The sequence below is a fragment of the Triticum aestivum genome, chromosome 4B, assembly GCF_018294505.1.
Source record: "Triticum aestivum cultivar Chinese Spring chromosome 4B, IWGSC CS RefSeq v2.1, whole genome shotgun sequence".
NCBI lineage: Eukaryota > Viridiplantae > Streptophyta > Magnoliopsida > Poales > Poaceae > Triticum > Triticum aestivum.
This window is the reverse complement of record NC_057804.1, coordinates 411,320,225-411,392,313: the sequence shown is the minus strand read 5'-3', so window position 1 is coordinate 411,392,313 and position 72,089 is coordinate 411,320,225. Positions and strand designations below refer to the sequence as shown.

Genomic DNA, 72,089 nt, shown 5'->3' with positions numbered 1-72,089 from the left:
ATGATGATGGAGGTTGTGTGGAGAAGGCGAAAAAGGAGAAAGTTTCACATTGACGAGGCTAATCAACGGGCTATGGAGGTGCCCATCAATTGATGTCAACATGAGGAGTAGGGATGCCATGCAACAGATGCACTAGAGCTATAAATGTATGAAAGCTCAACAAAAGAAACTAAGTGGGTGTGCATCCAACTTGCTTGCTCACGAAGACCTAGGGCATTTTGAGGAAGCCCATCGTTGGAATATACAAGCCAAGTTCTATAATGAAAAATTCCCACTAGTATATGAAAGTGACAACATAGGAGACTCTCTATATGAAAAACATGGTGCTACTTTGAAGCACAAGTGTGGAAAAAGATAGTAACATTGTCCCCCTTTTTTATTTTATTTTTTTGGCCTTTCTTTTTTTGGGCCTTTCCTTTTTTTGGCCTTTTTTGTTTGGGGACAATGCTCTAATAATGATGATCATCACACTTCTATTTATTTACAACTCATGAATTACAACTCGATACTAGAACAAAATATGACTCTATATGAATGCCTCCGGTGGTGTACCGGGATATGCAATAAATCAAGAGCAACATGTATGAAAATTATGAAGGTGGATTTGCCACAAATACGATGTCAACTACATGATCATGCAAAAGCAATATGACAATGATGAAACGTGTCATGATGAACGGAATGGTGGAAAGTTGCATGGCAATATATCTCGGAGTGGCTATGAAAATGCCATAATAGGTAGGTATGGTGGCTATTTTGAGGAAGATATAAGGAGGTTTATATGTGATAGAGCGTATCATATCACGGGGTTTGGATGCACCGGCGAAGTTTGCACCAACTCTCAAGGTGAGAAAGGGCAATGCACGATACCGAAGAGACTAGCAATGATAGAAGGGTAAGAGTGCGTATAATCCATGGACTCACATTAGTCATAAAGAACTCATATACTTATTGCAAAAGTTTCTTAGCCCTCGAAGCAAAGTACTACTACGCATGCTCCTAGGGGGGAGGTTGGTAGGAGTTAACCATCGCGCGCCCCCGACCTCCACACATAAGGAAGGCAATCAAAAGAGCACCCCATGCTACAAATTTGTTACACAACTTTTACCATACGTGCATGCTACGGGACTTGCCAACTTCAACACAAGTATTTCTCAATTTCATAATTACCCAACTAGCATGACTCTAATATCACCACCTCTATATCTCAAAACAATTATCAAGCATCAAATTGATCATAGCATCCAATTCACTTCCTATCATAGTTTTTATTATACCCAACTTGAATGCCCATCATTCTAGGAACAATTTTATAACCATAGCAAATACCATGCTGTTCTAAAAGACTCTCAAAATAATATAAATGAAGCATGAGAGATTAATCTATCCCTAATAATAAAGCACCGATGGTTTCTGGTCGTCCTTCATGGCTTTTTTACAAAAATATCCTTGTACTTTTTGGTAATTGAACCCGCAATCCCTTTTTTAGTGGATCTGAGAAAACCTTCTGTTTTTAAAAAATTAACCCCTACATTTAAGAACTCAATCTGTGCTCCTTTGTGTCTACCCCTCGACCCCGGCTGCATCTGGCGACGCCGCCACCCTGCCGCCAGCCCGCGTCGCCCGCCGCTGGCCTGCGCTCTCCCCTTGTCGGCAACATCTCTCCCCTACCGCCGTTGGACTTCACCCTCTCTGTACCGGCGATCTCCCCTCCTCTCCTCTCCCTTCCCTTCTCTTCCCCCAGATTGAGAAGGGAGGCCATGGCACTCCCGCCGTGGCTGGATCCAGACCAAGGCCGTGGGATTCCAGCTCAAACTCCTCGTAGCGACAACGGCGGTGGGATCCGCGGATCCACGACCATGGCGGTGCGAGCACTCAGACGCGGGCATGAGAAGAGAGGAAGCAGGGCGGCCATCACGTTGCCACCGCAGCTGGATCACTGGCTCCACCACGAGCTACTCACAGTTGCCAGTGATGATGGCGGCTTCGAACTCTAGCGGACACTCCTGCTCGTTTTCCTCCACACCTCCGCTCCTGCTCATCTTCCTTGGTGTCATTCTCCTACAACCTCGACCCTCACAATGGCCCCTCATCATTAATGTCCTCTTCAGAAGAGCTTTGTTTAGGTTGAGCTTCTCTTTCGGCTGCATGCTCTTCTTCTCTTTCGATTTGTCTTACCAATCTCTTCACTATTTCTTCTTTCAGGTTAATCTCTCTAAGCTTAATTCCATCCTCGACACGACGGATACCCAAGTTGTTGGGTAGCTAACAACTAGATTTCAAGAAGAAATAGTTAAGATCTTGTAGGTTACTGAACACTTCAGATAGTTAATAAAATATCTTACTTTCTGAGTGGAGTCAACAGACAACAGGATGAAGCTTCTGAAGATGTCGCAGTTTGACCTTCATGCTCTCAATTTGAAGCTTCAGATCATCCTGTTGAGCCAAAAAAGATCATAAATTGCACATTCATTTGGGTAAACATGTTAGCTTTCAGATAGTTATATTCTGCTTTGGAGTGTGCAAGGTATGATGTTGAGGCCTAGAGATGAACTATTCCATCATCTTAGAAGAAAAAAAGTTTGTACCCAATAGAATGAAATATTTTAGCCCAGGGTGAAACAGGTACCTGGTCATGAGAATGCCTTAGGTCTATTGCAGTTTCTGAAACTACTGCCTGCAGATCAGAGATATCTCGGAAGCTATCTCCTCGGAAGCTCCTGTAAATTGAATCCCCACTGTTGCTGCTGCTGACCTGCGCTACTGATGTGATTGGGTGTGAATTTGTCTTCAGGGTTGTATCAGCATGTTAAGAAATCTCGCTGCCAGCACTACCTGAAGGGCTAGCTCCCCTGTTAGCCGACCTGTTTATATTAGCGAGTGCGTGATCACACTGCAATGACAGAGATGACTGGCGCAATAGTACAGTCATTGTTCCATTTCTACGGGCCCAATCTGCTGTAGACAAAATAGTTAGAACACTCTAATACATTTTTTTTGTTTGTATTCAGTTGATAGGTGTAATCAACAATTTTCAGAAACCAAAATCAAATGCAGACTTGAGTATTACCTGAGGGCGCATTGGAAAGGCTTCTGGAGCTAGGGGAAGAAATGGTTGAAGAAGATATGGTCTTGGGTATTCCGCAGGCATCAGATGTAGCCGAGTGCACAAATGACAGTTTGCCCTTTGAAACGAGGTATGCCATATAGAAGCTTGGAATGCATTCAGAGATTTTTATTGCAGTCTTGCTTCCTTTGAGCTTCCTACAAACAATCAACGATGGTAACCACATGATTAAGATTGCACTAGGCATTTCTTATCCTATGTTGTACTAGGTTTTATTTTTTATAAAAATTGTTCAGCCTAAATTTTCTTCCAGTTTCCATATTGATCTTGGAACCAAGTAGTTGCAGCGCGACCTTCAGTGTTAGGCCGGTAGCTGGGGAATTAAATGAGAAGAAAATGATAATCCTGCCAAATGCTTTTCTGACTATATATCACAGTGCTCCAGCTAATCATCCTAGCTACGAGCGAGCGAGGAAGGAACCAAAGAATAGAAATAGGATGCCGGCTTGTGCAGCAGCGGAGCAGCCTGAAGATCCCTGCGACGCTAAAAGAAGAGGGGAGGGGAGGGTGGAAGGAGGAGGAGCAGAGAATCACCCCCAGCCGAAGGACGGTCTCTCTCTTCATCTTCTCCACCAAATACCTTTCCTCTACCTACCTGCAGAAGTAAATGATTTTGTTGGTTTTCCATTTAAGTAGCTTATTCCCGTTGTCTCCTCAGCCCCCCCCCCCCCCCCCCCATGCCATGCTGCTATGTGCAAGGCTGGCCAGGACGCGTCTTAGCCATCGCCCACAACCTGTTTCAATCCCCTCTCCCATGTCTGAGATAATCAAGCATTTTGTTGTTCGCAGTAGTATAGTTGCAGATCATCTCCTCACCGGTTCACGAAGGCCCTGAGTCTTGGATGGATATGGCTTATTATTCTTGTTCCTTCCTGTAACTTTGCAGGTATATAATGAATATGGTAGAACTTTCAGTATCCATGTAACAGTAATCACATCACCATGTTGATAGCTCAGGTACACTCATCTCCAACAATAAAAGAAATAGCTACAATGCAAGACGAAAAAAAGAACAAAACAAGGCCAACTATCCGGGTGGCCCAAACAAACCGTCTCAAAAATAGTTCACGATGAGCAGAATTGAACTCAACCTCCAGTCCAATAAACAATGTCGCAGCCAACTGGGCTAGCTAATGTTGTGTGTAGAAAACAAGATTGATTCATATGATAAATGGTCCCACCTTGCTCCACTAAATACAATCTACCCAATTTATATAGGTCTTTAAATTTTTTGGGTATCACGAAGCAATCTCGGGGATCATGATAGAGAAATATGGAAGGGAAGAGAGGCTATAGAATGAAAGAGTGGGCTAATGGCCAATTAAGAGGATTTTCAAACGAAATAAGGGAGCGAGGAAATATAAGGAAAGAAATAGAGGCTAATATGCATGTTGCATGTATAATTTATAAGGAGGGAGCACGTTGAATCATGTTTCATGATCAATAATGAATGAAATATAAATAGCAGAAGCAGAGGCACAATAAAAGGGCAAGAAGAATATAAATAGTGAGGCATGGCCTAGCGTCGTAGTGATGCGGGTGGACAGGGATGTGGCAGAGGACACTTGTCGTAGTCCATTGCTGCGGCCACCGACATTGATGATGTCTGCAAACATAATTAGGGACAAAGCTGAATACAGGTGAAAAAGTGAGCCAGTTTGACTATTATAAGAGATGCAACTGGTGGTAACCCCAACCCGACCATATCATCAAACCACGGCCCTCACAACTCACTTATTTATTTCCATATTAATTAATCCAAGTTAATGTCATTACCTGATGATCATGAACAACAAGCAACTCCTAGCCATGTCAAACAAAGCTAAGAATATTTAGGAAGTACATGTTGGTTACAAAGCATGAAATGGATGTGATGTCATACAGTAAGATGAAAATGAAGCTACTGAAATTCGCAACAACATTTTCTTTGAGTCCTAGAATGCAACTTGAGAATTTTTACGATATCTAAAGACGCGTTGTTAAAGTACAAGTTCTTTTACTTCCAAGCAATAATATTGAGTATGTTCATGTTTTCTATTGCTACAATACAATTTAAATCATCCAACTCCATATCAGTACTACTCCAAACAGAAACTGGAATAATTCTATTATGGATTTTACAAGTTCAGCAGGTTGAGCATTTTTCTGAAATTTTTATGCATAGGGGAGACTAGCCTTAGTCTGATAGTGTGACGAGCAAGTAAACATGGCCATCTCCCTGTATAGAGGTGAATCTAAATATAGCCATCTCCCCTGTACAAATGTAAAATTTCCTTTCTTTCTCTCATTTACCCGCAGCTCAAAGCCAGCAGCAGCAAGCAAGAAAAGCAAGCAGCAATGGCAAGCTAAACTACCAGCAGCAGCAAAGCAAGCTAGCAGCAACCAGCAGTAGTAGGCAGGCAGAGGTGACTCCTCACCTTGTTGTTCGTGACGGGGTCGGGCGGAGCAGGGAGCCGAGAGGACGGACGACAACGAGTTCCGGACGGTGTCAATTGCGGTCAGCTGTCGAGGAAGAAGTAGAGGGACGCACGGCTTCGAGTCTATGGTTAGAGGAGACACAGATGATGCGGAGCCCGTCCCTGGAGCTGCTCGGGGAGGAGGATGACCACGGCGGTGTCGCAACGATGACCAACGGAACGGAGAAACGCGACCTGGGTTCAAGAGGTTCCGGCACGCTGGTGCCTGGAATCACCATTAAAGAGATGGCTGGAGCAACAATGGAGCAAGGGAACTACCTAGGAGTAAGAACACACCAGATAAACGAGGTGGTTTATGGCGGCGTCCAGTGCGCGGGCGTGCATGTCGGAGCCGGAGGCGTGGACATCTATCCGGACCGAAGCCTGGCGGATCCCATCGGTCCCTGTGGCTGGCATTGCAATGGCGAGCGGCGGCGTCCCAAGTGAGCTTGACGAGAAAGGGGATCCAGGGAGGGAGGAAAAGAGGGAGGAGTGAGGTAGTGGAGTGGAGGAGGAGAAAAGCAGGGGGGTTGCGGGCGCGTGTCCCTTGGGAGCTGACGTCGCTAGACTGACCAAGGAGACCCACTATTCGGTCGCAAAGGAAGGGGTTGAAAGAAAATAGAAATAAATGAAATCGCGTGGAATATCTCTTCCTCCTCTACTGCTTCCTAAGCTTCTCATGTTAGCATAATCAAAATGTTTCGGTGCTCAAAACTCTAAAAAATATCTTGGAAAATTTCAGAGATGATATATATAATATAAGTAGTATTCTAATTTCAGAAGAAGAAAATATAATTTAATGGTTAATATATTGTTGTGGCTATAATGAAGCTTCCAAAAAAACCGTGTCAGAGTTTTGTACAATGAATAACGGAAGTTTCAACTTCTAAATTTAAGCTATGGTTTTTAAAATAAATTGTGGTCAGTGAGCTTGTCGCATGTAATCCATCAACTAAATGTATCATATTCTTATAAGGGCAACCAACGCTCAATTTTATTTGAATTGTTTTGGGGATAATCTTATTTGATTTTGAATTTAACAAGGTGGGCTATATATTATATGTTCTGAATAGCTTGATTTGAACGTCGTAGTTTTGTTAACCCGTTGCAACGCACGGGCCCTTTTCCTAGTAATTTCTACAAAATGAAACCACCGCCGTGCTCTAAAAGATATAAGTGAAGCACTAGAGCAAAATTATCTAGCTCAAAAGATATAAGTGAAGCACATAGAGTATTCTAATAAATTCTGAATCATGTTGTGTCTCTCCCAAAAGGTGTGTACTGCAAGGATGACTATGGTAAACTAAAAAGAAAAGACTCATATCATACAAGACGCTCCAAGCAAAACACATATCATGTGGTGGATAAAAATATAGCTCCAAGTAAAGTTACCGATAGACGAAGACGAAAGAGGGGATGCCGCCTTCCGGGGCATCCCCAAGCTTAGGATTTTGGTTGTCCTTGAATTATCTTGGGGTGCCATGTGCATCCCCAAGCTTAGGCTCTTGCCACTCCTTATTCCATAGTCCATCAAATCTTTACCCAAAACTTGAAAACTTCACACACAAGAAATCTCATGAGCTCCGTTAGTGCAAGAAAGGAAAACCACCACTTAAGGTACTGTAATGAACTCATTCTTTATTTATATTGGTGTTAAACCTACTGTATTCCAACTTCTATATGGCTCATACCCCCCGATACTAGCCATAGATTCATCAAAATAAGCAAACAACACACGAAAAACAGAATCTGTCAAAAACAGAACAGTCTGTAGCAATCTTTAACTTTTGAATACTTATGGAACTCTAAAAATCCTACAAAAATAAGAAGTCCTGGGAAATTTGTCTATTGATCTACATCAAAAATAAGAAACTAAAAATCACGTTTCTGTGATTTATTAAAATTATTCTCATGCGCGCAAAAGTTTCTGTTTTTCAGCATAATCAAATTAACTATTACCGTAGGTAATCCTATAGGTTCTACTTGGCACAAACACTAATTAAAACATAAAACCACATCTAAACATAGGCTAGATGAATTATTTATTCAATAACAGCAAAAAAATATTGGGTTGTCTCCCAATAAGCGCTTTTCTTTAAAGCCTTTTAGCTAGGCATTGATAATTTTAATGATGCTCACATGAAAGACAAGAATTGAAGCGTAAAGAGAGCATCATGAAACACATGACAAACACATCTAAGTCTAACATACTTCCTATGCATAGGCATATTATAAGCAAACAAATTTGCAAGGCAAGCAAAAACTAGCATATGCAAGGAAGAAGAAAGAAACGATAGCAATCTCAACATGACGAGAGGTAATTTAGTAAGATAAAAATTACTACGACCATATTTTCCTCTCTCATAATAATTACATGTAGGATCATAGGCAAATTCAACAAAATATCTATCACATAACATATTCTCAACACCATCCACATGCACGTGAAGTTGACACTCTTCCAAAATAGTGGGATTATCATTAACTAAAGTCATGACCTCTCCAAACCCACTTTTATCAAAAATACCATAAGATTGAACATTCTCCAAATATGTGGGATCTAAAGTTGACACTCTTCCAAACCCACTTTCAATATTATTGCAAACACTATTATAAATCTCATATTCATCATGGGGCTTAAATAAATTTTCAAGATCATAAGAAGAATCACCCCAATCATGATCATTGCAACAAGTAGTAGACATAGCAAAACTAGCATCTCCAAGCTTAGGGTTTTGGATATTATTAACACAATTGACTTCAAGAGAATTAAAATAAAATCATTGCAATTATGCTTTTTATTCAAGGAGCTATCGTGAATCTCTTCATAAATTTCTTCATCACAATTTTCAGATTCACGAACTTCAAGCAAAATCTCATAAAGATAATCTAGTGCACTCAAATCACTAGAATCCGGTTCATCATAATTGGATCTCTTAAAAAGATTGGCAAGCGGATGAGGATCCATAGACCTAAGGTTCTCTGTTTAGCAATAAATAAACAACTATTCCAACCAAACGAGCAAATGAGCCAAGTAAGACATCAAAGCAAACGAAAAGACGAACAGAAGAAGGGCGAATAAAATGGCAAGGGTGAAATGGGGGAGAGGTAAACGAGAGGCAAATGGCAAATAATGTAATGCGAGGGAGATCAGTTTGATGGGTACTTGGTATGTCTTGATTTGAGCGAAGACCTCCCCGGCAACGGCGCCAGAAATCCTTCTTGCTGCCTCTTGAGCAGTGCGTTGGTTTTCCCTTGAAGAGGAAAGGGTGATGCAGCAAAGTAGCGTAAGTATTTCCCTCAGTTTTTGAGAACCAAGGTATCAATCTAGTAGGAGGCTCCTCAAAAGCCCCTCGTACCTACACAAACAAACAAGAACCTCGCAACCAACGCGATAAAGGGGTTGTCAATCCCTTTACGGCCAGTTGCTAAAGTGAGATCTGATAGAGATAATAAGATAAGATAAATATTTTTGGTATTATTATGATATAGATTGGAAAGTAAAGATTGCAAAATAAAGTAGATCGGAAACTTATATGATAAAAGATAGACCCGAGGCCATAGGTTTCACTAGTGGCTTCTCTCAAGATAGCATAAGTATTACGGTGGGTGAACAAATTACTGTCGAGCAATTGATTGTCACAGCCCTAGAATTTGTTTGTCATTAGTTGCATTAAGGCATTCATGCATCGTGTTTAAAATTCATGAAACTTGAAATGGGGATGACAAACCCTAGCACTAAATAAAATGCAATTAGGATCAAAATAAAAATATTTTCAATAAACCCAGAATGCCCTTTAGAAAAGTTCATTATTTTTGTTAAAGGTGAAAACCCTTGCCATCAATGATGCACATATTTCTAGGCCATTCTGGATTTTTGAATTAAATCCTATTGTATTTGACCTTGGGCATTTAAATACTATAAATAATTTAAATGTTCAAATAAATGTTGGAAATTGTTAAGGGTCACCGAAATAATTCAGAAAGCACCCATAATTGTTTCCAGGATTTTATAAAATGATTTGATATTTTAAATCAAATCAAAACAAACTACAGAAAATAGAAAACAAAATTAAATAGAAATAAGAGAGAGAGAGCAGAAGATCTTACCTGGCGCTCACCTGGTAGCCCACCTGGCCCCGCAGCACGGCCCAGCCCATCTCCACTCCCTCTGTCATCTTCCTCCTCGCCAGAAGGCCCGAGGCGTGGCGCGCGCCCGAGAGGCCTCGGCCACCTCCTGCTCCTCCCCGAGCCCTCTAGCGACGCCACGCACCCCTGCTGGAACCCGCCACTCACTCTCTCGTCCCCATCCTCTCCTCTGCTCTCTCTCCCTCTCACCCGAACGGAGCCACCACCGCCGACGAGCATCGCCGTGGCCACAGCCACTGCCTCGCCTCGTCGTTGCGCCCAGAGGCTCCGCCTCGACCCCCTCTTCCTCTCCACCAACCCATGCCCCGCTGGACGCCCTGCATCGCCGCCCACGCCGTCTTCCCCATCTCCGGCCGCCGAGGATCGCCGTCATCAAATTCGTCGACGTTCGGCCTTCCCCGAGCTCGCCGTCCACCTCTACGGGATCCACGTGAGCTCCACTCTGTTTTCCCTCCTTCGTTTTGCTCGTTCCCGTGCCGTAGCACCCCGCCCACATTCCCGAGCACCGCCGTCCGCCATGGCCGCGTAGCTCTCCTGACCTGAGCCCCTCTGCTCAAACCCGTGGCACCAGCGTGCTTCTGGTGGCCCGCGGATGCCATCTGGACCATCAGCTCCTCCCCTAGCGCGCCGCAGCCCCAACCCCGCACATGGCCGAACTCCGGCCGCCGTCTTGGAGCTCGCCGTCGTTGGCTCCGGCCATGATAGACCCGGCCTCCACCACCACTAGATGCGCACGAGTGAGGGCCTCCTCCCTGTGCCCTTCTCTTGCCCAGCCGCCGTCCGTAGCGCAGTCCCGGCGAACATCCGCCGCGTTTCGGGTCGCCGCCGGCCGAACTCCGGTGGCCAGTGACGTGGCGCTGTCATTAGCCACTTATGACGCACTAACCAACCCCCTAGGCCACTGACTGTGGGCCCCACCCCTGGTCAAACCCCAGTCAGCGCTGGGTTTGACCGGGATTAGGTCCTGTGTCACTGACGTGTGGCCCCCACACGTCAGGTTTGACCCGGACCAGCCCAGTTGACTCTGCTGATGTCACCGTGACGTGATGCTGACGCCATAAATCATTTCTGGATTTATTTTATTCAGAAAATTCCAGAAAATTGTATAAACTTCTAAAAATCATAGAAATTCAACCGTAACTCCAAATTAAATAATTTATATATGAAAAATTATCAGAAAAATTCAAGGAATCCATCTGTACCATTTTCATGCATGTTAGAACAACTTATAGCTTCTGTTTAGCACAAATCAATTAAATGTCATTTGAATAATCACATATGGAGTTTGAATTTGAATCTTGTATTCAAACCAACTTCATTTAATCTGTTGCTAGTTGCATTAGCTCAAAACACATTCATATTGCCATGTCATGAGCATGCATCATATTGTGCATTGCATTGATTGTATCTCTTCTTGTTGCCGGTATCTGTTCCCTCCCGGTAGACGATGTTCCGACGTTGTGATCGTTGACGCTGATGAAGACTCAATGTTATCTTCAGAAGTGCCAGGCAAGCAAAACCCCCTTGTTCATTCCGATACAATCCTACTCTCTCGCTCCTGCTCTCTTTTAATGCATTAGGACAACAACGATTCAACTGTTACTTGCTGCGGTAGCTGAACCCCTTTATCCTTTGCATGACCTATCATTGCCACAGTAAATAGATGAAACCCACTAGCATGAGTAGGAGTTGTTTGAGCCCTGTTGTGCCTACTCATTCATGTTTGTTTGTCATGCCTGCTACTGCTTAGAGTTGAGTCAGGTCTGATTCATCGGGGATGAATCAGAGGTGTGTGAACATGTCCTACCGTGTGTGAGCTAAGTGTGTGAACACGATTTGGTAAAGGTAGCGGTGAGAGGCCATGTAGGAGTACATGGTGGGTTGTCTCATTGCAGCCGTCCTCAGGAACTGAGTTCTGTGTTTGTGATCCATGATTCAGCTACTACCATACATTGGGCCCTGAAATATGACCCCGCTCGACTTCTTATTCACCCTAGTCCTCTGTCCAGGAGTTGCAAGTAGTTTCTGGTGTTTGTAGCTTACTGGAGGCCGTGGACAGCGCTGACCGTAGGGGTGGGCTGTGATGCGGTAGGTACGTGGCACGGTGTACCGGATGCCCGTTTGGTATCTCGGGAACCCTGTTCACATCATTTGGGGCTGTGAGCGAAACTCCGGCCGGATCTCCTCATGGATGGAACCCGAGTAGGCGATAAACCTGGACTAGAGACTTGAGTGTTTAGGTAGGTTGTGGTCTACACCCACGTCGGCTTTCGCTTGAAGTCTGCCGAGCACATGTCGTGTGCAGACGCTAAGTGGTGGAAACATGTATGAAGAAGTACACCCCTGCAGGGTTAACATCATCTATTCGAATAGCCGTGTCCGCGGAAAAGGACTTCTGGGTTGCTTATATCAGTTCATAGACAAGTGAAAGTGGATACTCTAAAATACGCAAGATAAGCGTGAGTACTATGGATGGCGTTCTCGTAGGGAGACGGGAGCGGTTCCATAGTGGTGTATTGGTTGGTGAATATGTGGACTCGTGTGCGCCTCCTCAAAAGAGTTGCTTGCAGTCGTAGTTTAGGATAGCCACCGAGTCAAAGCTGGCTTGCTGCAGTTAAACTCCACCATCCCCTTTGTTGATAATGATGCATATGTAGTTAGTTCTGATGTAAGTCTTGCTGGGTACATTTGTACTCACGTTTGCCTATTTTATGTTTTTGCAGAGAGACTTCAGTCTCACTAGTAGTTTCGCGTGGACTTTGACGTTTAGCTTGTTACCTCAGCTACGATCTTGTGCCTCGGCAGGATTGGTAGATAGTCAGGCTTCTCAGCCTTTTTCATTTATAGATGTCTGTACTCAGACATGTTAAGCTTCCGCGTGTGCTTTGACTTGTATGCTCTGATTGTTGGGTCATAAGACCCATGTTTGTAATATCTCGCTCCTTGGAGCCTATTGAATATTTACTTGTGTCGTAGAGTCATGTTGTGATGCCCTGTTGTATTTGCACATATCGAGCATATTGTGTGTATGATTGAAATGCTTGGTATGTGTGGGATCTGACTATCTAGTTGTTTATCCTTAGTAGCCTCTCTTACCGGGAAATGTCTCCTAGTGTTTCCACCGAGCCATGGTAGCTTGCTACTGCTCCGAAACACTTAGGCTGGCCGGCATGTGTCCTTCTTCGTTCCTGTGTCTGTCCCTTCGGGGAAATGTCACGCATTGAGTACCGGAGGCCTGTTAGCCCGCTACAGCCCGGTTTACCGGAGTCCTGCTAGCCCAGTGCTACAGCCCGGACCCACTTGCTGATGACCGACACGTTCGATGCTGGGTCATGGATGCCTGTCCCTGTAAGTCTATGCCACTTTGGGTTTACGACTAGCCATGTCAGCCCGGGCTCCTTATCATATGGGTGCTAGCGACACTATCATATACGTGTGCCAAAAGGCACAAACGGTCCCGGGCAAAGGTAAGGCGACACCCGTGGGAATACCGTGCGTGAGGCCGCAAAGTGATATGAGGTGTTACATGCTAGACCTATGTGGCATCGAGTCGGGGTCCTGACAGCGTTGGTATCAGAGCTTGACTGCCTGTAGGATTACCAAGCCAAACTGGTCGAAGTTGAGTCTAGAAATTCTTTAGTTATATAAGGGAATTGATTGTGGAATGGAACGTAAGGCGCTTTTTACTCCTTATACCTCATGCCCTTCTGATCTGAGTCATCTTATCTTTCCTACGGGGATTAAGAGCTAGGTTATCTCTTCTTTCTATCAGGATCACGCGTTACTAATCCGTAGACTTATAAGATTGTTGGATTTAAGCTTCAGTTCAGTTTCTACTACTTCCGTATGTTAATTGTTGATCTCGAAACCTTGATATTGTGCTTCTGAGTGGTTATGCCACCATTTTTGTGAATGTCTCAAATCTCTTCTGAGCATTTACAGCCGTTATGCTGTCCGAGTCATTCCAGGTTTCTAAATAGTCTGATGCATTTGCAAAATCATTTCCCTCTGGTTTCGATGCTCCTTTATGCCAGCTCAATCACACTAATTGTTGAGTTGAGGTATTCTACTGCCTCGACCTTTATGTTGGAATAATTATTATGACCCTAGGTGTCTCAGGGGATCATCTAGTAGTCTAGCCATGATTTGTGTCCTAGTGTGATGATTCTGGCCTTTATTCTCGAAAGCATTCCGTGATGCTACTTAGGAGTAGGTATTCTATTCCTGGGTTTTGAACCTGAGATTCATCCTACTTACATCATGTTGATAGTGTTGCTAGTTCCTTTAGGATAATAGTAACCTTTGCGATAGTCCTCGAGGTTCATGGTACATCCTTCTTCCAATTACCATGAATCATTCTTGGCAGGAGTTCTTCTGAACCAAAAGATGACAACAAGAGCGCTCTCGATGAGTTCTCCATGCTATATTGTGACTCTGCCAGCTCAACCTTTCTGCATGGGTTATCCGGAAGAATTATGTTGAACTTGGTTCGACATACTAATTTATGCATCCACAACTCAGAAAGTTATATGTTCCTTTGAGTTGTCCCTCTTTAGTTGTCTACTGACCTTCGTCTATCAATTGATAGTCAAGAGTATGCGTGCGTTCGTTTATCGATGCCTATTACTCTTGTGGTCCGTCAAGCCATTCTATCGCGGAATGATAGGAGAAACAAACTCCAGTACCTCTTCCATATCCAGGATTGGGTCAAAGAAGTTGTGCTCCGCAGATCAAAATGCCAATCCAGCTTTTGCTCTGTTCTACCTTGGAGTATTACCATCTTTATATCGGGATTGTTATAGGAATTGCACACCATCCTATGAACTCTTGGTACAGTGATACTTCTTGCCATCATTGTTCATTCCTCGGTTCCTGTGTTATTGTAACCAGAATGCCGACAAGTGAATCGTGGTGTATGAAATCAATACTGCTAGCAACTCCGTTGCTTGGTAGTTAAATGGACAACAACCTCATTCTTAGCGTGCTGATTATTGAGTCATCATTCTAAGATTGATCGTGCTACCTAGTCCTTATTCCTGGTGCACTTTTCAATCAATGAGTTAGGATAGTGTCAATCCTTGCTTGTTTGATCATATCGTCTTGCCCTAAAAAGCAAGATTGTTCTCAAGCTTAGTAACATACCGGTGGTTCGTGATTTTCTGAATATCTTCTCGGAAGTATCACCAGGTCGTCACCTGACCGTTATGTTGAGCTCGTGATCAAGTTGGTTTCTTGTGAACCACCTTCTCTCCAAGAATCGGTGTTAGATATCCCTGAGCTAGTTGGTTAAACTAGACAACAACTTGGAGAGTTGGAGGATAAAAGCTTGCCTGACTTAGTTCGTTCCAAAGGGATAATCTTGTCTAGTGTGTGTTGAAGAAAGATGATATCTTCATCGATTGGTCCCTGTGATCAGTTGCTGGACCTATTGTCTTATCAATCCTTTGATTTGAGTGTGGGCTATCCTCAAATCAAGTCAGAACCAACGATGTTCGTAATGTTGTCTTATTCGTGGGTTTTTCCTCGAGCATACACCATTATATTCTTTGGTCTGACCAATGCTATCACCGTGTCCACTTAGCTATGGAATTCCTTTTAAAAGGAAACCCGGATGAATTGTTGTTGATCCCATTGACAACATCCTTGTCTTCTCCATAATTTTGCTGAACATTAAGCTAGTGTTGGAAAACTTTTGAAAGCATTTTCCTCATGCTAGCTCATGGGGTATGTGTTTGATGAAAGGAGTGACTTCCTCTTATACACGTGCATTTGGTGAAAGTTGCCGCCGTGAATTTGAGAAAGTTAATGTTGTTTCCTTTGGAATCATCCCAAATCAGTCATGCACACGTGCGAAGAATTCTGTGGTTTGAAGACTTGCAACCTTCATTCCATATGTGTCCCGAGCACGCCAAGCCACTGATTTATTTGTTCAAGGAGAAGAAGTTCCTTCATAAGAGCTAATCATATGACTTATGCAAGGACTTCGTTATCCACGGTGATGGTTCCCAACCAGAACTCGGTAGTGTTTTATTGTAAGACTACCACGTGGTCATGCTTGTCTAGGACATCGTGTTCACATGTTTGTAGCAGAACCAGCTCATGTTTTGGAGCTTACTATCGTAGTTCATTCCCCGAGAATCTCGCAACGTCATCTCGTCGATTTGTGTTGCAAACTTTCATTTTTCTTCCTAGACTCGATGAGTCTGGAATATCCTAACACCAACCAGATCTGAATCTCAGGCAGATATGATGGTTGGAACATCTCCCAAGAACTATAATATTGGTCTCTCCATAACCGTTGAAGTGGATGTCGTGGCCAACACACCCAGCCGGAAAAACTATTATTGTAGTATCTTGAATGAGGAAGTTGGCCACCTCCCCATAGGGATTTCGTAGGATTTACTCCCTAGTTGCCCCTATGGATTTTTGAGATTCCGAAGCCCGACCTTTTACTTGATGTTCTAGATATCAAACCATATCTATGGGTGGATTACGCTAGCACATCAAGGAGAACATTAGAAGCGGAGTGCTAAATGTCTCTCGGTCGATCATCCAGATTTCGTCCCCTTGGCCTCGCTAAGGTGAAATCTGAGAAAGTGTTATCTTCCTTTGCATCTACATCGTCCATCGCTATTCTTCGTGGTAGTATGTTGTGTTGTCAGCACCCTTGATGCGGTTGTTGATAAAACCTTGATGGTTGTGGAAATGCTCAAGTTCTTGAGAGCACGCACAAGCGCTACGTGTTATCATCGGCACTACCTGGATTGCTCTCAGTTTCCTCGGCAACGCTATGACCTTTTCAAACAGTGAATTCACTCTCTATTGTTGGGTTCTTCCCCAGTTACCAGAATCATTCCCATCATTTGCATTTTGTTCCCAGCTTGCACCGCCAATGTGCCATTCTACCATGGGTCTCTTCCATTTCCGGTGATAAGCAAATTCATCCATTACGTTGTCTTCAACAAGGTAATCCACCTCATCCAAGTCCGAGTATGCCATTTTACCGACCCCCTCCAAACGATTGCTCGAGAATTGCCTTAGGCTGGTTTAAAGAGTTTCCATGATCTTTAAATCAAAGGTAATTCTTTTTGCCACTTGGATATTTCTACGAGTCACCTTCCCTAAGGTGCATCGTTATGGTATCATGGCAATTCAACTCCTCGCTACGTTGACAACTGGTCACCACATTCTTAAGTCTGAAATTGTGGTCTACCTAGTGAACCTTCATCATCTGCTTCACTCCATTCCTATGGATGTGTGCTTCGCCTCTCAGCTCGAGAGATGTTGCTATGTCTCATTCTGTGAGTTAATCCTGAGTTGTTCGACCTTCGAGAAGAACCATTCTTTTAGGGTCTTTCCTTTCCTCTCGTTATCATGATAGCTGGAGTTCTCAGAGCAAGACTTCGAGACAATAATGGTGGACGAATCAACGTCCATTTGAAGTGCAACTGGATCGTGAAGATAGTGCTAGTTTGCGTTCCCCCTTCACCTTACCCTACGCTTGAATCTCGGGACGAGATTTTTGTTTAGTGGGGGTGAGTTGTCACAGCCCTAGAATTTGTTTGTCATTAGTTGCATTAAGGCATTCATGCATCATGTTTAAAATTCATGAAACTTGAAATGGGGATGACAAACCCTAGCACTAAATAAAATGCAATTAGGATCAAAATAAAAATATTTTCAATAAACCCAGAATGCCCTTTAGAAAAGTTCATTATTTTTGTTAAAGGTGAAAACCCTTGCCATCAATGATGCACATATTTCTAGGCCATTCTGGATTTTTGAATTAAATCCTATTGTATTTGACCTTGGGCATTTAAATACTATAAATAATTTAAATGTTCAAATAAATGTTGGAAATTGTTAAGGGTCACTGAAATAATTCAGAAAGCACCCATAATTGTTTCCAGGATTTTATAAAATGATTTGATATTTTAAATCAAATCAAAACAAACTACAGAAAATAGAAAACAAAATTAAATAGAAATAAGAGAGAGAGAGCAGAAGATCTTACCTGGCGCTCACCTGGTAGCCCACCTGGCCCCGCAGCACGGCCCAGCCCATCTCCACTCCCTTTGTCGTCTTCCTCCTCGCCAGAAGGCCCGAGGCGTGGCGCGCGCCCGAGAGGCCTCGGCCACCTCCTGCTTCCCCTGGCCACCTCCTGCTCCTCCCCGAGCCCTCTAGCGACGCCACGCACCCCTCCTGGAACCCGCCGCTCACTCTCTCGTCCCCATCCTCTCCTCTGCTCTCTCTCCCTCTCACCCGAACGGAGCCACCGCCGCCGACGAGCGTCGCCGTGGCCACAGCCACTGCCTCGCCTCGTCGTTGCGCCCAGAGGCTCCGCCTCGACCCCCTCTTCCTCTCCACCAACCCATGCCCCGCCGGACGCCCTGCATCGCCGCCCACTCCGTCTTCCCCATCTCCGGCCGCCGAGGATCGCCGTCGTCAAATTCGTCGCCGTTCGGCCTTCCCCGAGCTCGCCGTCCACCTCTACGGGATCCACGTGAGCTCCACTCTGTTTTCCCTCCTTCGTTTTGCTCGTTCCTGTGCCGTAGCACCCCGCCCACATTCCCGAGCACCGCCGTCCGCCATGGCCGCGTAGCTCTCCTGACCTGAGCCCCTCTGCTCGAACCCGTGGCACCAGCGTGCTTCTGGTGGCCCGCGGATGCCATCTGGCCCATCAGCTCCTCCCCTAGCGCGCCGCAGCCCCAACCCCGCACATGGCCGAACTCCGGCCGCCGTCTTGGAGCTCGCCGTCGTTGGCTCCGGCCATGATAGACCCGGCCTCCACCACCACTAGATGCGCGCGAGTGAGGGCCTCCTCCCTGTGCCCTTCTCTTGCCCAGCCGCCGTCCGTAGCGCAGTCCCGGCGAACATCCGCCGCGTTTCGGGTCGCCGCCAGCCGAACTCCGGTGGCCAGTGACGTGGCGCTGTCATTAGCCACTAATGATGCACTAACCAACCCCCTAGGCCACTGACTGTGGGCCCCACCCTTGGTCAAACCCCAGTCAGTGCTGGGTTTGACCGGGATTAGGTCCTGTGTCACTGACGTGTGGCCCCCACACGTCAGGTTTGACCCGGACCAGCCCAATTGACTCTGCTGATGTCACCGTGACGTGATGCTGACGCCATAAATCATTTCTGGATTTATTTTATTCAGAAAATTCCAGAAAATTGTATAAACTTCTAAAAATCATAGAAATTCAACCGTAACTCCAAATTAAATAATTTATATATGAAAAATTATCAGAAAAATTCAAGGAATCCATCTGTACCATTTTCATGCATGTTAGAACAACTTATAGCTTCTGTTTAGCACAAATCAATTAAATGGCATTTGAATAATCACATATGGAGTTTGAATTTGAATCTTGTATTCAAACCAACTTCATTTAATCTGTTGCTAGTTGCATTAGCTCAAAACACATTCATATTGCCATGTCATGAGCATGCATCATATTGTGCATTGCATTGATTGTATCTCTTCTTGTTGCCGGTATCTGTTCCCTCCCGGTAGACGATGTTCCGACGTTGTGATCGTTGACACTGATGAAGACTCAATGTTATCTTCAGAAGTGCCAGGCAAGCAAAACCCCCTTGTTCATTCCGATACAATCCTACTCTCTCGCTCCTGCTCTCTTTTAATGCATTAGGACAACAACGATTCAACTGTTACTTGCTGCGGTAGCTGAACCCCTTTATCCTTTGCATGACCTATCATTGCCACAGTAAATAGATGAAACCCACTAGCATGAGTAGGAGTTGTTTGAGCCCTGTTGTGCCTACTCATTCATGTTTGTTTGTCATGCCTGCTACTGCTTAGAGTTGAGTCAGGTCTGATTCATCGGGGATGAATCAGAGGTGTGTGAACATGTCCTACTGTGTGTGAGCTAAGTGTGTGAACACGATTTGGTAAAGGTAGCGGTGAGAGGCCATGTAGGAGTACATGGTGGGTTGTCTCATTGCAGCCGTCCTCAGGAACTGAGTTCTGTGTTTGTGATCCATGATTCAGCTACTACCATACATTGGGCCCTGAAATATGACCCCGCTCGACTTCTTATTCACCCTAGTCCTCTGTCCAGGAGTTGCAAGTAGTTTCTGGTGTTTGTAGCTTACTGGAGGCCGTGGACAGCGCTGACCGTAGGGGTGGGCTGTGATGCGGTAGGTACGTGGCACGGTGTACCGGATGCCCGTTTGGTATCTCGGGAACCCTGTTCACATCGTTTGGGGCTGTGAGCGAAACTCCGGCCGGATCTCCTCATGGATGGAACCCGAATAGGCGATAAACCTGGACTAGAGACTTGAGTGTTTAGGTAGGTCGTGGTCTACACCCACGTCGGCTTTCGCTTGAAGTCTGCCGAGCACATGTCGTGTGCAGATGCTAAGTGGTGGAAACATGTATGAAGAAGTACACCCCTGCAGGGTTAACATCATCTATTCGAATAGCCGTGTCCGCGGAAAAGGACTTCTGGGTTGCTTATATCAGTTCATAGACAAGTGAAAGTGGATACTCTAAAATACGCAAGATAAGCGTGAGTACTATGGATGGCGTTCTCGTAGGGAGACGGGAGCGGTTCCATAGTGGTGTATTGGTTGGTGAATATGTGGACTCTTGTGCGCCTCCTCAAAAGAGTTGCTTGCAGTCGTAGTTTAGGATAGCCACCGAGTCAAAGCTGGCTTGCTGCAGTTAAACTCCACCATCCCCTTTGTTGATAATGATGCATATGTAGTTAGTTCTGATGTAAGTCTTGCTGGGTACATTTGTACTCACGTTTGCCTATTTTATGTTTTTGTAGAGAGACTTCAGTCTCACTAGTAGTTTCGCGTGGACTTCGACGTTTAGCTTGTTACCTCAGCTACGATCTTGTGCCTCGGCAGGATTGGTAGATAGTCAGGCTTCTTAGCCTTTTTCATTTATAGATGTCTGTACTCAGACATGTTAAGCTTCCGCATGTGCTTTGACTTGTATGCTCTGATTGTTGGGTCATAAGACCCATGTTTGTAATATCTCGCTCCTCGGAGCCTATTGAATATTTACTTGTGTCGTAGAGTCATGTTGTGATGCCCTGTTGTATTTGCACATATCGAGCATATTGTGTGTATGATTGAAATGCTTGGTATGTGTGGGATTTGACTATCTAGTTGTTTATCCTTAGTAGCCTCTCTTACCGGGAAATGTTTCCTAGTGTTTCCACCGAGCCATGGTAGCTTGCTACTGCTCCGAAACACTTAGGCTGGCCGGCATGTGTCCTTCTTCGTTCCTGTGTCTGTCCCTTCGGGGAAATGTCACGCATTGAGTACCGGAGGCCTGTTAGCCCGCTACAGCCCGGTTTACCGGAGTCCTGCTAGCCCAGTGCTACAGCCCGGACCCACTTGCTGATGACCGACATGTTCGATGCTGGGTCATGGATGCCTGTCCCTGTAAGTCTGTGCCACTTTGGGTTTACGACTAGCCATGTCAGCCCGGGCTCCTTATCATATGGGTGCTAGCGACACTATCATATACGTGTGCCAAAAGGCGCAAACGGTCCCGAGCAAAGGTAAGGCGACACCCGTGGGAATACCGTGCGTGAGGCCGCAAAGTGATATGAGGTGTTACATGCTAGACCTATGTGGCATCGAGTCGGGGTCCTGACATTGATAGAAAAGTGCATAGTTATGAGAATATCTAGGCATGATCATGTATATAGGCATCACGTCCGCGGCAAGTAGATCGAAACAATCCTGCATCTACTACTATTACTCCACACATTGACCACTATCTAGCATGCATCTAGAGTATTAAGTTCATAAGAACAGAGTAAAGCATTAAGCAAGATGACATGATGTAGAGGGATAAACTCAAGCAATATGATATAAACCCCATCTTTTTATCCTTGATGGCAACAATACAATACGTGCCTTGTTGCCCCTGTTGTCACTGGGAAAGGACACCACAAGGTCGAACCCAAAGCTAAGCACTTCTACCATTGCAAGAAAGATCAATCTAGTAGGCCAAACCAAACTGATAATTCGAAGAGACTTGCAAAGATAACCAATCATACATAATAAAATTCAGAGGAGATTCAAATATTTCGCATAGATAAACTTGATCATAAACCCACAATTCATCGGATCTTGACAAACACACCGCAAAAAGAGTTACATCGAATAGATCTCCAAGAAGATCGAGGAGAACTTTGTATTGAGATTCAAAGCGAGAGAAGAAGCCATCTAGCTAATAACTATGGACCTGAAGGTCTGTGGTAAACTACTCACAACTCATCAGAGAGGCTATGGTGTTGATGTAGAAGCCCTCCGTGGTCGATTCCCCCTCCGGCGGAGCGCTGGCGAAGGCTCTAAGATGGGATCTCGCGGATACAGAAGGTTGCGGCGGTGGAAATAGGTTTTCGTGGTGATCCTGGATGTTTTCAGGGTATGGAGGTATATATAGGCAAAGGAGGTCGGTCAGGGAAGCCTCGAGGGGCCCACAAGGGTGAGGGGCATGCCTGGCACCCTCGTGGCTGCCTCGGCTGCTTCTTGACGTCCACTCCAAGTCTCCTGGAATGCGTTTGTTCCAAAAAGATCGCTCCCGAAGGTTTCATTCCGTTTGGACTCATTTTGATATTCCTTTTCTTTGATACACTGAAATAGGCAAAAAAAACATCAATTCGGGTTGGGCCTCCGGTTAGTAGGTTAGTCCCAAAAAATGATATAAAAGTGTAAAGTAAAGCCCATAAACATCTAGAAAGGGTAATATAATAGCATGGAGCAATCAAAAATTATAGATACGTTGGAGACGTATCAATGCCGCTCCATGATAGCATGCCAAGTTTCATGAATTTCCGACGAGTTTTGGATTTACTAGAATTTAAAAACCAAGTGTCTCAATGTTTGCAACTGAGTGACTGGTAGGGTGTTTGAAATTCATTCCCATTTCTTGCATGGGACCTAAGCATGCACCGAAGGACACATATTTGATTTTTCAACCAATTTATATGCACTGAAGCATGTGCATGTAGTTCAAATTTGAATTATGCACATAAAATGCCTAGAAACCCAAATTAGTGTATAAAAATGTCCAAACAAACCCCAAAAAATTCCAAAATTAAACACAAAACTCCTATTGTTCTGTGTTGACACTAGAAAAAATTTGGAAGCAATAAGAGGCAACGGAGATCGTTTCGTCCCCAAAGGTGGCACGTTCCCTTCCGAACCACCACACTTATTGTGAGAAGCTCTGATTTGGGAGAAGCTTATACCCAAACCCGCCCCAAATGGGACAAAAAATTTACTACGACATGTTGATGCCGCTCCATGATAGCATGCCAAGTTTCATGAATTTCAGATGAGTTTTGGATTTACTATAATTAAAAAACCAGGTATCTCAATGTTTGCGGCCGAGTGACGGTGGCAGGGTGTTTGACATTAGTTCCTATTTCTTGCATGGGACCTAAGCATGCAACCAAGGACACAAATTTGATTTTTCAACCCGTCTATATGCACTGGAGCATGTGCATGTAGTTCAAATTTGAATTATGCACCTGAAATGCCTGCAAAACCAAGTTAATGTATAAAAATGTCGAAACAAACCCTGAATAATTCCAATTTTTTTGACGGCACACCTATAGTTGCACGTTCATTGCAGATAAACTTCTAGCAATTCAAAGACCATCCTTTGCAGCTGTGACCCCATTACGTAATTCAAATCAAGACAAAAAATCAAGTAGATCGCACACAGTTTATTATCACCAACCATGTGAGATGCAACACAAAATATCTTGGAGCACCGTCGGAGTGTCAAGCAAACTAGCCCACTCCTTAAATATCATTTCACTGTTCAATCATCGCCTGTGAAAGATGGGGACGTGGACCCGCGTCGTGAGGGCAACTTTGGCGGCCCACTCCGGTGAGAGCGTGGCCGCAGCCGCCAGGCGCATGCTAACAAGCTTTGTGAGGGCGACCGCAATCTGCGTCCGGGCGGCCAAGGTAGCCCAAACGGTCGTTGTTGCTTCTCAGGCAGCAGCAGCAGCATCTGTCTCGGGGATAGCAATTGGCGAGAGCGGCACAACATCTGTCCGTTCCACAGCGGCGGCCTTAGCCCTGACGGAGAACGCCCACGACCATGTCGAGGCCGTCCACGCCCAGCTCGTGGCAGTCACCGCACAAATCGAACGAAGCTTCTCCAAGAACGGTCGGTAACCCACGACCGAAGAGTTGGCAATCGCCGAGAGAGTTCGAGCAGTCATCCGTTCCTGCGCGGCATACCTTGCCACGACAGAGCCCACCAAACCCCAGATCGCGGCCACCCACGCCCAGCTCGTGGCGGCCTATTCCAAAGATATAGGGACGTGGATGGCGAGATGCTTGCCGAGTATGGTGCAATTGATGCCATGGAGCCCCTTCCCCAGGAGACCGTCGGGCGCGAGCTAGACATGAAGGCAGTGGCGGAGATTGACGAGCAGCAATCGTAGTAGTACTCTTTGTTTTGTTTAATTAAGAGCGCCGGTTTTTAATTTGTTAGAGTAATGTTTAGGTCAGCTAGCTCTGTTTAATTTCTGAACTTGCTTGATTAAGAAGTGTGGGTGTGCTGTAGTCTCGTTTGTGTACCCAAATTATGCAATGACGTGGATGACCATTGTAACCAGGGAAATTTGAACCAAAATTTTTGACGTTCAAACTCATCACACACGGATTAAGCTTTGGATCGTTTGTGATGTTCACATATCGTACATAGTTCTGAATAAGGGAGCGTGTCTGATGACATTTTGTGCGCCAGTTTTTTTGCTAAAGCGATTCCAAAATTTCGGCTTCCGCGAAAATATCTACCTCCCCGTCCCCTCCCCCTTACCAAAAGCCACATTCCCCTTGTTTCCGCCTTCCTTTCCAAGTTGAAACCTTCACTCCTTGCTTGCAGCACCGCCTCCTCGCCGGCGACCCTCCTTCACGCTGCTCGGCCTCGTCTATCCAGGCAGGTAATCCACACCCGACCCCCATCCTCCTCCTCCTTTCACATCCCACATGCCCCAACAGTCGGCTAGAGCGACACCTGCCACACAAATCACCGACCCCCCACCAAATAAGCGCCGCCCTAGGCCATGGTGCACACAGTATAGCCAGGATCTCAAGGAGCATTTGACAGCGGAGAAGCAAATCATGGTCGCATGCGCGAATGAGGTTGCGATGGCTGCCATTCGCTAGCTATGCCAAATAAGCATGCTTGGTTTACCCATTGAGTGTGATGCTCCTGCCTTTCCTTCACAAATTCTAGTGAATTGTGCTATCTAATTTTACCATGCAATCTGTTGCTCTAGTGTATATGTTCTATATGTCGTGCAGTGTGGTGCTCACTTATTAACTGTTCTGTTAATTAGTTATCATCTTCAGTTAAATATTTGGTTCAATTCTGCAAATGTGATGTTCAATCCTTCAAGCTACAATTTTGTATTGTCTTCCATGAGAAATAAATCGAATTTATCTTTACAAAATACATGAGAAATGAATGCAATTGCTATATTTTCAAGTTGTCAAGCATGCTTGGTTTGGTTATACATTGTGCAATGTGGTGCTCAGTTAACGTTTGGTTCATTTGTGTTGTGGTGTTTAGTTAATTGTTTGGTTCAATTCTGCAATGCGATGTTCAATAGTTGTGGGTGCATTCTGCTATTGTATACCATGTGAGGAATAAATTGAATTTGGCTATAGTAAATACATGAGAAACAAATACAATTGCTATATTTCCAAGTTGTTAAGCATTCTTGGTTTGGTTAACCGTCTGATCTTCTATTAGGAGTATGTTATATTGTGCAACATGGTGCTCAGTTAATGTTTGGTTCATTTGTTGTGGTGTTTAGTTAACTGCTTGGTTCAATTCTGCAATGCGATGTCCAATTGTCGTGGGTAGATTTTTGTATTGTTGTGCATGTGAGGAATAAATCGAATTTGGCTGCACTTAATACATGAGAAACATATACAAGTGCTATATTTCCTAGTTCTTAATCATGCTTGGTTTGGATAAATGGGTTTTCCATGTGGCTTGAATTAATCTGATGAATCTGCAATGTGCTTATTTTTCATCAACATATTTTACTGATAGCATGTGAACCCTTACTTAATCTGATGACTAACTACCTTATATGTGTTGCAGGGAAACAATGGAAGCACTGAGGTTTACAATCGAGGTTAGCACGTGCATGGTCTGTTGTCTAATAGCACATTATTGTGCAATTGTAGGAACCATTCTAATATTTTAGGTTTTTAACAATTTGGTCTTGCACATGTACATTGTTCGACCCTTTTTGCATATGGGGAAATGAGTTTTCCATGAATATCAGTCAAGTTAAGAAACTCAGAAAGATTGTTAGGATAAAGAAATTACCGACAAAAAACAACAAGATCTTTGTTTGCACAATGAAGAAGACATCAGTTCACTACAAGATGGTACTAACTATTATACCTTGCCTTTTTTATTCCTTTGACCCATTTCCAATATAGAGAAGATATTTATGCACATCCTTGTTTTCAGGCCTTTCCAAAGCAGTTCACTAATGATTACCTCTCAAACCACCTGTATGGTCAGGAGGCGAGGAAGGTATTCATACAACACCCATGGTTCAATATTGAAGTGTTCCTGAAGAGGGCGAAGGATGGACAGTCAATCATCCATAGGCACTGGCCTAAAGTTACAAAGACCTTCAACATCAATGAAGGCTCAATATTCACCTTCTGCTTCAGCAGTTTTCCAGATGAGATACATCTATCTATGTACCATCTATGACGCTAATTTCAAAAGGTTATAGATGTTGCATGTGAAACTTGGTGCTGGTGTAGTTGTGTAATGGGGTAGCTGAGTGCTGAAGCTATATGATGTTGTACTCTGATGTATTTCAATTATGAAAATGAAATATATTGTGTGCTTAATATGAAATATCAGTTAGATTAATAAATGAATTATTAATAATCGGATAATTAGCCTGCTAGTTGGGTTTTTCTATTGCAAACGGTTATTGAGAAAACACCGTGTGTGATGCATTCAATAACGCACACAGTTTCTAGGAATAAACTGTGTTAGATTAATGAACAATCACACACGACATCCTCTTGAAAAATGTTTACGTTAGGCCACCTAGTGCAAACGTTTACCACTTAAAATTGTGTGTGATGGACAACCTTTGCCACACAGTTTCTTCTACGCACCATGTGTGATGCATTCATATAACGCAAACGATAAAATTATTAATATCGTGTGCAATGGCAATGCTATCACAAACGATTTAACGGGGAAAGTTGGGTGTGATGTACCTGTGAATGGAAACGTTTTCCTTGGAGTGACTGTATGGGATGTACATACAAACGGAAATGTTTAGCGGGGACTGACTGTGTGGGATGTACTTGTGACCGAAAACAATTTCGCATGTATAATTGTATTTTTTAGCTCTACTTCACGTATTTCCATATTTGAGCGCTCGCTGGTCGCACACGACCTCATTTTGCCGAGCGTGTGTGCCAGGAGGGCATATCCCCGATGGTTTCTGGGTCGTGTGGGAAGGACCCCTCTATTACCGTCACTCACTAGGCGACGGTTCCAAATGCCGTCGCGGCAAGAGGTTAAAAACTCTTTGTATAGCACCTCGTTGTACTAGTGGCCCGTGCCCCTCGAAAACGGAAAAAACGTGTTTTCTGTTTTTTTTTCTTCAGAGAGAGGCACGGTTTTGCTTCCGCGAGAGGCAATGTTGTGCTTTCGCAAAAGGTACGGTCGTGCCTCTGTGAAACGAAAAAAAACATGTTTTCTGTTTTTTTTCTTTTGCGAGCGGCACAGTTTTGCTTCCGCGAGAGGCATGGTTGTGCTTTCGCGAGAGGCACGGCCGTGCCTCCTCAGAAACGAAAAAATACGTTTTCTCTTCTTCTTCTTTTCCTTCCACGAGAGGCATGGTTTTGCTTCCGCGAGGAGCACAATTGTGATTTCGTGAGAGGCATGGCTGCGCCTCTTTCGAAAAGGAAAAAAACCCTCCCGGTTTGGTTTTTCGTGAAAAAAAGTTTTTCAAAACCTATCAACCTGGGATCTAGTTTTGAAGATCTCGACGCGAGAAATCAAATGGTGAAAACGGTTCGAGATTTGTGCACACGGTTTAAGAGATAAAACGTTTTGAATAAACAAATCTACGAAAAAAGGGAAAACTCCATTAGGTGGCGCACATGCAGCGTGCCACTTGTCGCAACCTAGGAAGGTGGGGAGTGATCTTTGCAATGAGTACTCGTGGGAGATAAACTCGCTGTAGGCGACGAATAGGGGCATGGAAATTAGCGATGGCCCGGATGAAAAAAAGGCCCATCCCGACCGATCAAACAACATACGGAGCCTCCCGAGTCACGACTCTGCCGCTCCCGATCTCACCGGCTCGCTGCCTGCTTGTCAGACACCGTCGTTGCCTGGCTCGCTGGCAGACGCCCAAGATCCGCCCCTGCTGGCCCCGCCCCGCCCGCAGCTACCTCGCGCGCCGCCTAGTTCGCACTCGGCAACCCAAGATTACCGTACACTCTGCTTTCTTTTGTTTCTTGATTGATGTTGGAGTCCCGCATCTTGTTCACTACTCTGTCTCACAGGTCCCTGTCATGCCCTAAAGGAATTCGGGGGCGGAGTCGATCTAGAACCTAGTGGATCTCGTGAGGAGGAAAGGGGAAAGTAGCTGCAAACTAGGGTTTGTATTACGGTAAGATATATGATTGTATCATAGAGAGAATTCTCAGAATAATGGCATGCCTCTTACAGACGGGGGCTGCTAGCTTTATAGCTGAGCCGGCAATGGATGACAGCTACAGTAACAGGATAGAAATGCTACAGTTACAGTGATATGGCGAGCCTCGCAAGCCGTTGGATCGATGGCGATGACTATTGGATCGTAGTCGTTCGTTAACTGAAGACGCTGAACACTTGTAACTGAAGGTGCTGGCCTGACAATACCCCTGGCCGAAAATGAACTTGTCCTCAAGGAGTCGAGCGGTTGAACCAGCAATCAATTGTTGCCTTGAAGAATTTTGGGAAGGTTTTCTTCATGAAGGTTGCGTCTTCCCAAGAAGCTTCATCAGGTGGCAAGTCTTCCCACTGGACTAGCCATTGAACTACCGCCAAGTTGTTGTGGGGAACCTGACGGATTTCCAGGACCATCACTGGTTCAGTCTGAATCAGTCCGTCTGTTCACACAAGTGGCAAGTCAGCACAAGGGACAACCTTGGGTCCCACATGTTTCTTCAACTGGATGACGTGGAATACGGGGTGGATGTTGGTGCTATCTGGTAGTAGCAATTTGTAGGCCACACGCCCCACCCTAGCCATAATGCGAAAAGGTCCGTAGTACTTGCTTTGTAGCTTGATATGTGTGCGCAAACCAAAAGCGTTGAGCCGATATGGCTGCATTTTGAGGTAGAACATGTCACCTACTTCCAAGATTCTTTTAGTGCGTTTGCGATTAGCATACTTCTTCATACGGGCTTGAGCAGCAGACAGGTTGCTCTTCAGGTGTTGGAGCAGTGCATCTCTGTCAGTAAAGAACTACAGGGCATCAACTGTCATACTGTCAGGCAAGATGTTTTCACAGATGTTGGGAGGGGGAAATCCATAAGCAACTTCAAATGGTTTCTTCTTGAGGGAAGACTGGTAGGAAGTATTGTACCAATACTCCGCCATGGATAAGTGTTTTGCCCATTGCTTGGGTTTGGTGGAGGATAAACATTGCAAGTAGTTCTTGATACACTGGTTGACGCGTCCAGTTTGGCCATCAGATTTTGCATGATAAGAAGAACTGTAACGCAACTCTGTCCCCATGCCCTTGAATATGTCTTGCCACAGTTGGCTGGTGAAAATACGGTCCCGGGCAGAAACTATTGCCAAAGGAGGCCCGTGCAGTTTCAACACATTGTCGATAAATTCTTGAGCCACAGTTTGGACCGGGAAAGTGAGAGGGGAATAGAATGTGCAAACTTGGACAATCTGTCTACCACAACCATGATCACATATTTCCCATTGGATGTTGGTAATCCCTCGATGAAATCCATACTCAGGTGTGTCCAAACCATGTCAGGGAGTTGTAGTGGGTCAAGATAGCCTGGATAAGAAAAGTTTTCCCCTTTGTTTTTCTGACAAACAGGGCATACAACCACAAACTAATCAACATCTTGTTTGAGGCCTGGCTAGTAGAAAATTTGTTTGATGTGATGGTATGTAGCTTTCATACCAGAATGACCACCTAGTGCAGAAGCATGCAGTGTAGTAAGTAACTTTTGTCTGAGTTCTAGATATTTACCCACATATATTTTTCCTTTGTGCCTTATTACTCCTGAGTGCAGAGTATTCTGGTGGATGGAGTGATTAGGGGCCAACAGTAGTTTTCCCAAGAGTGACTGACAAGTGCTATCTTTGGTGCATGATTCTTCCACTTCAGAAATCCATTGGGGGGTCACCATGGACATGGCCATGAGTTTTTTTCTAGAGAGAGCATCAGCAACAATATTTTCCTTGCCCTTCTTGTATTGTAGTGTGAAGTTGAATTCTAGCAGTTTCAGCATTAGTTTGTGTTGAACCCCAGTGGTGACTTTCTGGTCAGTCATATACTGCAAACTCTGATGGTATGTCTTAATGATGAGATCATTTCTCAAGAAGTAATGCCTCCATATTTTCAATGCAGCAATGGTTTCGAGAGCTTATTTTTCATATGTTGACAGAGCAGCATTTTTTGGACAGAGAGTTGAGCTATAGTAAGCTAGAGGTCTACCTTGCTGCATCATAACTGCTCCCAGTCCTACTCCGGAAGCATCTTTTTCCAAAGTGAAAGGTTCAGTGAAGTTTGGAAGTGCTAGCACTGGAGCACTGCTCATGGCCAACTGTCCTTTTTAAGTACATCATGCAGTGGTCTTGCAATGGTGCCAAAGTTTTTGACAAATCTTCTGTAGTAACCACAGAGGCCCAGAAATCCTCTAAGTTGTGTTGGTGTAGAAGGTAGTGGCCAATCAGCAACTGTTGCTACTTTGGAGGGGTCAGTTGAAACTCCTTCACCAGTGATTATGTGGCCCAAGTACTCCACTTGTTGAACTACAAACACACATTTGGACATTTTTGCAAAAAGTTGGTGTTCTTTGAGCAGCTGATGTTGGAAATATGCCCTAGAGGCAATAATAAAAGGATTATTATTATATTTCCTTGTTCATGATAATTGTCTTTTATTCATGCTATAATTGTATTATCCGGAAATCGTAATACACGTGTGAATACATAGACCACAATACGTCCCTAGTAAGCCTCTAGTTGACTAGCTCGTTGGTCAACAGATAGTCATGGTTTCCTAACTATGGACATTAGATGTCGTTGACAACGGGATCACATCATTAGGAGAATGATGTGATGGACAAGACCCAATCCTAAGCATAGCACAAGATCGTGTAGTTCGTTTTGCTAGAGCTTTTCCAATGTCAAGTATCTCTTCCTTAGACCATGAGATCGTGTAACTCTCGGATACCGTAGGAGTGCTTTGGGTGTACCAAACGTCACAACGTAACTGGGTGACTATAAAGGTGCCTACAGGTATCTCTGAAAGTGTCTGTTGGGTTGACACGGATCGAGGCTAGGATTTGTCACTCCGTATAATGGAGAGGTATCACTGGGCCCACTCAGTAGTGCATCATCATAATGAGCTCAAAGTGACCAAGTGTCTGGTCACGGGATCATGCATTACGGTACGAGTAAAGTGACTTGCCGGTAACGAGATTGAACGAGGTATTGGGATACCGGCGATCGAATCTCGGGCAAGTAACATACCGATTGACAAAGGGAATTGTATACGGGGTTGCTTGAATCCTCGACATCGTGGTTCATCCGATGAGATCATCGAGGAGTATGTGGGAGCCAACATGGGTATCCAGATCCCGCTGTTGGTTATTGACCGGAGAGCCGTCTCGGTCATGTCTGCATATCTCCCGAACCCGTAGGGTCTACACACTTAAGGTTCGGTGACGCTAGGGTTGTATGAATATGAGTATGCAGCAAACCGAATGTTGTTCGGAGTCCCGGATGAGATCTCGGACGTCACGAGGAGTTCCGGAATGCTCCGGAGGTAAATAAAACTATATAGGAAGTGTTGTTTCGGCCGTCGGGAAAGTTTCGGGGTCACCCGGTATTGTACCGGGACCACCGGAAGGGTCCCGGGGGTCCACCGGGTGGGGCCACCTATCCCGGAGGGCCCCGTGGGCTGAAGTGGGAGGGGAACCAGCCCCTAGTGGGCTGGTGCGCCCCCCCCCCCTTGGGCCCCCCTACGCCTAGGGTTGGAAACCCTAGGTGGGGGGGGGGCGCACCACTTGCCTTTGGGGGCACTCCACCCCCTGGCCGCCGCCCCCCTTGGGAGATTGCATCTCCCAGGGCCGCCCCCCCTGGGGTCCTATATAAAGGAGGGCAGGAGGGTGGGCAGCCGCACCCTGTGCATTGGCGCCTCCCTCCCCCTGCTACACCTCGTCCTCCTCCCGCGGCAGCTTGGCGAAGCCCTGCCGGAGTTCTGCTGCATCCACCACCACATCGTTGTGCTGCTGGATCATCATCAACCTCTCCTTCCCCCTTGCTGGATCAAGAAGGAGGAGACGTCATCCGCTCCGTACGTGTGTTGAACGCGGAGGTGCTGTCTGTTCGGCACTTGGTCATCGGTGATTTGAATCACGACGAGTACGACTCCATCATCACCGTTCTCTTGAGAGCTTCCGCACGCGATCTACAAAGTGGTATGTAGATGCAATCTCTCTCCCATGGCTCGTTGCTTAGATGAACTCATAGATGGATCTTGGTGAAACCGTAGGAAAAATTTTAATTTTCTGCAACGTTCCCCAACAGTGGCATCATGAGCTAGGTCTATGCGTAGTTCTCTATTGCACGAGTAGAACACAATTTTGTTGTGGGCGTAGATCTTGTCAACTTGCTTGCCGCTACTAGTCTTTTCTTGCTTCAGCGGTATTGTGGGATGAAGCGGCCCGGACCGACCTTACACGTACGCTTACGTGAGACAGGTTCCACCGACTGACATGCACTAGTTGCATAAGGTGGCTAGCGGGTGTCTGTCTCTCCTACTTTAGCTGGAGCGGATTCGACGAAAAGGGTCCTTATGAAGGGTAAATAGAAGTTGACAAAATCACGTTGTGGTTATTCGTAGGTAAGAAAACGCTCTTGCTAGAACCCAATTGCAGCCATGTAAAAGATGCAACAACAATTAGAGGACGTCTAACTTGTTTTTGCAGCAATTGTCATGTGATGTGATATGGCCAGAAGTTGTGATGAATGATGAATGATATATTGTGATGTATGAGATCATGTTCTTGTAATAGGAATCACGACTTGCATGTCGATGAGTATGACAACCGGCAGGAGCCATAGGAGTTGTCTTCATTTTTGTATGACCTGCGTGTCATTGAAGAACGCCATGTAAATTACTTTACTTTATTGCTAAACGCGTTAGCCATAGAAGTAGAAGTAGTCGTTGGCATGACAACTTCATGAAGACACGATGATGGAGATCATGGTGTCATGCCGGTGACGAAGATGATCATGGAGCCCCGAAGATGGAGATCGAAGGAGCTATATGATATTTGCCATATCATGTCACTACTTTATATAATTGCATGTGATGTTTATTATGTTTATGCATCTTGTTTACTTAGAACGACGGTAGTAAATAAGATGATCCCTTATAATAATTTCCAGAAAGTGTTCCCCCTAACTGTGCGCCGTTGCTAAAGTTCGTCGTTTCGAAGCACCACGTGATGATCGGGTGTGATAGATCCTTACGTTCGCATACAACGGGTGTAAGACAGTTTTACACATGCAGAAACACTTAGGGTTAACTTGACGAGCCTAGCATGTACAGACATGGCCTCGGAACACAAGAGACCGAAAGGTCGAACATGAGTCGTATGGAAGATACGATCAACATGGAGATGTTCATCGATGATGACTAGTCCGTCTCACGTGATGATCGGACACGGCCTAGTCGACTCGGATCGTGTAACACTTAGATGACTAGAGGGATGTCAATCTGAGTGGGAGTTCATTAAATAATTTGATTAGATGAACTTAATTATCATGAACTTAGTCTAAAGTCTTTGCAAAATATGTCTTGTAGATCAAATGGCCAACGCTCATGTCAATATGAACTTCAACGCGTTCCTAGAGAAAACCAAGCTGAAAGATGATGGCAGCAACTATTCGGACTGGGTTCGGAACCTGAGGATCATCCTCATAACAGCCAAGAAATATTATGTCCTAGAAGCACCGCTAGGTGAAGCACCCATCCCAGAGAACCAAGATGTTATGAACACTTGGCAGTCACGTGCTGATGATTACTCCCTTGTTCAGTGCGGCATGCTTTACAGCTTAGAACTAGGGCTCCAAAAGCGTTTTGAGCGACACGGAGCATATGAGATGTTCGAGGAGCTGAAAATGGTTTTTCAAGCTCATGCCCGGGTCGAGAGATATGAAGTCTCCGACAAGTTCTATAGTTGTAAGATGGAGGAAAACAGTTCTGTCAGTGAGCACATACTCAAAATGTATGGGTTGCACAACCGCCTGTCCCAGCTGGAGATCAACCTCCCGGACGAGGCGTTCATTGACAGAATCCTTCAGTCGCTCCCACCAAGCTACAAGAGCTTTGTGCTGAACTACAATATGCAGGGGATGGTGAAGACCATTCCTGAAGTATTTTCAATGCTGAAGTCAGCAGAGGTTGAAATCAAGAAAGAACATCAAGTGTTGATGTTCAATAAGAGCACTAAGTTCAAGAAGGGCAAGGGTAAGAAGAACTTTAAGAAGGACGGCAAAGATGTTTCCGCGCCCGGTAAGCCAGTTGCCGGGAAGAAGTCAAAGAATGGACCCAAGCCTGAGACTGAGTGCTTTTATTGCAAGGGGAAGGGTCACTGGAAGCGGAACTGCCCCAAATACTTAGCGGACAAGAAGGCCGGAAACACTAAAGGTATATGTGATGTACATGTAATTGATGTGTACCTTACCAGTACTCGTACTAACTCCTGGGTATTTGATACTGGTGTCATTGCTCATATTTGTAACTCACAGCAGGAGCTGCGGAATAAGCGGAGACTGGTGAAGGACGAGGTGACGATGCACTTCGGGAATGGTTCCAAGGTTGATGTGATCGCCGTCGGCACGCTACCTCTACATTTACCTACGGGATTAGTTTTAAACCTCAATAATTGTTATTTAGTGCCAAGTTTGAGCATGAACATTGTATCTGGATCTCGTTTGATGCGAGATGGCTACTCATTTAAATCTGAGAATAATGGTTGTTCTATTTATATGAGAGATATGTTTTATGGTCATGCCCCGATGGTCAATGGTTTATTCTTAATGAATCTCAAACGTAATGTTACACATATTCATAGTGTGAATACCAAAAGATGTAAGGTTGATAACGATAGTCCCACATACTTGTGGCACTGCCGCCTTGGTCACATTGGTGTCAAGCGCATGAAGAAGCTCCATGCTGATGGACTTTTAGAGTCTCTCGATTATGAATCATTTGACACGTGCGAACCATGCCTCATGGGTAAAATGACCAAGACTCCGTTCTCCGGAACAATGGAGCGAGCAACCAACTTATTGGAAATCATACATACCGATGTGTACGGTCCAATGAGCGTTGAGGCTCGCGGAGGATATCGTTATGTTCTCACTCTCACTGATGACTTGAGTAGATATGGGTATGTCTACTTGATGAAACACAAGTCTGAGACCTTTGAAAAGTTCAAGGAATTTCAGAATGAGGTAGAGAATCAACATGACCGAAAGATAAAGTTCCTACGATCAGATCATGGAGGAGAATATTTAAGTCACGAATTTGGTACACACTTAAGGAAATGTGGAATTGTTTCACAACTCACGCCGCCTGGAACACCTCAGCGTAACGGTGTGTCCGAACGTCGTAATCGCACTCTATTGGATATGGTGCGATCTATGATGTCTCTTACCGATTTACCGCTATCATTTTGGGGATACGCACTAGAGACAGCTACATTCACTTAAAATAGGGCACCGTCTAAATCCGTTGAGACGACACCGTATGAATTATGGTTTGGGAAGAAACCTAAGCTGTCATTTCTAAAAGTTTGGGGATGCGATGCTTATGTCAAGAAACTTCAACCTGAAAAGCTCGAACCCAAGTCGGAAAAATGCGTCTTCATAGGATACCCTAAGGAAACCATTGGGTATACCTTCCACCTTAGATCCGAAGGCAAGATCTTTGTTGCCAAGAACGGATCCTTTCTGGAAAAAGAGTTTCTCTCGAAAGGAGTAAGTGGGAGGAAAGTAGAACTCGATGGAGTACTACCTCTTGAACCAGAAAGTAGTGCAGCTCAGGAAAATGTTCCTGTGGTGCCTATACCGACTGGAGAGGAAATTAATGATGATGATCAAGGTACTTCGGATCAAGTTGCTACTGAACTTTGTAGGTCCACGGGGACACGTTCCACACCAGAGTGGTATGGCAACCCTGTCCTGGAAATCATGTTGTTAGACAACGGTGAACCTTCGAACTATGAAGAAGCAATGGCGGGCCCAGATTCCAACAAATGGCTAGAAGCCATGCAATCCGAGATAGAATCCATGTATGAAAACAAAGTATGGACTTTGACTGACTTGCCCGATGATCGGCGAGCGATAGAAAACAAATGGATCTTTAAGAAGAAGACGGACGCAGATGGTAACGTCACCATCTATAAAGCTCGACTTGTTGCTAAGGGTTATCGACAAGTTCAAAGGATTGACTACGATGAGACTTTCTCTCCCGTAGCGAAGCTTAAGTCCGTCCGAATCATGTTAGCAATTGCCGCATACTATGATTATGAGATATGGCAGATGGACGTCAAAACAGCATTCCTTAACGGTTATCTTAAGGAAGAGCTGTATATGATGCAGCCGGAAGGTTTTGTCGATCCAAAGAATGCTAACAAAGTATGCAAGCTCCAGCGATCCATTTATGCGTTGGTGCAAGCATCTCGGAGTTGGAACATTCGCTTTGATGAGATGATCAAAGCGTTTGGGTTTATGCAGACTTATGGAGAAGCCTGCGTTTACAAAAGTGAGTGGGAGCTCTGTAGCATTTCTCATATTGTATGTAGATGACATACTTTTGATGGGAAATGATATAGAATTTTTGGACGACATTAAGGCCTACTTGAATAAGTGTTTTTCAATGAAGGACCTTGGAGAAGCTGCGTACATATTAGGCATGAAGATCTATAGGGATAGATCGAGACGCCTCATAGGTCTTTCACAAAGCACATACCTTGATAAGATTTTGAAGAAGTTCAAAATGGATCAGTCCAAGAAAGGGTTATTGCCTGTACTGCAAGGTGTGAGATTGAGCTCGGCTCAATGCCCGACCACGGCATAAGATAAAGAAGAGATGAGCGTCATCCCCTATGCCTCAGCCATAGGATCTATTATGTATGCCATGCTGTGTACCAGACCAGATGTAAACCTTGCCGTAAGTTTGGTAGGAAGGTACCAAAGTAATCCCGGCAAGGAACACTGGACATCGGTCAATAATATCCTGAAGTGCCTGAAAAGGACAAAGGACATGTTTCTCGTTTATGGAGGTGACGAAGAGCTCGTCGTAAAGGGTTACGTCGATGCTAGCTTCGACACAGATCTAGATGACTCTAAGTCACAAACCGAATACGTGTATATGTTGAATGGTGGGGCAGTAAGCTGGCGCAGCTGCAAGCAGAGCATCGTGGCGGGATCTACATGTGAAGCGGAGTACATGGCAGCCTTGGAGGCAGCGCATGAAGCGATTTGGGTGAAGGAGTTCATCACCGACCTAGGAGTCATACCCAATGCGTCGGGGCCGATCAAACTCTTTTGTGACAACACTGGACCTATTGCCCTTGCCAAGGAGGCCAGGTTTCACAAGAAGACCAGGCACATCAAGCGTCGTTTCAACTCCATCTGTGAAAATGTTCAAGATGGAGACATAGATATTTGCAAAGTACATACGGATCTGAATGTTGCAGATCCGTTGACTAAACCTCTTCCACGAGCAAAACATGATCAACACCAGAACTCTATGGGTGTTCGATTCATCACAATGTAACTAGATTATTGACTCTAGTGCAAGTGGGAGACTATTGGAAATATGCCCTAGAGGCAATAATAAAAGGATTATTATTATATTTCCTTGTTCATGATAATTGTCTTTTATTCATGCTATAATTGTATTATCCGGAAATCGTAATACACGTGTGAATACATAGACCACAATACGTCCCTAGTAAGCCTCTAGTTGACTAGCTCGTTGGTCAACAGATAGTCATGGTTTCCTGACTATGGACATTAGATGTTGTTGACAACGGGATCACATCATTAGGAGAATGATGTGATGGACAAGACCCAATCCTAAGCATAGCACAAGATCGTGTAGTTCGTTTTGCTAGAGCTTTTCCAATGTCAAGTATCTCTTCCTTAGACCATGAGATCGTGTAACTCTCGGATACCGTAGGAGTGCTTTGGGTGTACCAGACGTCACAACGTGACTGGGTGACTATAAAGGTGCACTACAGGTATCTCCGAAAGTGTCTGTTGGGTTGACACGGATCGAGACTGGGATTTGTCACTCCGTATAACGGAGAGGTATCACTAGGCCCACTCGGTAGTGCATCATCATAATGAGCTCAAAGTGACCAAGTGTCTGGTCACAGGATCATGCATTACAGTACGAGTAAAGTGACTTGCCGGCAACGAGATTGAACGAGGTATTGGGATACCGACGATCAAATCTCGGGCAAGTAACATACCGTCTGACAAAGGGAATTTTATACGGGGTTGCTTGAATCCTCGACATCGTGGTTCATCCGATGAGATCATCGAGGAGTATGTGGGGGCCAACATGGGTATCCAGATCCCGCTGTTGGTTATTGACCGGAGAGCCGTCTCGGTCATGTCTGCATATCTCCCAAACCCGTAGGGTCTACACACTTAAGGTTCGGTGACGCTAGGGTTGTATGAATATGAGTATGCAGCAAACCGAATGTTGTTCGGAGTCCCGGATGAGATCCCGGACGTCATGAGGAGTTCCGGAATGGTCCGGAGGTAAAGAAAACTATATAGGAAGTGTTGTTTCGGCCATCGGGAAAGTTTCAGGGTCACCCGGTATTGTACCGGGACCACCGGAAGGGTCCCGGGGGTCCACCGGGTGGGGCCACCTATCCCGGAGGGCCCCATGGGCTGAAGTGGGAGGGGAACAAGCCCCTAGTGGGCTGGTGCGCCCCCCTTGGGCCCCCCTGCGCCTAGGGTTGGAAACCCTAGGTGGGGGGGCGCACCACTTGCCTTGGGGGGCACTCCACCCCCCTGGCCGCCGCCCCCTTGGGAGATTGCATCTTCCAGGGCCGGCGCCCCCCCTGGGGGCCTATATAAAGGAGGGCAGGGGGGAGGGCAGCCGCACCCTGTGCATTGGCGCCTCCCTCCCCCTGCTACACCTCGTCCTCCTCCCGCAGCAGCTTGGCGAAGCCCTACCGGAGTTCTGCTGCATCCACCACCACGCCGTTGTGCTGCTGGATCATTATCAACCTCTCCCTCCCCCTTGCTGGATCAAGAAGGAGGAGACGTCATCCGCTCCGTACGTGTGTTGAATGCGGAGGTGCTGTCCGTTCGGCACTTGGTCATCGGTGATTTGAAGCACGACGAGTACGACTCCATCATCACCGTTCTCTTGAACACTTACGCACGCGATCTACAGAGTGGTATGTAGATGCAATCTCTCTCCCATGACTCGTTGCTTAGATGAACTCATAGATGGATCTTGGTGAAACCGTAGGAAATTTTTTAATTTCCTGCAACGTTCCCCAACAGCTGCAACACTATTTGCAGATGAGCTAGGTGTTCAGACAGTGATTTACTGAAGATTAAGACGTCATCAAAGAAAACCAACACAAACTTTCTGAGATAAGGTCCAAAGATGTTGTTCATGAGTGCTTGAAATGTTCCAGGTGCATTAGCAAGGCCAAAGGGCATTACCAAGAACTCATAGTGACCAAAGTAAGTTCTGAAAGCTGTTTTGGGTATGTCTCCTTCATCCATTCTGACTTGGTGATAGCCAGACCTGAGGTCCAACTTGGTGAAGTAAGTTGCTCCATGCAGTTCATCAAGTAAATCTTCAATGAGATGTATTGGGAATTTATTTTTGACAATGGCAGCATTCAGTTTTCTATAATCAATGCACATTCTCCAAGTGCCATCTTTCTTCATTACCAGGATTGCTCGGGAGGAGTAGGGACTTTCACTAGCTCGTATAATCTTATCTCTGAGCATACCATCAATTTGCCTTTCTAGCTCATTTTTTTGCATATGGGGCACTCTGTAAGGTCTGGAATTAGGTGGTTTTGCTTGCTCCTTCAATGGGATTTTATGATCATGTGATCTCTTTGGAGGTAAGCCCTTTGGTTCTTGAAAAACCTCAGGAGACTGTTGTACAATCTCTTGAACATGTGGAGGAACAGAGTTGTTGTCAGGTTTTTTCAGTGTGGTATCTCTGATTAGTTGCAACACATAGCCAGGGGCTCCTGTTGACATGAGCTTATCCACTTCAATAGCTTCAATGGGAGTGGCATCTGCTAAGGTGTCACAAGCCCTGATAGTGACAAGAGTTTGTTTATCCTTTATGACTGTAATCTGCCTTGGATTGTAGTGAAAGGAAACAGGGTTGTGCCTGGCCATCCAATCACTGCCCAGTACCATATCATGACTGCTTTTGAGGTGTCTTTCAGTATTGTGCAAGTAGTAGTCAATGCAAATTGAAGACTGATAAAGGTGGAGTTGCTGCCTGAGTCCACTAAAGCAATTCCTTGTTTCCCCCCAATTTGTACCAAGATGGAGATAGTGTTGACATTATCAGAATGCATAGCTTGTGCAGATATTGTCATGCGATGTTCTTCAGTCACTGGCTGTTCCTCCAGTTCTGGTTCTTCTAAAACTTCCTGTTCTTTCTGTTTCTCTGTAGGTTCTTCACCAGTGAGTACATTTAGTATAGGTGCTAGTTTACATTTGCGTCCATGAAACCACACATCTCCACATCTCCAACATTTGCCAGGTTCTCTTGCCCTTTGATTTATAATTGTTGGTTTGGGCTCAGTTGCTTTGTCAGGTGGAGTAGTGTATGTTTTCTGATAGCTCCTAGAGTTCTTGCCAGTGCCTGAGTATGTGCTATAGGATTTCTTCTTAGGTATTCCTTTTTCTAAATCCACTGCCAACCAGTAGGCATCAGTTAGGGATGAAGGCCTCAACAGCTGTACTTGAAACTTGATATGAGAGCGAAGGCCATTAACATAGCACCTGTTAAACCAACTATCGTCCATTATTGGTTTTTAGCTTGCACTTTTGCCATCTGTTCTTCAAATTGATCTGTGTACTCAGACACTATGAGAGTGTTTTGTTTCAGGTTGGTGAATTTTTTAGTAAGGTCATATGAACTTGCGGATGAGAACCGGCGGAGAGATTTCCTCACAAATTTGTGCCCGGGTGAGTTGTTTTTTTAATATGCCCGAGCGACGCAGCCAAACATCCACTCTTCCCATGATATACAGTTGGGCAAGACTGACCTTGTACTCTGCTGGTGCACATGCCATCTGGAAGTATTTGTCACACTAGCGGATCCAACCTGATGGGTTTTCACCATCGAAGCGCGGAAAATCCATGTGAGGGCCCTTGGTAATGATATTGAGGAATTGAGTTCGCATTTCCTATTCATATTGTTTCTGAAAATCCTCCCAACTTTGGCGCACTGCAGGGGGTTGAAAATTGTGGAAGCTGGGTGTGCGAGCAGTTTTGTAGGCCGCTGTAGGTGTGGCATTCCCGGAAGGAGCATCCAAAACAGTACCCGTGCCATAACCAGGAGGAATAGATGGCCTAGGAACTTGGATGCAAGATTAGGAGGGATCTGGGAAGCAACATGATGGGTCCTGGCCTGCTCGAGTGCCAGTCGTTTCCGCGGCTCTTCCATTAGCGGCCTGTCCTCAGGTACATTTGTTTCTTTGCTTGCTAGCTGCTGTTTAGTAACTGGTTGGCCCGGTTGTGTCGATGTTGACGCATCTGCAATTGTCATGGACTTGAGCACATCTGCCAAGCTACGAGCTGTGTATTCAGAGATGAGACTGCCTTTTGGACTCCGTCCATTACAGAGACCATGGTATCCTATTTGAGGCTGATGCCGTGCACATCCTTGTGTAGGTCATCGACTTCGCCCCGTAACTCGGTGATCTCGTCACGGTGTTGCAGAAATTTGCCTTTCATGGCCAGGAGTTCAGCTACCTCCGATTCGTCGAGACTGGCCTTCCCGCACCCCATCTTGGTGAAGTCATTCAGAAAGGAATTTTACCTCAAGGACTTGCTGAGAACCGGATCTGAACGCTTAACCCTGCCGCCGCCGCTCGAGATCGCCACCCGAACAGCACCACACGCCGCACGACCTGGGATTTTACTGAGTGAGCGATGTGCTCAAACAACCAGTCGAGCTCGGCGAGCTGCCGTCGAATGGGTCTACTGCTACCAGCGCCGCCTACTCCGCCACCAACGTCGCCAACATCGCTGCCACCGACGAAAAAGGGAGGGAAGGGTGGGGAATCACCGTCGCAGCTTCGATCTGTCGCGTCGCCGAGGAAAACCTACGCTCATGATACCAGTTGTCACGCCCTAAAGGAACTCGAGGGTGGAATCGATGTAGAACCTAGTGGATCTCGTGAGGAGGAAAGGGGAAAGTAGCTGCAAACTAGGGTTTGTATTATTGTAAGATATATGATTGCATCATAGAGAGAATTCTCAGAATAATGGCATGCCTCTTACAGACGGGGCCACTAGCTTTATAGCTGAGCCGGCAATGGATGACAGCTACAGTAACATGATAGAAACGCTACAGTTACCGTGATAACGGTACAGTGATACGGCGAGCCTCGCGAGCCGTTGGATCGATGGCGATGACTTGGATCGTAGCCGTTCGTTAACTGAAGACCCCGAACACTTGTAACTGAAGGTGCTGGCCTGACAGTCCCACCCAAATGCTTTCCCGTCTCCTTCCACGCCGCCACCACCGTCGCCTCCACCAAACCCTACAACCGGCAGCCGCCGTCGCGGGTGAACTCCACCAGAGGTTGTGCGCTACTGCGGCGGCATCGAGCCCAAGCCTTTCGATATGGCGGCGGAAGAAGGAGATGGGGAAGGAAGGCCTCATGGCGGTCGCGCAGCTCAAGCGGCTCGCGGCGCTACCCCCTGCCGGAGGCCACCAGAGGCTGGTGGAGTACATGAAATTGCATGTGTCTCGGCTCCTCCGCACCGACCTCCTCGCCGTCCTCGCTGAACTGCTCCGCCAGGACCACGTCATCCTCTCCATGAAGGTACTGCTTCCACCCCCGACGAGTCTGCTCGTGTTTCTGTTTCTTTTGCGAATACATCTAGCTTGCTATTGCTTTTTCTCTAGTACTCTCGCCCTAATTGAGAGTTAAACAGATGATTATGTTGCTGTTTGGGGCAAATGGGTCCTATATGGGGTTGCAGTGATGTTGATTGTCAAGTTATGTGCATATCGATGTAGGAAATTAGTGGTTCAGAACTTTAGATATGTTATCGACACCGAAATGGCTTCCAGTCTACAGTTCTTGGGTTGCATGAATGGGAATATGCGATTTTTTTATCACGGACCATGATTCATAAAGCTGTTGTATGCAGAAATATATCATGCATATGTTTTATGTAGGATTATTTTTGCTGTTGGACTTAGTAAGTACTGAAATTCAATAGCTGTGATTCACTTTATAGGCTTTTGGTACTCTTGCCTGTCGCCAGGTGTTATTTGTGATATATGCTATCCAATGTAGTGAATTGGACCTCTTAAGTGTGGTCTTCATTTGAACATGCTTCTGTAGCATTGATGATTTTTAGGTTCTTTGTGCTTGTCTGTACCTGAACACTTAAACTCTTACCACTACCCCTCCCCCTCTCCCCCTGGTTCTGCCTAATGTAACGCCTACATGGAATTTCACGTTGAGATGATATCCTAATCAATAGCAGAACAATTTGCATGAGTGGGAAGTTCACATTAGTCTTGAGATGCCTAATGTGGCGTGTACATGGAAGTTTAGATTCAGGGGGTATCCTATCGATAACAAGACAATTTGAAGTAAACAGCATATTCAGGCCATGTGGTCTTAAATGGCATACACATCTGAGTGTGTCCTGCCAGTGGCAGAGCCAGGATTGAAACAAAGCCCGGGCCCAATTTTTTTTCTTCTGACCAATAATAACACTTCAAATATTTAGTTTGGTAACTCTTCCAAATATTTAGATTGGTTATATTAGCAGATTTGCAGAAAGTTAATATAAAAGAATGTAGAAATTATCAATCATTACCTTTGCCCATGGAGGGAGACCAACATGCCTAACAGTTCACCGTCCCTCTTTACCCCAAAGTGCTATCAATTTAAATTTACAAGAAACTCCAGTTACAAGAATTCAGGTGTAAGCTCCTTGACGTCACTTGTATTTGATAGGCAGTTCCTATATTTGCTTTCAATGGTCTGAAAGAGGCGGTCTGCATGGTCAAATTTACCACCCTGGATAAACATATAAACTAATGTGGTACTTAGCTAATTTCGGGGCTTAAGAACATTGTACTCCCTCCTTTCCTAAATATAAGTATTTTTAGAGATTCCAGTATGAACTACATACGGATGTATATAGTCATATAGACATAGTTTAGAGTGTAGATTCACTCATTTTGCTCCGTATGTAGTTCATATTGGAATCTATAAGAAGACTTATATTTAGGAACGGAGGGAGTAATTGAGTTTGTGGTTGTGGTGCTGGAGGTAGCTCCTTTTGGTAGCTGGTCTCTTAGCTAGAGCTGTTTGTTCTAGCGTTATGATCTATCTAGTTTATCAGGTGATGTAAGGAGACTTTGTATTGTTACATCCAAGATGTGACCCTATCCTAAAGGAACACGAAGGTCCCATCAAGGATAGAAGCGCATCTTGAAGACGCTTTTGCAAGGTGGATATCATTACATCAAACCATGACATAATAGTTGGGGATACATACATAAGGCACAAACGCCCAAGAATACATCAACATCATATAAGAGATCAACATCCGACTATGGATGGAACACAAACAGAAACTCGAACAATATCCACCCTGCTATACCAGGCTGCCGACCTGGAACCTATCCCCTGATTGAAGAAGAAGCAGAAGAAGAACTCCAAAACAAGTAACATCGCTCTCGCGTCAGGATCATCGCATAACCTGTACCTGCAACTCTTGTTGTAGTAATCTGTGAGCCACGAGGACTCAGCAATCCCATTACCATGGGTATCAAGACTAGCAAAGCTTAATGGGAAAGGAAGGGGGGTAAAGTGGTGAGGTTGCAGCAGCGACTAAGCATATATGGTGGCTAACATACGCAAATGAGAGCGAGAAGAGAAACAACGAAACGGTTGTGAAGCTATCAATGATCAAGAAGTGATCCTGAACTCCTACTTACGTCAAACATAACCCAAAACCGTGTTCACTTCCCGGACTCCGCCGAAAAGAGACCATCACGGCTACACACGCGTTGATGCGTTTTAATTCGGATCTGGTGTCAAGTTATCTACAACCGGACATTAACAAATTCCCATCTGCCCATAACCGCGGGCACGGCTTTCGAAAGTTTAAACCCTGCAGGGGTGTCCCAACTTAGCCCATGATAAGCTCTCGCGATCAACGAAGGATATACCTTCTCCCAGGAAGACCCGATCAGACTCGGAATCCCGGTTTACAAGACATTTCGACAATGGCAAAACAAGACCAGCAAGACCATCCGGATGTGCCGACAAATCCCGATAGGAGCTGCACATATCTCGTTCTCAGGGCACACCGGATAAGCTAAGCGTACAGGTACCGACGTAATCCAAGTTGCCAAGGAAGGGTCCCGCACGGTGCTCTAGTTTGGACCAACACTCGGAGGAGCACTGGCCCGGGGGGGGGGGGGGTAAATAAAGATGACCCTCGGGCTCCGGAAACCCAAGGGAAAAAGGGTTAGGTGAGGCAAATGGTAAAACCAAGGTTGGGCCTTGCTGGAGGAGTTTTATTCAAAGCGAACTGTCAAGGGGGTCCCATAAATCACCCAACCGCGTAAGGAACGCAAAATCCGGGAACATAACACCGGTATGACGGAAACTAGGACGGCAAGAGTGGAACAAAACACCAGGCATAAGGCCGAGTCTTCCACCCTTTACCAAGTATATAGATGCATTAATTAAATCAGAGATATTGTGATATCCCAACATAATCCTGTCCACCATGGAGCAATCTTCAACTTCACCTGCAACTAACAACACTATAAGTGGGGCTGAGCAAAGCGGTAATATAGCCAAACAATGGTTTGCTAGGAAGGGTGTCAAAGGTTAGAGGTTGACATGGCAATTTGGGAGGCTTGAAGAGTAAATGATAGGTAGCGCAGCATAGCGATAGAACGAAGCAACTAACATAGCAATGATAGTAGTGAGATCCAGGGTAGCGGTCATCTTGCCTGAAATCCCGCAAGGAAGAAGAACGAGTCCATGAAGAAGACGAAGCCATGAAGACGAACCAAGCGTAGACGAACGAATTCTCACGATCGCAACGAAACGGGAACTATCGAGAAGAAGCACACAACATGGTAAACACACCACACATAGACAAGACATGATGCACAACAAGCATGATGCATGACAAGACTACATGAAGCTACTCATGGCAAGAGATGATGCAAACAAGAGCAACACATCAAAGCAAGTTTAAATGAGGTCGGAAACAACATATAACAAATCCGGTAAGTCCTCATATGCAAATTTCGAAATTGGTCCAGATCTGAATAAACCTTATGTTCAAGTTGTTAAACAACAAGTTAAGATGCACCAAGAGGATCTACACGAAATTCTAGTCAAGTTACATATAAAGTTCATTTAGTTCGGAGCTGAAGATATGAGCAAAACAAGTTAAACATGGCATTGATGCAAAATGCATACAAACATCAAGCAAACACCTCAAAACAAGGATGCAACATGATAATATGAAGCTACATGCAATTCTAAGCAAGTTTCCTATAGAGCACACTTAAAACGGAGCAACGGTTCAACATACACTCTATACAAGTCATAACAACAATCTGTCTATAACAGCAACTAGGCATCTTGCAAGCATCAAAACAATATGCTACAGCACCCCAACATGAGAACAAAAGGCATGGACATGATTTACAGGTAAAGCATAACAAAACATGAACACTGAGCTATTTCCAGAAATCACTAGAACATGCTCCAAAATACATGACAAGATTGCAAATAATAACAGTTTCAGACTTAGCAGAAATAACATCAGGTTGCAATGTTTAGAGCTATCAAACAACATGTTACAGGAACTTATCATGGCAAACAAAGGCATGGCATGATACTATTAAATGCATATAACAAAAGTCCCTTACTGACCATGATCCAAAAAGGATCAGAAGATATGATGGCACCCATGTAAACATGGCAAGTTATATGACAGATTCAAACATGACAGGAACAACGATAAGTAGGCATGTTGGTGAGCTTGTACCACTCACCACAGAGCAATACATGGCATGGCAAGGCAACCAACAGTAAGAAGATATATTTATGAAGCTAAGCATGGCAAGAGCAAGTTTATAGGGTGCATGGATCACTAGCAAATCAAATGGCAAAACTGAACTTAATGTTAACATGCTGACAGCAACATTATTTAGCAACTTTAAAGCATGATAACAACAATCTACAGGAAGCTATAAATACAACCAGGGGCATGAATGTATAGAGCATGACATGTATAACAAAACATTCTTAGTGAACATCTTCAGATTATGCATAGAATGACTTGTAGCAGCAGGTTTACATAGCATCACAAAATAACATATTCAGTCTAGCAAAACAGCAACAAGTACCCCACTTAACAAGCTTGATGCACTCAGTACAAGACTCACAAAAATAGATGGATGACACCCCTGTAAAGATGGCATGATGTAGTACAAAACACATGTAGAGCTCATGCTCATAGGATGCACACACAAAATGCAACGAAAATGACAAATCACCAAGTTATAACAGTTTCAGCAGATTAACATCTTATAGCACTCTTGCAACGATGATTCAGGCATCAAGATGAACTTAAACAAGCATGACACAATGGAATGAAATGTAGAGCATCTCACAACGAACATTTTGATATATTATGCACGCAAAACGAAGCAGTATGCAACAAATTATGGCAGGTCGAACATGGCATCAGAATGTAAGGATCTCAGGGACTTGGACAAAAATCAACCTCCGAAAAACTGGATGGGACGAAGCGGGACGAGGAGATCCAGGGCGGGGAGGCGTGTTTGGATCGGCTCCCGGTGGATCTCATCCACCCGGGGGTAGATCAGGCCGGAGTTGAGGAAGACGGCCGGGGACGGGACGGCGCCCCGGAGACGGGGCCGGGCGGCGCGGGCAGCGTGGAGCGGGCCCGACAGGGCACGGGGACGGAGGGGCGGCGAGGCGCCGGAGTTGGCGAGGCGGAGGCGGTGGGGGTCGGGGTCGATGCGGGCGCCGGGGCCGGCCGGCAGCGCGCGGAACGGGCGGCGGCGGAGGACGGTGGTCGGCGGCGAGGCGGGGCCGATCCGGCGGAGCAGCGCGCGGGGGCGGCGGCGGCGGGGACGAGCTGCTCGGGCGCTTGGGCCTGGGCGGGCCCGTTGCGGGCCGGCGGCGCGGGCCACGTGGCACTTCCTGGTTGGTGGAGGGCGGCGGAGCAGACGCGTCCGGGTCCAGATCGGACATGTCCGGCGGGCGAGAGGAGCGGGGCTAGGGTTTCGGGGGAAATCATCCGCGAATTTCGGGGGAGGGCACCTATTTATAGATTCTGGGAGCTAGGAGAGTCCAAATGAGGAGCGGTTTTCGCCCACACGATCGTGATCGAACGACCGAGAGCATGGAGGGGAGTAGGATGGGTTTTGGGCCACTTTGGAGGGGTGTTGGGCTGCAAGACAAAAGAGGCTTTTTCGGTTACCCGGTTAACCGTTGGAGTATCAAACGACCTCCAAATGGCACGAAACTTGAAAGGCGGTCTACCGGTGCTATACCAAGGCCGCTTGGCAAGACTCGGTCCATTCCAAGAACGTTTAACACCCGCACACGAAAAGAGGCAAAAGGGGGCGCCGGGGAACATAGGAGTGCCGGATTGCAAAACGGACAACGGGGAAAATGCTCGGATGCATGAGACGAACACGTATGCAAAATGAAATGCACATGATGACATGGCAATACGCAACACGCAAGCAAGTGACATGGCAACTACGGCGAATAACTGGCAGACACCTGGCGCATCGAATCCCGGGCGTTACACTGCTCATGGTTTCTGCTAATGGAAATCGGAGGAGACCCCTTTTGCTAAAGAAAAACTTAGCTAATTGCTATAGTAGTATTTGTTGTTCAGTGAAAAGATATGCCACGAAAGAGTATACACACATCCTAAGCCAAACCAAGTTTATTAAGGATGATGATTTGCACCCATTTTGATAGTTGAGGATGTGATGTGAATGGTTTAGAGTTGAAAAGGGTGTTTTGTGGACCGGGGCTAAAATTGAGACGCACAAAATGCCTTGTTCCTTCCTTTTCTTCCCTACACCCTTTGAGGCATGCAACAATGCAGTTACAAAGTGATTGATGCTGTTTATTTAGATTACACGTTTACTGATTTTTTTTTGAGAAATCAAAACGCGCGCACGCGAGGGTACCATCTGAATATATTACTCAAAGTGTCCATTATGCCAAGAGAGTGATCTAGCTTATAAGGAAAACCGGATAATTTTTTTGAACAAGTTGACCCCATTTATGACAGAAAACGGGTTGACAACCATACAAGTAAGAAGGGAAAAAAGAAAGACGAGAGAGAAAAATGGGAGTCCATGACTAGGCACAACCCAGCCAACAGATATCACCAAAAGACACGGGATGTGGGGTGTCGTCTAGGGTAACAGAATACCAAGACTTTGCGAGTTGCCGAGAGCACTCGCGTGCGTTATCCACACGCCGCGATACATGAGCATCCACAATCAGTGAGTGCCATAGCATGGCCGCAAGCTCCGCCACAAAGGGCAAGAATTGGAGTAATGCAAGCCGAGAGAGCGTCGGCGAACATGAACCTTGACTGGGAGCTCTGCCACGGGAAATCAGAATGATTAGCAAGTTGGAGAGGCACCTTGCGCCAACTTTCAACAAAGATTACAAGAGCATGAAGCTCGCCGGAACACAACAGTCGCCATTGGAGGGAACTGCGCAAGCACATCAACATGGAGTCGACGTCGAGGCACCACAAAGAGAAGTGGGCAAGGGGAGCAGTCGTCGTCGTACAAGCGGAGGCAAGACGAGTAATGGTGCACTCTAGACCACACCTCCAGGGAGGTTATGACACAGGGGAGCGACCCCGTGGTCGCTCAAATACAAGATCCGAGCAGGGATTTCTCCCAGAGTACACCTAAACTCCGCCAAATCGGGATCAATAAAGTGCCATCAGGATGGAAAATGGCACGAAGTTTTGCCGCTGTCTCGGCCAGCAACAGCTAACCGACCATCAATTTCTCCCAATCCAGCTCAGCTGCCAATTGCGTCGGGCAGTGCTAGAATGGTCGGCCCCAGATCCAAGCTATTCCTACCGGCAGACCGAAGCCGACAAGCATCTTGGCGTTGAGGGCGCCGACGAGGACCATCGGCAAAGCGTCCTTGGCTGGCAGGCAGGGCCATGAACAGCGGTAGCCCACCGGGAGAACTAGGAGGTGGGGGCCACGACGCCACGTTCGTTGGCGTGCCACGAAGAGGCACGCCGTGGACCGGATGTTGGGATGGTGGAGGTGGGGAGCTTTCGGAGGCGGATGTGGCTTTTGGATCTGCGGGGAGGACGAAGTAGACGCATCTGGAGCGTCACCGTGGCCATACGGGGGCGCGCAGAGGTGGAGGAGGTCTTGAGCGGGGAGGGGAGGTAGAGCCGCACCATCGATGGTGACCGCATAATTGAGGGTGGTCAGGTGTTGGGGGAGGGTGTGGATGCGGGAAGCGCGGTGCTCTGCGCGAGGACATGAGTCAAATCAGCACATCTGGCGTGGGAACTGCCAAAGCAAGGGGATTCGCTGCCGGCTGAGATGTCACACGGGGACGACCGACAGAACCAGCGGTCCGCGGCAAGCGCGGATATGAGACGAAGGGATTGGCGCAATCAACACGGGATCCGGAGGCGATAGAGCTCGCCGCGCGCCGATGGAAGCAAAGGGCACCAGCAGGTCACTGAGGATGCAAGATGCGGCGACGCACCTTGCAAAGATCTGCTTGCCAGTGACAGTGCGGGCGGGCGGGCAGGGGCACTGTTGGGCCAGGGCGCTGTAGCAGTGAGGGACGAGATCGTAGGGCTCGCCCCCGACAGGGAGCCAGCAGGCGCCAAATCCTAGGATGGGGATTGAAGGACATGGCCGAGGTTTGGATTTGAGGGGAGCGGTGGAATCTCTGTGAGCAGTGCTTCGCAAGGAAAATGAGTCCCGCCATCGGGCTTTGCCCCGCGGCCGTGTGCCGATGGCGACGATGGGAGGTAGTGGACGATGGGGCGGCGACGGCGGTTAGAGATGGGATTTCTGCCCGAGCCGCCTCAGGGAGACGACAGCCGCCCCGGGGGGGGGGGGGTTCTCGTCAGCTTCAAGCCATATTGTTTAGTATCTTCTTATTAACCAAATGGGGAGCTATTTACCATTTATATCAAGCATGTCTTAGTGTGGCACTCTCACCTCTCACTTGAACTTTGGGTTTTCATGGCCAATGCTATGATATTGTACATCTAATGTAAACATATTCATTCCTTCACAATAAATTGTATTGCCTTTTGACATCCCAAACTTTGAATTTATTGGGGTTACGACTTTTGATTGTATATTTACATCTCACATTATTCAAGGATTTGGTGGTTTCTTTTGGAAAACTAGTTTTTGTAATGGCCCAGGTTCCAAACTAGCGTAGACCTAACCCTACTAGGGTTGGCGACATACTATGGAAGTAACCTTTTTTTGTCAATTCAACAAATGGTTAACCCATGGTTAGTTTCCGTGGAACTCTTGCCCTTATAAGTTGGTGGTGTTCTATTTCCCTAAGCAATATGAGATTATTGTCCTACACATGCCTTATTTAAAAGAGTCGGATTATCATACCCACCCACCTTCAAAGGAACCGACGCCTGGTGCACCACCAACATACCCACCCTGGGAAAATGACCATCTTCTTTCCCTCTTGGTACACAATCATGCATCCATGTGCCATATGCCGGTGCCCTAGATGTGCACGTGCCCGTGTAACCATGAGTGTCCACTGTGATACAACTTCTGTAAAGTCCTGGAAACATACGAATGAAAGATTTGGTGCCTCCTAAGGTTGTTCGGCAATGATGTGGCTGACTCGGCCATGTTCTCTTTTTCCTGGTGCACGACATGCATTCACTGCTGTCTGTCCCTTTCCCACCTATGGCGTCTTGGTTGCAGACCCTAAATTTAACTTTGCCGGTGTGGGCTCGGTGTTTCACTTGTTGAGGGCAAGCATTAGTTAGTGTCCCTCTACCCCGCAGCTGTAGCATGCCTTCAGTTCTTGGAGTCCTATATTAATTGTGCGGAGGGTTGTTATTGTGCCTCGGCGATCTAGTATTCTACACTTGGTAGTCTGGACACTGGTTGGTATTCTATCAGGAGCTACCCACCCATGGTGACCCTGCCACGGTGCTCTGTGCTTGCGGTACTCAAGCCATCTCCTAGAATCTCTCTTGGAGTGGCCTTGTTGACGAGGTGCTGGAAGGTGGCGAAATAGTCGGACGCCTGTGTGTCCGTAAGTCCGGGATTCAGTCCCTTCAAGAATCTTGCGTTATTGTCTGCCTCAGTTGGGATGTCAGCTCTCCCACGGCCGCCACTTTAGTAGTGGCTCAAGTACTCCGGAGTAACATCTTTCTCTGGGTCAGAGCCTGGAACTCATCCCTCTCTGATTCCTAGTCTAGATTGGCTGAGTTCAGGAGGACCTAGCCTTCAACCTTTGAAGGATTGAAAGCCCCTTTGGATGCTGATGATTGGCCAAAGGACATACTCCCTCCATTTCTAAATATAGTGCGCATAGAGTTGCGCACATATACCAATGTATGTGCTGGCGTTATTATTTGGACGAGAAAGCCCCCGGCCGATTTGTTCCTGGCCCCATGTGCCGTACGCGTGAGTAGATAGAAAAAATGGTGGGAAACTACCACGCCCTCCCGCGCCTGCTGTGTCTGTCCCATCCCACGCACTCCACTCATATTTGAATCGGCTGGCAGGGATAATATGAGTACTAGTACATCGGTTCGTGGAGGGTTGATTTCATCCAAAACTACGCTCGGCTGTAACTACGCACTACATTGCGGAATTTTGCCCAAAACCTTATACGCACTATATTTAGGAATGGAGGGAGTACAAAGGAAGCTTAATGTAGCCAACTGCAATGGGCCAGGCTGTGTTCAAACTCAAATTAGCGGCACACCAGCTCAAAGGTGTGGCCTAAGACTAGTGGGGAACTTGCCGAATCTCACATACTGACGCGAAAGGCATCCTGTGGACTGAGTTCGCCAGTGCCTTGCATACCACGCAGTTCCCTGCGTGCATGCTGGATCTAAGGAGGGATGAGTTTCAGGCTGTAACCCGGGGAAAAGATGTCTGTGTCGGAGTATGTGAGCTGCTTTACTCAACTGGTGCGCTATGAGGGAGCTCTCATCGCAACTGAGAGGGATAAGACAACAAGGTTCTTGAAGGGGTGGATCCCAGACTAAAGGAACCATTGGTCTCCCCTCTCCCGTGATTTCCCTACCTTCCAGCATCTCGTTAACAAGGTCATCCTCAAGGGAGTTATTAAGCTGGAGGAGCACCACAGAAGGGTCACCATGGGGTGGGTAGCTCCCAACAGAAGACCAAATAACATCCAAGCTTCTAAATTCGGAACATTAGACAGCCGAGGCCCAACAACAATGCGCAGTCTCCTAGAGCTAAAGCGGGAGGTCATCACTCCAACACTACAGGGAAGGTGTGCTAGAGAGGCACTTTGCTAGTGCCGACCACAACAAGAGAAATGCAGGGCTCACGCCGGTGAAGTTCAATTTGGGCCTGCAAGCAGAAGGCCGCAGGCGGGACTAGGACGCGGCATACTCCAGACACCAAGGAATGCAGATTGCACACCAGGACAGACAAGGCATGGCCGAGTCAACCAAGCTATTGCTGAAGAACCTCATGAGGCACAAGATGTTGCCCTTGGTATGTTTGTGGGACTCCACGTCTCCAGAGTCATTGAGCCTCAGGAAGCATTTTTGTCATTAAAAACCAAATCATTTCTACATAGTCAAAGCGACCAAAGTAAGGCATACACGACCAAATCATTTACTGATAGACGTTAAAATGCATATTTGATGTCTTGGCAATAGAATTATTATATTATCTATTCAGATCCTAATTCCTCAATCATAGATAAGCTTAGCCCCTTTATTTCCATTGCTGGGGACAGTCTGAGCTATTTCAATTGTGCAGCGTGCATTTGTGTTGCAAGAAGTGCCGTGTACATTTGTTGGACATGGTCTCGTCTCATTATTACCTTGGTTAGTAGGTGGATGTACCTGCAACCTAGAGCAGATTAGTGTAAAAGAAACAATTTATATTTGAACTTCCGTAGGCTCGTGTAAGATTAAACATTTTTGTGTTTTGCAGATATATGGCGTCGTGCGGAAAGAGATCTGGTATCGGCCGGATATGTACTTCTACCGGGACATGCTACATATGCTAGCTAGGAACAAGAAGGTTGACGAGACAAGGCAGGTCTGGGCAGACCTGAAGTCTGAAGGAGTGCTGTTTGATCAGCACACTTACGGTGATATCGTGCGAGTCTTCTGTGACGCTGGTTTGATTGACCTGGCAATGGAATTCTACGAAGACATGAGGAGCTCCCCGGAGCCACCTATGTCCTTGCCATTCCGGGTTATACTGAAAGGCCTGATCCCATATCCGGAGCTGAGGGAGAAGATAAAACAAGATTTTCTGGAACTTTTCCCAGATATGATTGTGTATGATCCCCCAGATAGCTTGTCTGATATAGATGATGAATTCAAATTTTGACCCGGTATAAATACTTGCATACTTTTATGCTTGAAGCTACTATCAAAGATCTACGTTGTCTTGTGAATGCGTACCTTCATTTGACCCAGATAGCTTGCGTACTAGAATGCTCACCTGTGAAGCGGGCAAAATTTCGTGGTTTGACCCTTTTTGCATACAAATTCAGAATCTGACCCCGGTTCGGAATTTTTTTGTGACTTGACCCTTTTTCCTACCGCCAGGGCCTCTGGCGGTAGGGTTATACAGCCTACCGCCCCTGGCGGTAGGGTACTAGTCCACGTCAGCTCGCGGAAATGGCCGCCATCCCCCTTCGTCGCACCCTACCGTCAGGGGACTTGGCGGTAGGCTGTATAACCCTACCGTAGAGCCCCTGGCGGTAGGGTTCGGGCAGTTATTTCCCCCGAGACCCTCGCGCCCGTTTCCATCTCCCCACCCCTCCCCTCTCCCCGTCGGCAGTTTCCATTTTCTCCCCCAAGTCGCCCCTCTCTCCCTCTCTCATCTCCTCCACTCTCCCCCTCGGATCTTCACCGTTGTGGCGGATCGAGATGGCCCCGAAAAGAGAATCGTAAGCTCCTCCGATCCCTCCAATTAGTTTTTGCAAACTTGCTTCCGATTCGACGCATTATTTGCTTCAAATCCCTCATTTTTTTGAACTTAGATTGGATTTTTTGGCCTAAGATTGTTTTAGCTTGATTCTAGTTCTAGTTCTTAGTTCTTTACTAAGTAGTGGTAATGAATATGAACTCTAATCAATAGTTCATATGTTAGTGTGAAGATGAACCCTAGTTCATAATTTTTTTTTGTTAAAAAAATTATGATGTAATGCATGTTGGAGGAATTGATTGTAGGTTGATGATGCATGTTGATATGATGATATGCAGATGTTGGAGGATTTTTTTTTGTTTACAAATATGATGATATGATGCATGTTGGAGGATTTTTTTTGTTTAAAAATATGATGATATGATGCATGTTGGAGTGATGATGCATGTTGATATGATGATATGAAGATGTTGTTTGGAGATAATACATTGAAGATTATTGTTAGAGGATTTTTTTGTGATATGATGCATGTTGATATGATTAAAGAGGGGAAGGATTTTTTTTTGATATGAGTAATGTTGATATGATTTGATCCATCATGGTGATATGATGCATGGTGATATGATTTGGTTTTTTTATGATATGATGTATGGTGATATGATTTTGATATGATGCATGTTTACGTATGCTTATGCTTACGATGTTTTTGTTTATGAAATTTTATTAAGGCGGCCACCTCTTGTGGACAACATCGGTCCACGGTACTCCATGCTTGACTACACATTCGACAAGGGTCATCGTGCCCGTTTCATAGAGAACGGAGAGGTAAGTAATATGAATGAAATATTGACCAAAGTTTTCATATTGATGAAAATAATTTCCTAACTTTTGGCGTTCACTTTTTGATAGATGCTCCAGCCACTGCACATGAGGGGTCACGGGGTTCATGGGCATATGGACTACGACGAGCGCTACGCGCCATTCTTCAAGAGAGCCCGACTGTTGGGTTTCATGTTGCAGTTCAAGCGTCAGCCGCCGACGCATGTCCACATAGCTCTGACAGCTCTGATTGACCGGTGGTGACCGGAGACCCATTCTTTCCATCTCCCATGCGGGGAGATGCCAGTGACCCTCGAGGATTTGTCGATGATTACTGCCATGCCGCTCGATGGTCATGCACTGACCGGGCGAGTGGAGAGGACCAACTGGCAGGAGAGGGTTACCACCCTCATCGCCGACTGCCCCGATGCTAAGGGTAACCGTACATCTGGTGTGCCGTTGTCCTGGCTCTAGGAGCACCGGAAGACATGCCCTGAAGACGCCGATGAGACGACTGTGGAGTGGTACGCGAGGCCCTGCCTGTGGTATCTTCTCACGGAGGTCGTGTTTCCAGACGCATCCGGGAACTCTGCCAACTGGTCCTATCTGTTTTTCCTAGCCGACTAGGATGCAGGGTACAGTCGGGGGACCGCATCTCTCGCCTACCTATACCATTCGGTAAGAGAGTATCTAATTGCTTACCTACGAAAGTATGTCCATGACATTTTGTTATATCTGATCCTCATTTGATTTTTTGCAGCTTGACGACGCGACGCAGAGGACGGGAGACAAGTCCAATATGGGTGGCTTTGTCTGGGCCTTCTCCATTTGAATGTGGGAGCGGCTGCCGGTGGGGCGTCCTGAGAAGCTGCCAAGACGCCCATGGGGTGCCTATAGCGAAGACGGCGACGAGGCTCGACACCCCACCTTAGCTTACGAGTGGGACGTTGTCAAACTCTAGACGGGCCTAAACAAGACTTCGTACAAGACCTACACCAACGAGTTGGACGCTTTGACGCATACGCAGGTATATGAACTCGCTAAACACATTTCTCTTTGATTCCACTTTTGACCGAGAGTGGCAACTTAGCACCGTATATGTAATAGGTAACCTGGTGGCCATATCATGACCGAGAGTGGGACTTTGATCTGAACGTGGTATGCGATGAGGACCGTGGTCTCTAGCGGTGCATCGTGCCCATGATCTGTGTGTACGCCGTCGAGTGGCACTTGCCACAACGCGTGGCCACACAGTTTGGGATTTTTCAACATACCCCACCGGGCCAGCCCACTGATACCGGCGACCACATGCTTCACTTGTGAGTGCCCGCGCTTGTTCTTTGTGCCCATGAATTCATTGCGTTCGACTTTGTTATGATGTTTCTTGTTGCTAATGCCTTGCAGGATGAGCCGGCAGAAGAATCAGTCGATCACAGACTGGGGAGAGCATCATAAAAATCATGTGACGGAGTGGAACTGACGGAGGTACTGGAAAGACGGGGAGAGGAGGGTGACTGACTAGGATGCTTACCTGAACCGACACATGAAGTGGTACGATGATGGCTAGAAGCACCGTCTTTGTCTCAGGCCTCGGTGGATGGCGAAAGACATCGCAGAGCTGGAGAGGGATGACCCGGAGGAAGAGGCCTACCAGACCGGCATCAGAGACATGCATAGTGGATTTAGGGAGTTTGCCCCCCTCATCAACAGAGTGGTAAGTTTGAACCGAGAGGTTATATTTAAATTATTGTATTCGTCAACATGACTGACTTATGTCGTTGCAGTCTGGTGAGCTGAATAGATGCACTAGGTGATGCCCCCGGGACCGTCCAATCTGAGAACAAAATGAGGGGGACGATGAAGGTACAATTTCAGCCTCCTCGGAACAGATGCATCTTCTTCACTTGCAATCATAAACGTGATACTTATTATGCCCTTGTTTCATTGTGAGTGCAGAAGTTCGTGAAGCGTTGTCGCAAGCTGGTAGGGCTGCTTGGGTGTGCTAGAGCTGGGTCGGTTGAAGCTTATCAGCCTGTAGCCACACAGGGTCACATCACCTCATCGAGCCATGCTCCCTCGTTGTCTAGGTTGGTTGAGGATGAGGAGGAGGAGGAGGAGGCCACACATGAAGAAAGGGAGGAGGAGGATGAGAGCAGCGGGGAGGAGGAGTACGATGAAGATTATGGACCTCCAACAACTCAATCATCTCACGCACCTCAGCTGTCGCCGAAGAGGAATCCAAAGAAGAAGGATTTGCTGAGTCCGGACCCTTTCTAGAGACTGGTTACTCGACAGCCCAAGAAGAAGACTGAAGAGCTACGTTCTAAGAGTAACGAGGACCGTGCCTCCAAGAGCAAGAGGGGAAGGATGACTTAATTCTGCTATTCGATACTTGGTTATAGTTGAAAAGTCTAGTGGTTGTGAAACTATGTGTTTGCTATTTGAACTATGTGTTTGCTATTTTTGAAACTCCGTTTGCTATGTGGAACTAAGTTTTCTATTTGAACTAAGTGTATGTGATGCCCAAGTTTAATTGTTTGAGATATGTTATTTTGACTCTATATCATTGCTGTTTTTGACTCTATATCATATATCATAGTTTGAGATATGTTGTTTTTGAGAAGAAGAAAGAAATTGAACTTGAAAATAGGCAAGACCCTACCGCCAAGGATCCTGGCGGTAGGGTTAGGCAGCTTACCGCCAGCCCCTTTGGCGGTAGGTTGACCCTACCGCCAGGGCACTCGCTTTTTTCATTACAGAACGTTTTTGCCTCGAAAACCCTTGCACATCCTACCACCAGGGCCTCTGGCGGTAGGGTTATACAGCCTATCGCCATGTCCCCTGGCGGTAGGGTGCTAATCCACGTCAGCACACGGAGACGGCGGCCGTCCCCCTCCGTCGCACCCTACCGCCAGGGGCCCTGACGGTAGGCTGTATAACCCTACCGCCAGAGGCCCTAGCGGTAGCAAAAGGGTCAAATCCCGATTTTTTTTCAAACCGGGGTCAGATCCTGAATTTGTATGCAAAAGGGTCAAAACATGAAATTTTGCCCCCTCTGCGTTGTAGCCGGACCTTCATTTCTATTGCCTTTTGACGGATCATATCATTCGTAAATCCTGTTAGTTCCTCATTTGACCCAGGAGCTGTGAAGCTACTGAGCACCAGAAGAACTTCAAGAAGCCATTAGTTAGTCATGATATCCTTGGCACCAACACGAAGCTGTGATATTCTTTTGAAGTGTAAACTTGTGATAGTGGCTAACGGCCATGGCCATTTCAACATCGACAAATTTGACAATTTTGACCTTGAGACGAAATCAAATCACAGAATGAACTGCCCGTGAAACTATTTCACGCCGATGAACTTTTTGTGTAGCGCCCGCCACGCCGGCGCCACACTCTATGGTGCAGCGCCTAGCTCGGGGGCGTTGCACATCTGTCCACCGTGGCAGGCCCTGGGCCCGCACCCAGCAGTGCAGCGCCTATGTGCTAGGCGCCACACATGTAATTGTTGGGGAACGTTGCAGAAAATAAAAAATTTCCTACGGTTTCACCAAGATCAATCTATGAGTTCATCTAGCAACGAGAGAGAGGAGTGCATCTACATACCCTTGTAGATCGAGCGGAAGCGTTCAAGAGAACGAGGTTGAGGGAGTCGTACTCGTCGTGATCCAAATCACCGGAGATCCTAGCGTCGAACGGACGGCACCTCCGCGTTCAACACACGTACGATCAGCGTGACATCTCCTCCTTCTTGATCCAGCAAGGGGGAAGGAGAGGTTGATGAAGATCCAGCAGCACGACGGCGTGGTGGTGGATGCAGCAGGGATCCCGGCAGGGCTTCGCCAAGCGTCTGCGGGAGGGAGAGGTGTAGCAAGGGGGAAGGGAGGCGCCAAGTGCAAGGGTGCGGCTGCCCTCCCTCCCCCCTCTATATATAGGGTCCCCAGGGGGGGCGCCGGCCCTAGGAGATGGGATCTCCTAGGGGGGCGGCGGCCAAGGGGGGTGCCTTGCCCCCCAAGGCAAGTGGAGGCGCCCCCTCCCCTAGGGTTCCCAACCCTAGGCGCAGGGGGGCCCAAGGGGGGGGCGCACCAGCCCACCAGGGGCTGGTTCCCCTCCCACTTCAGCCCATGGGGCCCTCCGGGATAGGTGGCCCCACCCGGTGGACCCCCGGGACCCTTCCGGTGGTCCCGGTACAATACCGGTGACCCCCGAAACTTTCCCGATGGCCGAAACTCGACTTCCCATATATAATTCTTTACCTCCGGACCATTCCGGAACTCCTCGTGACGTCCGGGATCTCATCCGGGACTCCGAACAACTTTCGGTTTGCTGCATACTAATATCTCTACAACCCTAGCGTCACCGAACCTTAAGTGTGTAGACCCTACGGGTTCGGGAGACACGTAGACATGACCGAGACGGCTCTCCGGTCAATAACCAACAGCGGGATCTGGATACCCATGTTGGCTCCCACATGCTCCTCGATGATCTCATCGGATGAACCACGATGTCGAGGATTCAAGCAACCCCGTATACAATTCCCTTTGTCAATCGGTATGTTACTTGCCCGAGATTCGATCGTCGGTATCCCAATACCTCGTTCAATCTCGTTACCGGCAAGTCACTTTACTCGTACCGTAATGCATGATCCCGTGACCAGACACTTGGTCACTTTGAGCTCATTATGATGATGCATTACCGAGTGGGCCCAGAGATACCTCTCCGTCATACGGAGTGACAAATCCCAGTCTCGATCCGTGTCAACCCAACAGACACTTTCGGAGATACCCGTAGTATACCTTTATAGTCACCCAGTTACGTTGTGACGTTTGGTACACCCAAAGCACTCCTACGGTATCCGGGAGTTACACGATCTCATGGTCTAAGGAAAAGATACTTGACATTGGAAAAGCTCTAGCAAACGAACTACACGATCTTGTGCTATGCTTAGGATTGGGTCTTGTCCATCACATCATTCTCCTAATGATGTGATCTCGTTATCAATGACATCCAATGTCCATAGTCAGGAAACCATGACTATCTGTTGATCAACGAGCTAGTCAACTAGAGGCTCACTAGGGACATATTGTGGTCTATGTATTCACACGTGTATTACGATTTCCGGATAATACAATTATAGCATGAATAAAAGACAATTATCATGAACAAGGAAATATAATAATAATCCTTTTATTATTGCCTCTAGGGCATATTTCCAACAGTCTCCCACTTGCACTAGAGTCAATAATCTAGTTACATTGTGATGAATCGAACACCCATAGAGTTCTGGTGTTGATCATGTTTTGCTCGCGGAAGAGGTTTAGTCAACGGATCTGCGACATTCAGATCCGTATGTACTTTGCAAATATCTATGTCTCCATCTTGAACATTTTCACGGATGGAGTTGAAACGACGCTTGATGTGCCTGGTCTTCTTGTGAAACCTGGGCTCCTTGGCAAGGGCAATAGCTCCAGTGTTGTCACAGAAGAGAGTGATCGGCCCCGATGCATTGGGTATGACTCCTAGGTCGGTGATGAACTCCTTCATCCATATTGCTTCATGCGCTGCCTCCGAGGCTGCCATGTACTCCGCTTCACATGTAGATCCCGCCACGACGCTCTGCTTGCAACTGCACCAGCTTACTGCTCCACGATTCAACATATACACGTATCCGGTTTGTGACTTAGAGTCATCCAGATCTGTGTCGAAGCTAGCATCGACGTAACCCTTTACGACGAGCTCTTCGTCACCTCCATAGACGAGAAACATGTCCTTTGTCCTTTTCAGGTACTTCAGGATATTCTTGACCGCTGTCCAGTGTTCCTTGCCGGGATTACTTTGGTACCTTCCTACCAAACTTACGGCAAGGTTTACATCAGGTCTGGTACACAGCATGGCATACATAATAGATCCTATGGCTGAGGCATAGGGGATGACACTCATCTCTTCTTTATCTTCTGCCGTGGTCGGGCATTGAGCCGAGCTCAATCTCACACCTTGCAATACAGGCAAGAACCCTTTCTTGGACTGATCCATATTGAACTTCTTCAATATCTTATCAAGGTATGTGCTTTGTGAAAGACCTATGAGGCGTCTCGATCTATCCCTATAGATCTTGATGCCTAATATGTAAGCAGCTTCTCCAAGGTCCTTCATTGAAAAACACTTATTCAAGTAGGCCTTAATGCTGTCCAAAAGTTCTATATCATTTCCCATCAGAAGTATGTCATCTACATATAATATGAGAAATGCTACAGAGCTCCCACTCACTTTCTTGTAAACGCAGGCTTCTCCATAAGTCTGCATAAACCCAAACGCTTTGATCATCTCATCAAAGCGAATGTTCCAACTCCGAGATGCTTGCACCAGCCCATAAATGGATCGCTGGAGCTTGCATACCTTGTTAGCATTCTTAGGGTCGACAAAACCTTCCGGCTGCATCATATACAGTTCTTCCTTAAGATAGCCGTTAAGGAATGCCGTTTTGACGTCCATCTGCCATATCTCATAATCATAGTATGCGGCAATTGCTAACATGATTCGGACGGACTTCAGCTTCGCTACGGGAGAGAAAGTCTCATCGTAGTCAACCCCTTGAACTTGCCGATAACCCTTAGCGACAAGTCGAGCTTTATAGATGGTAACATTACCATCCGCGTCCGTCTTCTTCTTAAAGATCCATTTGTTTTCTATCGCTCGCCGATCATCGGGCAAGTCTGTCAAAGTCCATACTTTGTTTTCATACATGGATTCTATCTCGGATTGCATGGCTTCAAGCCATTTGTTGGAATCTGGGCCCGCCATCGCTTCTTCATAGTTCGAAGGTTCACCGTTGTCTAACAACATGATTTCCAGGACAGGGTTGCCATACCACTCTGGTGTGGAACGTGTCCTTGTGGACCTACGAAGTTCAGTAGCAACTTGATCCGAAGTACCTTGATCATCATCATTAATTTCCTCTCCAGTCGGTGTAGGCACCACAGGAACATTTTCCTGAGCTGCACTACTTTCCGGTTCAAGAGGTAGTACTTCATCGAGTTCTACTTTCCTCCCACTTACTCCTTTCGAGAGAAACTCTTTTTCCAGAAAGGATCCGTTCTTGGCAACAAAGATCTTGCCTTCGGATCTAAGGTAGAAGGTATACCCAATGGTTTCCTTAGGGTATCCTATGAAGACGCATTTTTCCGACTTGGGTTCGAGCTTTTCAGGTTGAAGTTTCTTGACATAAGCATCGCATCCCCAAACTTTTAGAAACGACAGCTTAGGTTTCTTCCCAAACCATAATTCATACGGTGTCGTCTCAACGGATTTAGACGGAGCCCTATTTAAAGTGAATGTAGCTGTCTCTAGAGCGTATCCCCAAAATGATAGCGGTAAATCGGTAAGAGACATCATAGATCGCACCATATCCAATAGAGTGCGATTACGACGTTCGGACACACCGTTACGCTGAGGTGTTCCAGGCGGAGTGAGTTGCGAAACGATTCCACATTTTCTTAAGTGCGTACCAAATTCGTGACTTAAATATTCTCCTCCACGATCTGATCGTAAGAACTTTATCTTTCGGTCACGTTGATTCTCTACCTCATTCTGAAATTCCTTGAACTTTTCAAAGGTCTCAGACTTGTGTTTCATCAAGTAGACATACCCATATCTACTTAAGTCATCAGTGAGAGTGAGAACATAACGATATCCTCCGCGAGCCTCAACGCTCATTGGACCGCACACATCAGTATGTATGATTTCCAATAAGTTGGTTGCTCGCTCCATTGTTCCGAAGAACGGAGTCTTGGTCATTTTGCCCATGAGGCATGGTTCGCATGTGTCAAATGATTCATAATCGAGAGACTCTAAAAGTCCATCAGCATGGAGCTTCTTCATGCGCTTGACACCAATGTGACCAAGGCGGCAGTGCCACAAGTATGTGGGACTATCGTTATCAACTTACATCTTTTGGTATTCACACTATGAATATGTGTAACATTACGTTCGAGATTCATTAAGAATAAACCATTGACCATCGGGGCATGACCATAAAACATATCTCTCATATAAATAGAACAACCATTATTCTCGGATTTAAATGAGTAGCCATCTCGCATTAAACGAGATCCAGATACAATGTTCATGCTCAAACTGGCACTAAATAACAATTATTGAGGTTTAAAACTAATCCCGTGGGTAAATGTAGAGGTAGCGTGCCGACGGCGATCACATCGACCTTGGAACCATTCCCGACGCGCATCGTCACCTCGTCCTTCGCCAGTCTCCGCTTATTCCGCAGCTCCTGCTTTGAGTTACAAATATGAGCAACGGCACCGGTATCAAATACCCAGGAGCTACTACGAGCACTGGTAAGGTACACATCAATTACATGTATATCACATATACCTTTAGTGTTGCCGGCCTTCTTGTCCGCTAAGTATTTGGGGCAGTTCCGCTTCCAGTGACCCTTCCCTTTGCAATAAAAGCACTCAGTCTCAGGCTTGGGTCCATTCTTTGACTTCTTCCCGGCAACTGGCTTACCGGGCGCGGCAACATCCTTGCCGTCCTTCTTGAAGTTCTTCTTACCCTTGCCTTTCTTGAACTTGGTGGTTTTATTGACCATCAACACTTGATGTTCCTTTTTGATTTCTACCTCTGCTGACTTCAGCATTGAAAATACTTCAGGAATAGTTTTCACCATCCCCTGCATATTGTAGTTCATCACAAAGCTCTTGTAGCTCGGTGGGAGCGACTGAAGGATTCTGTCAATGACCGCCTCGTCCGGGAGGTTAATGTCCAGCTGGGACAGGCGGTTGTGCAACCCAGACATTTTGAGTATGTGCTCACTGACAGAACTATTTTCCTCCATCTTACAACTATAGAACTTGTCGGAGACTTCATATCTCTCGACCCGGGCATGAGCTTGGAAAACCATTTTCAGCTCCTCGAACATCTCATATGCTCCGTGTTGCTCAAAACGCTTTTGGAGCCCCGGTTCTAAGCTGTAAAGCATGCCGCACTGAACGAGGGAGTAATCATCAGCACGTGACTGCCAAGCGTTCATAACGTCTTGGTTCTCTGGGATGGGTGCTTCACCTAGCGGTCCTTCTAGGACATATGCTTTCTTGGCAGCTATGAGGATGATCCTCAGGTTCCGGACCCAGTCCGTATAGTTGCTGCCATCATCTTTCAGCTTGGTTTTCTCTAGGAACGCGTTGAAGTTCATGTTGACATGAGCGTTGGCCATTTGATCTACAAGACATTTTTGCAAAGATTTTAGACTAAGTTCATGATAATTAAGTTCATCTAATCAAATTATTTAATGAACTCCCACTCAGATTAGACATCCCTCTAGTCATCTAAGTGTTACATGATCCGAGTCGACTAGGCCGTGTCCGATCATCACGTGAGACGGACTAGTCATCATCGGTGAACATCTCCATGTTGATCGTATCTTCCATACGACTCATGTTCGACCTTTCGGTCTCTGTGTTCCGAGGCCATGTCTGTACATGCTAGGCTCGTCAAGTTAACCTAAGTGTTTTGCATGTGTAAATCTGTCTTACACCCGTTGTATGTGAACGTTAGAATCTATCACACCCGATCATCACGTGGTGCTTCGAAACAACGAACTGTCGCAACGGCGCACAGTTAGGGGGAACACTTTCTTGAAATTATTATGAGGGATCATCTTATTTACTACCGTCGTTCTAAGTAAACAAGATGCAAAAACATGATAAACATCACATGCAATCAAATAGTAGTGACATGATATGGCCAATATCATATAGCTCCTTTGATCTCCATCTTCGGGGCTCCATGATCATCTTCGTCACCGGCATGACACCATGATCTCCATCATCGTGTCTCCATGAAGTTGCTCGCCAACTATTACTTCTACTACTATAGCTAACGGTTTAGCAATAAAGTAAAGTAATTACATGGCGTTAAATCATTGACACGCAGGTCATACAATAATTAAGACAACTCCTATGGCTCCTGCCGGTTGTCATACTCATCGACATGCAAGTCGTGATTCCTATTACAAGAACATGATCTCATACATCACAATATATCATTCATCATTCATCACAACTTTTGGCCATATCACATCACAAAGCAATTGCTGCAAAAACAAGTTAGACGTCCTCTAATTGTTGTTGCATCTTTTACGTGGCTGCAATAGGGTTCTAGCAAGAACGTTTTCTTACCTACGAAAAAGCCACAACGTGATTTGTCAACTTCTATTTACCCTTCATAAGGACCCTTTTCATCGAATCCGCTCCAACTAAAGTGGGAGAGACAGACACCCGCTAGCCACCTTATGCAACTAGTGCATGTCAGTCGGTGGAACCTGTCTCACGTAAGCGTACGTGTAAGGTCGGTCCGGGCCGCTTCATCCCACAATACCGCTGAAGCAAAATAAGACTAGTAGTGGCAAGAAAGTTGACAACATCTACGCCCACAACAGATTTGTGTTCTACTCGTGCAAAGAGAACTACGCATAGACCTAGCTCATGATGCCACTGTTGGGGAACGTTGCAGAAAATAAAAAATTTCCTACGGTTTCACCAAGATCAATCTATGAGTTCATCTAGTAACGAGAGAGAGGAGTGCATCTACATACCCTTGTAGATCGAGCGGAAGCGTTCAAGAGAACGGGGTTGAGGGAGTCGTACTCGTCGTGATCCAAATCACCGGAGATCCTAGCGCCGAACGGACGGCACCTCCGCGTTCAACACACGTACGGTCAGCGTGACGTCTCCTCCTTCTTGATCCAGCAAGGGGGAAGGAGAGGTTGATGAAGATCCAGCAGCACGACGGTGTGGTGGTGGATGCAGCAGGGATCCCGGCAGGGCTTCGCCAAGCGTCTGCGGGAGGGAAAGGTGTAGCAAGGGGGAAGGGAGGCGCCAAGTGCAAGGGTGCGGCTGCCCTCCCTCCCCCCTATATATAGGGTCCCCAGGGGGGCACCGGCCCTAGGAGATGGAATCTCCTAGGGGGGCGGCGGCCAAGGGGGGTGCCTTGCCCCCCAAGGCAAGTGGAGGCGCCCCCTCCCCTAGGGTTCCCAACCCTAGGCGCAGGGGGGGCCAAGGGGGGGCGCACCAGCCCACCAGGGGCTGGTTCCCCTCCCACTTCAGCCCATGGGGCCCTCCGGGATAGGTGGCCCCACCAGGTGGACCCCTGGGACCCTTCCGGTGGTCCCAGTACAATACCGGTGACCCCCGAAACTTTCCCGATGGCCGAAACTCGACTTCCCATATATAATTCTTTACCTCCGGACCATTCCGGAACTCCTCGTGACGTCCGGGATCTCATCCGGGACTCCGAACAACTTTCGGTTTGCTGCATACTAATATCTCTACAACCCTAGCGTCACCGAACCTTAAGTGTGTAGACCCTACGGGTTCGGGAGACATGTAGACATGACCGAGACGGCTCTCCGGTCAATAACCAATAGCGGGATCTGGATACCCATGTTGGCTCCCACATGCTCCTCGATGATCTCATCGGATGAACCACGATGTCGAGGATTCAAGCAACCCCGTATACAATTCCCTTTGTCAATCGGTATGTTACTTGCCCGAGATTCGATCGTCGGTATCCCAATACCTCGTTCAATCTCGTTACCGGCAAGTCACTTTACTCGTACCGTAATGCATGATCCCGTGACCAGACACTTGGTCACTTTGAGCTCATTATGATGATGCATTACCGAGTGGGCCCAGAGATACCTCTCCGTCATACGGAGTGACAAATCCCAGTCTCGATCCGTGTCAACCCAACAGACACTTTCGGAGATACCCGTAGTATACCTTTATAGTCACCCAGTTACGTTGTGACGTTTGGTACACCCAAAGCACTCCTACGGTATCCGGGAGTTACACGATCTCATGGTCTAAGGAAAAGATACTTGACATTGGAAAAGCTCTAGCAAACGAACTACACGATCTTGTGCTATGCTTAGGATTGGGTCTTGTCCATCACATCATTCTCCTAATGATGTGATCTCGTTATCAATGACATCCAATGTCCATAGTCAGGAAACCATGACTATCTGTTGATCAACGAGCTAGTCAACTAGAGGCTCACTAGGGACATATTGTGGTCTATGTATTCACACGTGTATTACGATTTCCGGATAATACAATTACAGCATGAATAAAAGAAAATTATCATGAACAAGGAAATATAATAATAATCCTTTTATTATTGCCTCTAGGGCATATTTCCAACAGTAATGTGCAGCACCTACGTGCTAGGCGCCACACATGTAATGTGCAGCGCCCAGCCCCCGGGCGCTGCACTGTGACTTACATGCCAGCCACGGCGGCCCTCTCCTCCACCACCCACCCCATTGCCACCAGTTACAGAATAGAAGAAGCCGCGGCGGCAGCCCTCTCCTCTCCCCCTCTCAATCCCCTCTCCCAAATCCTTCAGATCTGACGATTTTGTCCGTGGATTCCTAAGCCAATCCATCCTAGAAGGTACCCTCCTCCGATCCCCTTCTTTCTATCCATATAATGTATGTTATTTTGAAGATTTAGAGGAAACCTTGTTTGATTTGATTAGATTTGAATGTTGCATGGATTATAATCTTGCATGTACCTAATTTTGCAACCCTAGTTTAGTTTATTTTATTGAAAAGATATGGTTTGGATACATAGGTTGACATGTTATTTTATATGGAAAAGAGATTGTATTTAATCTTGAATGAAGTAGGCCTAGTTTAATTTATTTGTGTTGAACTTATATTTGTTTTGACAAGAATGCTTTGGATACATATGCTTTGAATTTTGCATCTAGTAAGTGTACTTTAGTTTATTTTTGTTCAAAAGATACGCATAGTTGACAAGAAAGCTTTTTTTCAAATTGTTAGGATGGTTTGGCTTCTCGATGATCACTGGGACAAACAACACCGGTCGTACGCTATGTCGGTGGAGCAACGGGTAATAATGAAAGTGGCCGGTGTTATGAATTTCGTGTTTATTTCAAACACAAATGCCCCATATGTAATTTTATGATTTGTTTGTTTGTAGGAGCTTGCACCTCTGAAGCTTCGGTCTCACGGGGTCACCCTTGGGTGGATGCGCTATGATTAGCGGTACACACCATATGTAAGGGAGACAGGACTTCTCCCTTTCATCCAGTTGGTCAGCCGGTCGACGCCACCCAACAATGCTGCAGCACTCACCGCGCTTATTGATCATTGGAGGCCGGAGACACATAGTTTCCATCTTCAGACCGGGGAGATGACCGTGACGCTCCAGGATATGGCTATGATCACCGGTCTTCCTATCGATGGAATCCTCTATGTATGAACACCGATTCTGATGGGTGGCGCGCGCAGATGCATGCCCTTATCGGTATGGTTCCTCCGGAGCCTCGGGAATCAGAAGCAGAAGACAAGAAGAAGGAAAGAGTCGTAGCCGGTGCTCCTTTCACGTGGATTACATCGCACTTTGGTACTTGCCCTGAGGAAGCTAATGAGGACACGGTCAAGACATATGCTCGTGTCTACATGTGGTACGTGATATTCACAGGACTATGTTTGCAGATGTCACATGGAAGAATGCTCCATGAATGTGGCTGATGGCGTTGACCGTCTTCGATAGCAAATGGAGTTGGGGTTCGGAGACACTGGCTTACTTGTATAGACATGTATGAAGTTGTTTTTTTTCACTTCATTGCTACATTATCAATGCGATCTTACTGTTAATTCAACCATGTTTTCTTTTATGTGCAGCTGGATGAAGCCTGTTGTAGGCCATCTGGAGGTATTGGTGGTTGTATGCTCACACTTTCCATATGGAGCTAGGAGCGTTTGTCGGTTGGACGACTGAAGACCATGAAGTACGAGGATTGGGACAACAAAAATGACCCACTACGGCTCCCCACTTGGGCTTACAAGTGGGATGTGTTAAATGAGACGACAAATGATCCATCGGTCATGTACAAGTTGTACAAGAGCGAGCTGGACGCGATCACGCCTGAGCAGGTGAATCGACATTGCATAAGTGATTATCATGCTTCTATCGTAACTCGATATCAATTTTGCATTCTATCCCTTTTGCAGGTGGAATGGGAGCCGTATGGAAAAGGAGAGAGTTTTGGTAACCCTATAGAGTTCAGGCTGAATCCGATGTGCACTAGGGATAGGGATCTCTAGCATATGCGGTGCCCACTCATATGCACCTGGGCGGTTGAGCTTCACCTGCCACATTGGGTGTTTCGCCAGTTTGGTTTGTTCCAGCCACACCCGCCGGAGTGGGAGGACACGGACAAGGTGCTACACGGGTAAGATATAATTAACCTTAAGCACTTAGCGGCTTCTCGGCGGTTTCAATGGTGGTAATATTCTGTTTCTAACTAGCTAGGCGCCACAAAAGTCTGTAACTTGCCCTGCCTTCTGTTGCCCTCTGGATAGTTACAGACTTATGCAACGCCTAGCCTTGAGGCGCCACACTGTACAGTGCAACGCCCACGGGCTAGGTGTTGCACTTGGACTTCGTGATTTTTTAGCATATGCAAACATAGTAAGATGATGTGTAGTAGGATTGATACATAGCAAGCAAACAACTCTGAAGACAACATATGCACAAAGTACTTCATGACACATACTAGTTCATAACACAAAGTACTTCAACTTGAGGAGTAGTTCATACAATCAAATTTAGGAGGAAATACATAGTAGTTCACGACACATAGTAATTCACAACCAAATCGAGGAGGAGGCATAGTAGTTCATGACACATAGTAGTTGACAACCAAATCGAAGAGCATAGTTTAGAGGATAACACGATCATCGTCCACAAGCAAGTTGAAGTTGAAGATGACATAGCTCTATTGCGTAGAGCAAGGCCCCTTTCCCTTCTTCTTCTTCCTCTTCCTCCTCCCTTTTCCTTATGAGGTGAGCCTCCTTAACCACCCTCTCCATGAATATCTTGTTCTTCCTCCCCTCTTTTTTGATCTGCGAATGCCCAAAGTTTCATGGTTCTTTCTTCAAAATCCTTTTGACGCTTCTTCTGTGCCTCCTCACATTTCCTCACTAACGCTTGCTCCCTAGCATACATCACATTTGTCGCTCTCTCTCTTTCCTTCCTCTTCTTCTCAAGCTCCTATTCCTTCTTCTTCTTTAGTGCGGCTGCATCCTCATCTCTAAGCTTCTTCGCAGCCTTCTCCCACCATCCCACCATCTCATCTTTGCCATCCTCCTCCATTGTTGGTTTGTTGGGTTGGGAAGCCGCCATACCTACAAGGAGTGAAACATAATGGTCAGTAAAGACAATAAAACAAATGGAAGAACTTGTACAACAAGAACATATGAAAAAGAAGAACATATGAAAAACAAGAACATATGAAACATTATAGTTACTGAGCGACATACGGAAATGGTCCATTGAGGTATCCAAACATTCCTATATAATGACCTTGTCCCTGTCCGTCACCACAGCCAAGTCCACCACCAAGGCCAAGACCATCACCACGGCCAACACCACCACCACGAGCTCTACCACCACCACGTCCTACACCACCACCACGAGCTCTACCACCACCACGGCCTCTTGTAAGTCCTAGTTGCCGACCTCTTTGTTGCATAGATCCTCTTTGGCTAACACTTGGTTGGCTTGGCACTTGTTGGCTACCACTTGGTTGCCTTGGCACTTGTTGGCTACCACTTGGTTGGCTTGGCACTTGTTGGCTACCACTTGGTTGGCTTCCTTCTGTAGCTCCTTGTTGGCTTGTGCTTGCATCATTTTTCTTGGACCTTTTCCTTGGTTTCGTACATTTT

At 46.2% G+C, this 72,089-nt stretch overlaps 1 protein-coding gene and 1 long non-coding RNA gene across 7 annotated transcripts; one reads left to right on the top strand and one right to left on the bottom strand.

The window, feature by feature from the left end:
* Positions 1 to 2,031: 2,031 nt before the first annotated feature.
* LOC123092413 (uncharacterized) lies at positions 2,032 to 6,258 on the bottom strand. Of its 6 annotated transcripts, XR_006444582.1 has the most exons (9): positions 5,881 to 6,246; positions 5,545 to 5,809; positions 3,944 to 4,733; positions 3,662 to 3,722; positions 3,071 to 3,264; positions 2,836 to 2,958; positions 2,630 to 2,763; positions 2,346 to 2,436; positions 2,032 to 2,272 (listed from the first exon to the last, which is right to left on the bottom strand). It is a non-coding gene; the product is annotated as an uncharacterized lncRNA (long non-coding RNA). The 6 variants fall into 6 exon arrangements; XR_006444585.1 differs by having other exon boundaries at positions 2,630 to 2,760; positions 2,836 to 2,955; positions 3,662 to 4,733; positions 5,881 to 6,258; XR_006444584.1 differs by having other exon boundaries at positions 2,630 to 2,755; positions 3,662 to 4,733; positions 5,881 to 6,256.
* A 36,497-nt stretch (positions 6,259 to 42,755) lies between these two features.
* Positions 42,756 to 55,000, top strand: LOC123092412 (pentatricopeptide repeat-containing protein At1g62350). Its single transcript, XM_044514185.1, has 2 exons — positions 42,756 to 43,131; positions 54,549 to 55,000. Exons 1-2 carry the CDS (start codon positions 42,796 to 42,798, stop codon positions 54,951 to 54,953), a joined length of 741 nt encoding a protein of 246 aa, XP_044370120.1. The 5' UTR covers positions 42,756 to 42,795; the 3' UTR covers positions 54,954 to 55,000.
* The last annotated feature ends 17,089 nt before the right edge of the window (positions 55,001 to 72,089 follow it).

Bases quoted from the DNA above. Each gene is read 5' to 3' on its own strand.
- LOC123092412 (XM_044514185.1), top strand. From the start codon at position 42,796: ATGCTTTCCCGTCTCCTTCCACGCCGCCACCACCGTCGCCTCCACCAA. The intron at 43,132-54,548 runs GTACTGCTTCCA...TGTGTTTTGCAG, and splicing joins ACGTCATCCTCTCCATGAAG to ATATATGGCGTCGTGCGGAA.